The sequence below is a fragment of the Tauraco erythrolophus genome, chromosome 16 (assembly GCF_009769465.1).
Source record: "Tauraco erythrolophus isolate bTauEry1 chromosome 16, bTauEry1.pri, whole genome shotgun sequence".
Lineage (NCBI taxonomy): Eukaryota > Metazoa > Chordata > Aves > Musophagiformes > Musophagidae > Tauraco > Tauraco erythrolophus.
The window spans coordinates 13,597,057-13,666,305 of NC_141480.1; the positions used below are offsets into that span (position 1 = coordinate 13,597,057).

A 69,249-nucleotide genomic window follows, 5' to 3' on the forward strand; every position below is an offset into this window, starting at 1 on the left:
TATTCCAAGAGAAGACATGAGGTAAAACACAGAACATAGATCTCTTAGCAGTGAATAAAGTGATCAAATGAAGCCAGAAGAAGAAAAAAAAATAATTCAAAATGTGTTTACATATTTAATACTAATGGAAGCATATTTGCAGAAATAAGTATTAGTGGTGTTTATATGCTAAATGCAGTTTTATGTTCTGAGTGATGCACACAAAAGCCTCAAACGTATCAGTAAGATCAAACATATTTGAAAAACAGGGTAAAGTTTCAAACTGATAGGTTTTAAATCAGGACCAGATAGAAGAACATAACCCCCAGAAGGTTCTGATTTCCCTTTTCTACTTTTCCATTTTCTATCCAGCAGTTCACACACGCCTTTGATTTTTCCTAGATGCAGTGCTATTGTCTGTGAATAAATTCATGCAGATAAATGGTTCCAAGTACCAATAAAAATATGGAGCTCTATTAGCTCGTGATGAATTCACAGAGATCACATCTTTGGTGTATTCATCGAGCATCAAAGCCTCTCAGGAATTTGGGTTCACAACTGTTCAAAGGCAGAGCCAGAGTTCTGGCTGTGTGCAACCAGCCCACCTGTGAGGATTATGAGACTACTGCCCATGACAACAGGGAAAGGGATTCAATGTCAGAGGATATCCTGTATTTTTAATCATATTCTTACATTCTCTTGGTTTTGTAGTGTCACAGCCTCTCTTAAACACAAAACTGGAGCACAGAACCCCAGTGTTGGACTTCATCCAGCCTTACTGCTGAGTATACATGGTTCTCCTAGTTTCATGCAAATACTTACATTCCATTGATTGATAATTAAATATATTTGCTTAGAAGCTGGTAATGCAAAAGTGGTTTATGCAACAAAATTTTACAAAGACAATTAATTTGCTCTGGTCTAGTTATTTGTTCCGCTGTTTTACCATGAGGAAAGAAAACTGACCCAATTGTTTTGTTTACAATGTAGCTAAATGACATAGGGGCTACATCATTCATTGTGTTATATGAAGTAATAAGGTCACAGAAAAAGCTGGAGTAGCCTGAACTTATTTTCCTCTAGAGCTGACTACAGCTTAACACACGTACTGAAGGGAGGGGACGGTAATGATCCAGGCAGTACTTATCAGGACAAAATTAGTAATGATATACAATCCCAGTGGTTTAAAAGTAAGGAGCTCCAATTTTAACAAAAGTCCTGGTAATGCCCTGCTTTAAAGTCCGAGTGAAATCTGTGTATGTAACCCTCCAAAAGCGCTTAGTATTAAAAAAAAAAACAACAAAAAAACCCCCACCAAAAAACACCACTCCAAAAACCTGAACCAGAACGAACTTTTACTGTTCAATGTTCACATATTAGCACGTTTAGATATTCAAGCCCTCTGTACAGTTCTGAAGGATTGATCATGAGGAAATCTGTTCAGAAAAGTAAAAAAAAAAAACCAAAAGGTAAATTGGTAACTGTGGGTTTTGTTGTCGTTTGTTTTGTTTGTGGTTTTTTTTTTTTTTTCCCAAAGTTCTAATGATGCAGAAGCTGCATAATAATCTCCCTGTGAACCATAAACATAATAAAAGCTGAGGCCATTTCTAACATAATCTCTATCAGCAAGATGCCAGCGCTTTTCCAGATTTCCTAACGGGTCCCTGCTAATTCCATGCCAAAACTAGCAGTGGATTTCTTCCTTTTAATCTCCCCTAATGCCTTATTCGATTATTGTCACTGCTCTCCGGCCGCGCACCGTCCCTTCCAACCCTAATTCCCCCGCGGAACAGTCAGCCGAGGCTGCCCGGCGGTGGCGAACCCAAAGGACGCGCACGGCCACCGGCACTGCCCACCTCCGCGCCCCGGGCCCCGCGGGGCAGGGCGTGCGCCGGCCGGGCTCGCCGGGACCCTCTCCCGGCGGAGCGCCCGGCCACAGGGGAGGGATGAGCAGCGGCTCCCGCTCTAGCTGACGGGCCCGAGGGCACCTGCGCGTCCTCGCCTATACCTGAGGCATGGCTCTGCTCATCGCCTGGCTATGCGTCGCCGTGAGGTGAGTTTCCAGCCCCCCTCTCCCGCCGCCAGCCCCACCGGCTCCCAAGGGCTCCCTCAAGCCCCGCCGCAGCCCGGAGGAGCCGGCGAGGGGGCGCCGCGGCCTCTTGCCGCCCCTGCGCTGCCCTGGGGCCGCTGCCTCGACGGTGCGGGTTTGGCGGGAGGGCTGAGGCGGGGGGGCTGACGGCGGGACTCGCCTCTCCTCGCAGCACAGACGGGGCGCTGGCGGGCCAGGGCGGCGAGGGGGACCTCTACTCGGAGAACATCAGCCGGATCCTCGACAAGCTGCTGGACGGCTACGACAACAGGCTCCGGCCGGGATTCGGAGGTAGGGGGAAACTCCCGTCCCCTCGGGGAGCCGGGAGCACGCGGCTCGGCGGGGGAGGGCGAGCAGGAGCCCTCCGGCTCCGCGGGGAGGAGGGTCCTGTCCCGCACCCGGCAGGGGAGAGGCGGTGAAAGCCCAGGGGCGGCCGGCGGAGGAGGAGAGTTTCTCCTGGGGCGGCCGCGGCGCTGCGCTCGCACGGCGGCCCCGAGGGGCCGCGCCCGCCGGCCCTGACCCCGCTCCGCTCCCAGCGCGTCTCCGTGTTCCGCAGGCGCCGTGACAGAAGTCAAAACGGACATCTACGTGACCAGCTTTGGGCCGGTGTCCGACGTGGAGATGGTAAGGGCCTCGCTTGCCGCCCCTGCTCTCCTTTCCCGGGATTCATTTACGGTGGCATCTGAGTTTACCGTCATTAAAGCAGATTACGAGGCTTAATCTTCTTGACAATCTGTAGGGCCCAGCAGAGCAGTTTGGTCGGAGCTGCATATAGCTATTTCCCCGGCGGAGTCAGCCAGGGCAGCCCACGGCCCTGAGGCTGGGCACAGAGAGCAGTGCTGTCCCCGGCTGAGGGCATCAATGGCACGTTAAAGATGCCTCTCTAACCTCCTTGAGAAGATTGGAAGCATCTGTGGCCTGACACACAGGTTTGCAGTAAGGCTGCCTAGTAGGCAACAACCTAATGAGCAGCGGCAGGGGAATGGTTCTGTTTCTGAGACAGCTGCCCGTTGTCATGCTGGGTGTCCCCGAATTCAGGAGCTGTGGACTTGGGTGAGCACCGTCAGTTACAGCAGCAGCCTCAGGAAAAACTCAGCCCATCAGGGTGAGGATGGCATTGCTGTTCTCATTCTGGAAAGTGACTTTGATCACTACTTTTGCCCTTGTACACTTCCTCCGACACCTGCTCACCTGAGCCTGCAGTCCCCTTTGCAGGCAAAGAACTGTGAGCCCCAAAATACAACCAAAAATTTTTCCACCTCTCTTCATCAAAGAGGGGCCTATGAAGGCGGATATTGTAGTGGGTATCTGCTATAGGCCACCCTATCAGGACAGTGAGACTGATGAGCTATTCTTTAAACAACTGGGGGAAGTCTCGCGCTCACTAGCCCTTGTCCTTATGGGTGACTTTAACCTGCCTGATGTCTGTTGGAAGTATAACATGGCAGTCAGGAAACAGTCTAGGCGGTTCCTGCAGAGTGTGGAGGACAACTTCCTCTCACAACTGGTTAGTGAACCGACTAGAGAAGGAGCTCCCCTAGACCTGCTGTTTGTGAACAGAGAAGGTCTTGTGGGAGATGTGAAGGTTGGAGGACGCCTGGGGCTTAGTGACCACGAGATAATAGAATTCTCAATTCTAGGGGAAGTTAGGAGAGGGAACACTAAAACGGCCAAGCTGGACTTTGGGCGAGCTGACTTTGGGCTGTTTAGAAGTCTGGTTAACAAAGTCCAATGGGAGACAGCTCTCAAGGGTAAGGGGGCGCAGGAGGGATGGTTACTATTCAAAAAGGAAATTCTGGAGGCACAGGAGCGAGCTGTCCCTGTGTGCCGGAAGTCGAGCCGCCGGGGTAGAAAACCAGCTTGGATAACAAAGGAGATTTGGGAACATCTCAAAAGAAAAAGGGATGTCTACAAGTCTTGGAAGAATGGGCAGGCATCCAGGAATCAATACAGGGAGGAAGTTAGGGCATGTAGGGAGATAATCAGGGAGGCAAAAGCCCAATTGGAACTTAGACTAGCCAGCTCCGTAAGGGACAACAAAAAGTCTTTCTATAAATATATTAATAACAAAAGGAGGGCTAAAGATCACCTCCAGCCCCTACTGGACTCAGGGGGTACGTTAGTCACTAGGGATGAAGACAAGGCTGAGGTCCTTAATGCCTTCTTTGCCTCAGTCTTTAATAATAAGGTCAGCAGTTCCCAGGTGAGCTGGCCTTCGGTGTCTGAGTGCAGGGAGGGAGAGCAGATCGAAGCTCCTGTGATCCAAGAGGAACGGGTCAAGGATCTGCTCCTTCGGCTGGATGCCCACAAGTCTATGGGGCCTGATGGTATCCACCCGAGAGTCCTGAGAGAGCTGGCGGATGTCATTGCCAAACCCCTGTCCATTATCTTTGGGCAGTCTTGGCTCACTGGGGAAGTTCCGCTGGACTGGAGGCTGGCGGATGTTACTCCCATTTACAAAAAAGGGCGGAAGGAGGATCCGGGGAACTACAGGCCTGTCAGTCTGACCTCGGTGACGGGCAAAGTCATGGAACAGGTTATCTTGAGTGCTATTAATGAGCACATACAGGTTAACCGGGTGATCAGGCCCAGTCAACATGGGTTTATGAAAGGCAGGTCTTGCCAATCAAACCTGATCACCTTCTATGACAGGGTGACCCGCCTGGTTGACGAGGGAAGGGCTGTGGATGTAGTTTTCCTGGACCTCAGTAAAGCCTTTGATACAGTTTCTCATAGTGTTCTGGTGGAGAAACTGGTAACTGCTGGCCTGGATAGGCACACCCTCCTTTGGGTTAAAAACTGGCTGGATGGCCGGGCCCAAAGAGTGGTGGTAAATGGGGCTAAATCCGGCTGGAGGCCGGTCACCAGTGGGGTTCCCCAGGGCTCAGTGCTGGGTCCAGTTCTGTTTAACATCTTTATCAATGACCTGGATGAGGGGATTGAATGTACCCTCAGTAAATTTGCGGACGACACCAAGCTGGGAGGCTGTGTTGATCTGCTTGAGGGTAGGGAGGCCCTTCAGAGGGATTTGAACAGACTGGATCGTTGGGCTGAGGCCAATGGCATGAGCTTTAATAAGGCCAAGTGCAGAGTCCTTCACTTGGGGTATAAAAACCCCAAGCATCGCTATAGGCTCGGGGAGGAGTGGCTGGAGAGCTGCCTGGCGGAAAAGGACCTGGGGGTGTTGGTTGACTACCGGCTTGATATGAGCCAGCAGTGTGCCCAGGTGGCCAAAAAGGCCAATGGGATACTGGCGTGTATCAAGAATAGTGTGACCAGCAGGAGCAGGGAGGTGATCCTGCCCCTGTACTCGGCACTGGTGAGGCCGCACCTGGAATATTGTGTCCAGTTTTGGGCCCCTCGCTTTAAGAGAGATATTGAGCTCCTGGAGCGAGTCCAAAGAAGGGCGACTAAACTGATCAAGGGGCTGGAAAATAAAACTTATGAGGAGCGGCTGAGGGAGTTGGGGCTGTTTAGCCTGGAGAAGAGGAGGCTGAGGGGAGACCTGATTACGGCCTATAAATACTTGAGAAAATATGGTGGGGAGTTAGGGGAAGGGCTCTTTACATTAGTGATGGGAGATAGAACAAGAGGAAATGGGCATAAGCTTAGTCAGGGGAGATTCAGGTTGGATGTTAGGAAGTATTTCTTCTCTGAAAGGGTTGTCAGCCACTGGAATAGGCTGCCCAGGGAAGTGGTTGAGTCCCCATCCCTGGATGTGTTTAAGAATAGGGTGGATGAGCTACTTGAGGATATGGTTTAATGGGGATTAGGGATGGTTGGACTCGATGATCTCTAAGGTCTTTTCCAACCTAGAAATCTATGAATCTATGAATCTATGAATCAGTCAGTCTAAGAGAAGACATAACTTTGCCTTCATACACATTTGCCTCCAGCCAAGGTTTAGCTCTGTTTCCTAAGCAACTTCTGTAGAGAACTCCTTTCTGAAGGCTTGTGAGATTACTGAGAATCCTTAAGAAAAATAACTTAGATTAATATTCAATTGACACCATAGTCCTGCTGTGATGTAACTCACTCACATCAGTCCTTTCTTTGTGAATATCCAAAGTAAGCTGCAGAAGAGGCACCAAGTGTTTTGGTTTTTTTTTTGTTACTGGCAATTAAACATTGATAGTTTGTTTTTGCACTTTGAGAGGTTACTAAATTAGATATTTGCATTTCCTTAGACCTCAGTCACTTTGAATTAAATTATTATCTCTGAGAGGACTATGAGATTTTTTTTTCCTTACTCATAGCAGATCGTCTGTTCACTGTTAACTATTCTTTAAATAATAAGAAAATAGGATATTTTTTCATAGACTTTTTTTTTAGTAACTACTTAATGGTAATAGGATTAAGTGTTTAAGCAGTAAATTAAATGCCATTGACATGTGTGTTAGGTTCTTCCATGGAGTTGCTGTATACACAACTTGGGACTGTTGGCCTCCACACATAAGTCATCCACCTATTTATTTTCCATAGGAATACACAATGGATGTCTTCTTTCGGCAGACATGGACTGATGAGAGGTTGAAGTTTAGTGGGCCAACTGAAATTTTGAGACTGAACAATTTAATGGTCAGTAAAATTTGGACACCAGACACTTTTTTTAGAAATGGAAAAAAATCAATTGCTCATAATATGACAACTCCTAACAAACTTTTCAGAATTATGCAGAATGGAACTATTCTTTACACAATGAGGTGAGAGCCTATTACTCTGCGTTTGGTTGACCTTTATTTTTGATTCTTTCAGCAGTATTCCTATATGCCATTTTTTTTTCATTGTCCTCTACCGTAATGTATTCTAGACTAACCATTAATGCTGATTGTCCTATGCGGCTGGTGAACTTCCCTATGGATGGGCATGCTTGTCCATTGAAGTTTGGAAGCTGTAAGTTTACCTTTCAGTTTTTTATAATAATACATTTGGTCTACATGTATTTGAGAAGTTCAGAAGTGAGATCCTAGGACACTACTTAATGACATGGCTGGAATTTTTTGTTGTATTTTTATACTAGAATCTTACTTTCTCCTCAGAGACTCAGACCATTTATAAGCACATGGATTTATTCATTGAATGGTGACTCTTGAAGCGTATTTTATTTTTTATTGCTATTCTTACACATGTAGTAGTCAAAGTGGGTCCTTCAACAAGTCATAAAATCTGTGGTACATTTGTTAGATTAATTCTAGTTTTGTGAAATAAATATATTTAGTTGATCTGTGGTAATCAATGTGGTTTATAGCAAATTAAGAAACTAAACCTAGCACCTATCAGGTCCCACCTCAGCCATTCTCTTATTGTGGATTTTTTTGCATTTTGTCATTAAAGAGGTTAGGAACTTGCTCGAGCAGGATGCATGTTTCTATAGGTATCGGAGCCATAAAAGCTATCATGCTACTTATTTTTTCAATTGCTTATACATTATGTAATTAATAATAGTAATTTTCCCATCTTCAACTCAGATGCTTATCCCAAAAGTGAAATAATTTATACATGGAAAAAAGGACCCCTGCATTCAGTAGAAGTTCCACAAGAGTCTTCCAGTCTCCTTCAGTATGACCTCATAGGACAAACTGTATCTAGTGAAACAATTAAATCTAACACAGGTAAGATGTATCCATGTGGGAACTACTGACATTATAAAACACATTATGAAAATAAATTACAGTTTTTTTCCATATAGAATTGAAATTAGTTGAATTATCTTTTGCCATTTTAAAAAAACTATAATCCTTGGAAACAATCTAACCATTGCCTCTTAAAAGATAGCCTTTCAATACAGTCCCTTTAAGGACACATTTTTTCATGCAATTCTTAAGAATTCCCCGTGCCTCCCCACCCCAGTAAAAACAACACATAAAATGAATATCATTCTCCTCTGTTTCCATAAGGTCACTTTACCTTTTTTTAATCCGCTTATTTTTATTATGCACTAGGAGGCTTGAAAGTGCTTTCCTCAGACCATAATATATTGGGTTCAAGCCAATAAGGTTTACTCATATGTTGCCAAAATAATGCTGACATACTTGTCTCTTAACAGGTGAATATGTTATCATGACAGTTTATTTCCACTTGCAAAGGAAGATGGGCTACTTCATGATACAGATATATACTCCATGCATTATGACAGTCATTCTTTCTCAGGTGTCCTTCTGGATTAACAAGGAGTCTGTTCCAGCCAGAACAGTTTTTGGTATGCTGTGTTGAGGTCTTTGAACAGCTCAGCATCACATACACCATTCATTCATTACTTTCATTGCTTGTTTGTTTTAGGCGAATATTCACTTCAGCTGCTCTATTTCCATCTTCAAAGGAAAATAGGCTACTATCTCATTCAGACATACATTCCATGCATCATGACTGTAGTCCTGTCTCAAGTTGTGTTTTGGATCAACAAAGAATCTGTTCCAGCAAGAACCGTGGCTGGTATTTGTGTTTTGTTCTTTTATCGTTCACTTCATTCACTGTATTGAATCCATTGTATCAAACAGCTACTGTAATCCAGCAGGGACTGCAAAAGACAGCTTGTAGGTTTCAGGGAGCAAAAGTAAATACTGAAATTAAACCAAATAATACTCAGTCTGCCCCGAGGGTCAAAATTCTTTATCCGGAATGTTTGGTCAGCCAGACTTGTTTGTGACGTTTTTCTGCCCCTCAATACTTTTTCGTATGCAGGAAGGGACAGTTTCAGGGTAAATGTCAGCCTCTCCATTTTTTAAAGAGGTGTTTTTCTATTGATTTTTTCTCTTGTGAAACCAATCCGAGTTAAAGCTTTAAAAAAAATAATCACTCAGGATGGAATTAATCTCATCTGACGTAAGGTACCTCATCTAGCACTCATTCTGAAGTGCTCTCTTCCCCTTGTCTACAAAGGTATCTAAACAACTAGCGAGGGCTTTGGATGGATAGAGTTAGGTGAGATGAGTCCAGTCCCTAGCACTGGTTGGGGCTGTAATATAAGAGGTGTGTCCATACTGATGGCAGAGCCCTTTTTTTTTTTTTTTTTAGAATTAATGCTCCCAGAGCTGTGAGTTTTGTATCCTTAATTTTTAGTGTGTGCTCTGCAATTACAATTGACACAGAGCCCCTCACTTCAATATTGATAGGCTCTGAAACTGCACTCAGTTTTAAAGGGTAAAATTTCACTGACTGGATTGTTGTTTCTAGAAAAACAATCAAAAATACTAAGCAAAATTAATAAAACTTGTCAAAAACTTCATTAATCCACTACCCATACGTACATGTTTTGCAATCCTATCTATTTTCTCTTAACCTGGTATTTCCATACAAAAAAATTCCTTTTGTGAGACTCGTCTTCAGTAACAAAAAGGCAGCTTAGGTTCCCTAGGCATAAATGATGCAAGTCTCATAATTCAAAATGAGTCTATAATTGTAATTAGCAGGCTACAGAATTTGTATAACTTGATTTCAGTCAATTGGTGTTTGCTACCTGCATGGAATGGTATTCAAAAAAGCATTGCAAACTTAGGAGTGCTAAGTGAACACAGCTTCTTCAGGTGCCTCTGAAGGGAGATCAACACGTTTGTTCTTTAAATCCCCATTGGGAACTGGGATGCAGTTTGGCATCATTAAGCACTTACAAGTAGTATTTTCTGGCAATTGAAATCTCTTTAAGTGCTTTAAAATAAAATATCAGGCAATAGATTTTCAAGAATATTTATTGCAATTGAAGCATAAAATACATACAGGAGATTTGCACCCCAAATATGATGCTACCTGATTTGGCTTTGTATTGCATCTCTTGACTATAGTTACATCATCTACATTTTGAGTAAAACATATTTGCTACCTAGAGGGTAGTGGAAGTCAATTCTATATGCCTGAAGTAATGTGCAAATAAGTCTTTATCTGACTCAGTAATAATTACATAGAGACCTCAAACCCTGGAATAACAACTCTTAGATGTCGTACTGAAGAGTAAATACAGAATTAGAAACAGAACATATTTTATGAAAATAGTAACACAGACATCTTTCTCAGTATTGTGGAAAGTTATTCATGTTGACATTTTAAAAGAATATTTCTATCCTTATTCCATTCTTGTTTCTTCCAGGCACATTCTGAATTTATAGTCCTTACTAATTCAAAATCCCATAGATTCTGAATACCTTCATCTAAGGAAAAGAGGGCAAATTCCTTATGACTAAAAAGACTTTCAGGCCCCAGTAAAACAGAAAAGGTTTAAAATGGAGCAGGTTTAAAATGGAGAAGTCTCCTTTCTTCATCATATTGCAAATACTTGAATTAGAAATAAAACTGAAAATTTGTAAGTTCCCAAACTGTAAGTTTGAGAGAAGAGAAATTAATAGTGGAAGAATAACAATGGTGTGCCCAAACCAATTTCTCAGAACAAATTCATTTAGCAAATCTATTTACCTCCAAAATGGATGCAGGTAATATTACAATAAATTCTCTGAATGTTTGCAAAGATAAATTAATGGTCATAAGCAGCTACTCTTTACAGACCTGCAAGTGAAAAATGGGAGACAGAAATACTTGAAGAGGCACTCTTGCATTCTTTATAATTGTGTCATTGGAAAGAACAGCGGATTGCTAGCACGAAATTCCTTATTTTATTTGGAGCTATGTGCGTAGCTATGCGTATACATATAGATGTATTTATGGGTGAAGTTTTATGAAGCATGGCATTATCAGAAATAACTTAGAATATGGTTATTGGAGGCCTAATTTTAACTGTGGTTTGAATCCATATAGCAATGGCTTATTACTTCACATTTTTATATGCCTTTATCTAATCTTTTTTATTCCTGGCAAAAAAAATCATCTGTTATGTTGCAGAATGATAGCAGTCAGCTTCTGCCTTCCTGGCAGGTCACCCTGAGAATTTTAAATTAATATCTAGTCATTAAGTTTAATTTATAATAAAGTCTCAGGGAAAGGTGTTTTGGGTTGAGGTTTTTTTTTTTGTTTTGTTTTTAATAAGATAACATATTTCAGTATTTGCATTATGTAACGGATTCTTCAAAACTTACCAAGAAGTGTACAGAGTGGAAAGACAAGGGTAAACAATCATCGGTTACACAGTTTACCAACTGTGATTTGGCATTCAGTTTGATAAAGTAGTTTTCCACAGTGCAGAGCGTTTCATCAATATTCACTCCACATTGAGAGAAGTCTTATCTATCTCTGTAATAGAATAGGAGTCCTATTCCTAAGTTTAAATTCCTGCTGCAGTAAGTTTTTATTCAGACACAGAATAGATCATTTTTATTACTAACTAGCACATGGACAGATTCTAATCTAATCACACATCATATTGAAAAGTTCATTCTGGACCTTTGAAATTGAAATATATCTCAGCATACTTGTATTCATATTATAAAATGAGTCCGGCAGATTTGGGAGAAGTAGCGATTCTATGCATTTTTATTTGCATTTCTTTAAAACATGTGAAGTAATGACATTGGGATATAGTTAACCTCAAAGAGCTGGCAAGCTACATCATGTGAAAGAGTTGCAAAAAACCTCTGAAAATAATCAAGTCACCCTGTCTCGATGCTGCAGTGTGCAATGACACTGCATCCTTTCCACTGAGCATCATTCATAGCATATAGATTCATCATCACAACATGACATTTTAACATCTTTTACTTTCCCACCTACCCTTTCCCAACTGCAGAAAAGAGCAGAAGAGGGTATTCTCCACCTTACTGTCTTTAAGTACCTGCAGTTTTCACATTCTAGCAGGCATAATTATAAGTAAACATGAGTCACAGAGGCTTATATGTTAATGAATGAGTTTGCTCTTACACTTTTGCTTCTATCAGGCAACAGTGGGAAGTAAGTGTATTATTTCCTACGTTATTAATGCTGTACACTCCAAAACAGAAAGAATAAATTCATGAGTTCTCATGAAGAACACTATAGGGCCCATGAGCTACATGACCACATTTGTTGTGTGAAAATAGACAAGCAGCTCTAGAGAAGTGGCTTTTCTATCCTTCCATATTTGTAACTATGGGTGCTTTTAAATCCAGATAGTCTTAGTGAATCTTCAAGAATGCATCGAGTAATTAAAGACAACTGCACAGAGAACCAAACTCTTATTCCTAGAAATATTTGGTTGATAGCCTACCACTGATTTTAACGCAGAATTCGACTGATTCAGTGAGGCTTCTGTAAACCATAATCTGTCTTCTGCAACAACAGGAGAAAGAGAGGATCACTGTTGGGAAATAACAGTATGTTAATCTAGATTTCTGCCAAATATTCCACTTACTAACCCCTCAAAGTGTCTTGTCTTAGTTTGAGCCTGAATTTTGTTATACCCATGTTTATCACAGTTCTAAGAAGCTGCACCATGTAGTATGTAGTTCTCTCAACTTTGAGTCTGCTCAATGTGTTAAGGAAGTTTAGAACTTTTAGATGTTGAAGCCAGTATACGTGAGTTACATAGGATACAAAATACTTAGAAGTCTTGTTTGTAAGCTGGTACATAGGATGATAGCTAAAACCAAAGAGGAGTTGAGATTTTTTTACTGTATAGGAATTTAAGAGTAGCAGGGTTGAAGCAAAATTCTAACACCCCCATTTTCTTTCCCTTGTTTTCAAGGAATCACTACAGTTCTAACAATGACCACTTTAAGCATCAGCGCCCGCCATTCTTTGCCCAAGGTGTCCTATGCTACCGCCATGGATTGGTTCATAGCTGTGTGCTTTGCCTTTGTCTTCTCTGCACTTATTGAGTTTGCAGCTGTCAACTACTTTACCAATCTTCAGACTCAGAGAGCAATGAGGAAGGCAGCCAGGGCAGCAGCGCTGGCAGCAGCACTATCAGCAGCAACTGTACCGGCAGAGGACGAGATTGTCTCGGTAATTGCTTGCTTTTCTGATAATAAGCATCATATAGGAAGAGGCAGATGAAGTAGTGAATGCAAAACAATATTAAAGGGATCTTAACCTGAAACAGATTATGCAACCAGATTATGTCTATTTATCAAAACATTGTTCTTATTTCAGAAAATGAAAAGACTTCATTTATTCATACTGTTTAATTAAATTTAAGATACAGTTTACTAGAGAGATGTCTATTTGGTAAGATATTTAAGGAAAGCCATTAGACTGTTACCCATAATACTTCTCTTGAGCAGTGCTGTAGGCAGCGTGGTTGGGCAGCAGTGGTTCTCTCAGTTAAGTGCAGAATTTGTGGGATGCTGTACAACGGAATAAACATGTGCATTGGCCAGATGATTGTGGGATCACTGTAGTGCACTGGTACATACCATAAGTGGGTCATCTGGAAGAAGGGGAATTAGCCTTTACATAAACTTGGCATCTGTTACTTTCATAAAAACCTGTGTTGGTGGAAGCTTGGGGAAAAAACATAAATGTAAAGAATAAGGATAGATTTTATTATATACAAAAGACAGGAAGGCTTCCTAGTATCAAAAAAATTGTCAGAATTGCTCGTAAATATTATTCCTTACGTCTGAGGCTAAGTCATGAATGCTGTCTCACAACATACGTTAATATATTTGTCACTATAGCCCTCCCGTTTTCAAATTCAGTTTTACTACCACATTTCCCATATTGAGAGGAATAACAGAATTGAACGACCTTCTGCAAAACCTTTGAGTCTGTAGTTAAATAAGGAGATCAAGCTAAGAGTGACTGAGTATCAGGGCAACACCTTACCCACCATATAGTAATTTTCCCACATTTGCTTATAAACAGCAGTAAAGTTAGAATGTTTAGGTATATTTAAGCCATTAAGGTAATAATTGATAAGTTCCTTACAACAGCAAAACCAAAGCTCCACAGCATTTTGCTACTGGTCCTCAACAGAGCTAATTGACAAATGTTTTTCACTTCAATTGGGAAGCATTTTGCTTGTAAGCCATGTCATATTTTGCTTACAATTTTTTTAATATTGAAAAAATGGAAGACATTGTAAAATATAATAAAGAAATGCATTTTATTTTCACTAAATATATAAATGCAAAAAGAAGCAAATCTTTATACATTTTAACTCAGAAGCACAGTTTTTTTGGTTGCTTTTTGCTTTTGTTTTTGTTTTTTTTTAAAACCACAGTTACATAAAGAAAATACAAAAGACTGTCCAAAAAATTTAAAAGAGCTTGGAAGCAAACGTTCACAGAATCTTTCACTGATTTTAGTGACAGCAGAAAGGCTGATTTAGATTTGGCAATATTTGCAGCGTTCATATCTATGTTTATTTGAATTAGTAAACGTATATAATTGTAATTAAAACTTAAAAAAAAAAGAGGGGAAAAGAGAGTATGTATTTGCCAATGTTCAGGACATACTTCTCCCTTCCCCAATATGATGATATTTGAATGAAAATGTACTCTGGACTCAATGAGCAAAACACTGCAACAGTAAATAGTGTAAAATAAGAAAAATACTGTTAAGATGGAAGGAACCGTAAAATGTACTAAAGCTTCATTTTTATGTTTTTGTTGGCTTGTTTTTTGAGGGCAAGCTATCAGAAAAAAACCTAAAGAGATCACTTGGCTTTATGTAGCATGGAAAATATTGATAACTGCTACCTAATGAAGAAGAGCAACAGCTCTGATCTTTCCTACACATACTTCCGTAACTCAAGTTTGAGTTAATCACAGTGAGGTTTTCAAGAAGGAAAAAAAAAAAGCACAACTATTTTTTTTTCTTTGAAGTCCCTGCTGAGTGATATGAAAACAGTTTGGCCTACTCTGCAAGTGCTGCTGCTGGCAAATTCAGAGCAGATGCTACAAAGCCACTGCCATGCCCCCCGCAATCTCTAGAAGACAACTGTTGCAGAAAATAACCCTCTGCATACGCCCAGATTTACTAGAACTTACTCCTGATGATTGTGGCTCCTTCAGTACTTGTGGGTGAGATTTACATGGCCTCTGTGTTATTGCAGACCAAGCTAAGCACAAACTAAAAAACTGCTGTTGAACAAATTAATAAAAGAAAAAGAAATTAAAAGACCCCAAGTTTCTTACCAAGAGCTTCAGCGACAAACAAGCACAAAGCCAAACTGAAGACACATCTTCCTCATTTTATAAATAGTTAGCTTTTCCAAGTAAAAACAAACACAAAATAAGCATCCAGGAATAAAATAAACATATAGGAAGCACACCGCAGCCATTTCCTCAAGAAAATTTTTTACAACTACCTGACATACAGATTTAGAAGAGTAGTAAACTCCATAACATCAAAGTCCCAAGCTAAACTCAGTCTCTAAAACAGCCCACAGTGGCCACAAAATTCTCTTGTCCTGGTCTTTCTCAAAGCTCGTATTATCCAAGACAGTAATTTTCAAGCCCTCTAAGTCCACCACTGTTTTTCTCACAGGACTAGTTCTCTATGAGAACCCACCTCTGCAGTAATAGAAAAAGCAAAATCAATGAGATCATAAAAATGAAGGGTACTTACAACTTACAAAAATTTCTTTTTGCACTTTAAGGTAGGAGAGTAAAGTTTTTCATCTACTTGTAATGCTAGTATGTTTATTTGTGATTTTTAAGTCTATGAAAGTTGTCAATTGTAGCTATATGAAAGGGCAGGTACAGGATGAAGAGTAGGGAACAGTGTGCCAAAAATGCTTACTGTCTTCTGCATTAATAAAAGTCAGATGGTATTACTATATTGAGAAAATTTCTGAAGATTGTGAAGGCTTACTTAGTTTTAGGGTGTTCACTTGTAAAAATAAAAGTGAAAAAGTGAGATGAACTTACTTGAAAACTTTCCTTGCTATACAACTGCCAATGGAACTCTACTAGCAGTAGTGACATTATGAGTAACAACATAGACTCTATGTTTTTAATCTATTATCTGAAATTGCCTGAAGAGTGGCTAAAGAACCTTGCGATGGAAATAACCTTAGGCTGTCTGAACAAGTACTTTATGACAAGACACCCATTCTCCTACTTTGCATAAGAGAAGCCCAGGGAGACAGTTTTGGTATAAATGAAAATTCAAAGGAGTTACAAAACAGCCAGTTAGAAGCTTTTGCTGCTTGGGTGAGGGCCTAAACTCATCAAGATAAATATATTTACAGAATGTATTCAGGGTTTTTTAAATTTCAAATTAACTATGTTTCCTGGGAAAAAAAAAAATCAAAAGTCTTTCAAAATACTATCAAAAAGCCTCCTTCCTCCTTCAGTCTAGTTAATTTTATTTAAAATCTTGCTTTATTCAAATGTACAAAACTTTTTCTCGTAGGTTTTTATATTGTAACCAAAAAAACCTGTACACTCAGAAAAGAAAGATGGCAGAAGACCAAAGTCTGCTCTACTGTAGTAATGAAAGTACGAGAAACTCTGCTCAAGTCATTGGACTACACTGGTTTTAGTAAGAGAGGTGATGGTCTGACTCTGTGCTCGGTTAACTGGTGACAGCCCAGCATGCCTTTTCTGGCTCCAGGAAAGCCACTCTATTTACCTCAGTTAACTGAGAGCAGAACTTGGCTTGCTCTCTTTGTCAGCTGCAGGCAATCCCTGTGTGAAATGCAAAACTATGGGTGTTCCACTCCAAAATACGATGGCAACAAGCTGAGCAGTCATCTGGACTCTGACAAAAACCTGTTTTTATTCATATGGTGACCAAGCTTGTTCTAGCACGTCGAAACCAAATGTTATATATACACATATATATAAAAACATTATGGCATTTAGCTTTTTAATCCATTTCAAATGTGTGTTTTCTATATCAATCATGTTGTTCCATCATTATGGCTTCCAGGAATATCCCAATACTGGAAGTTGCAAAGGAAAAGGAATTGGAGATACTGTCTGGAGTGCACCATTCAAAGTAATGCTCTGCAACATGGTCAGGGAGTACACACCATGGATCAAAAGACATCCTTTCCATGTGAGAGACTACATGTAAAAGACAAAAGATTGTTACAGAGTGGTAGCTTGACTACAGTTATGTTCTAGAAGACCTGTTTTAGCAGAAAACAGCACAGTGCAGTGAAATACTGCTGCGAGAGCTGCCTTCTTCCTACAAATAGCCTTGTCCCCATGTTGCAAAATAGAGTGACTTGAGCAGAAAAGGACTCTCATGCTCTTTAACAACCCTGCCCAACTGCAGAGCAGCCGTATGTCACTTCAGTATAGAGGATTTACTTTTCTATAATTACGTCAAAATATATTAAATATGTTTAATGAGTATCCTAGAGTAACTGAAAAGAGAGCACTTCTACTTGGATTATTAACAACCCTTTACAAGATCATCCTTGAAATAGCTATACGCATTAAAATCTTGACTGAGAACATGGCACCTTCAGTCGAATTAGGGAGACCTTCTTGCTTCTCCACAATTGCAGATTATCAAGTAGGCTATTAAAAACAAACAGCAACTTTCAATTATATTGACTTTCGTCACCCCAACAAGGAAAGGAGATGCTGATTATTTGGTTCTGCCCAAGTTAAATAAGGCCAATGCAGGGCAGTAAGAATGGTTTAGAAGTAGCTGGTATCATACACCAAGATAGAAAAATTCAAGATGAATCATATTTAGACTTTTGTTCAATATTGAAGTCTTAATGTGAGTACCTTTTTTGCAGTGGGGCAGTGAGAACAAGATAAAGTAAATTAAATTACTCCAAAAGGAGATCTTACTTAATGGGGTGAACTTTCCTGCTGCAAGGTGCTGTGTATGGACTGTTCAGTAGCTAAGTGGAGTTTTTACAGATCACCTTGTTGAACATAGAGGCTAAACTACGCTTAACTCCCTCTTTGGGAGCTAACTCACTGGCATGTGATTTTATGTGTACAATATGAATGGTTGAAGTCACTTAAACTGTATCTACTAATGAGAAGGGCAGGGAAAAAGAATGTTACATATTTAATTTAGTATTCTGCCTTGTACAGACATTGAGTTTTGGGCATAGAGGGTTGGGGTTTTTTTTGTTTCCAGGTGTTTGTGTGTTTTGTGATATCAGCAAAGTTCATAAATTATAAAGAAAAAGAGAAAAAAACCCTTTTTGTTTAAACTTTTCAAGCTTATTCTCACTAACCTCTTTTTACTGCATTGCCTGCAGAAAAAAGAGACATAAGTGAGTAAAAGAGAGAGAAGTAAGGATACAGAAATACTAATTTGTTTAAAATTAGCCAGTATCTGAATGCATACATAAGATAGTCATGTTACTGCTAGATCATAAACTAAACTGATAGTAAGAATACGTATTTGCAGTACAAAGGAACAGAGAACAGTAGAGAATTTTACAAATACGAATTACAGAAATCTCTTGAGGAAAAGAAACATAAGAACAAAGCACATTCATAAATCACAGTTAGCATCCACATAAAAATCAGAAAAAGCAGACAAATAATTCCGTTTACTCCAAGGTTATATGTGCTGTATTTTTTTAAATCTGGAAGCCAAGCAATTTGCTGTGAGCCTCCTGAGATATTCTGAGCATAAGCAAATTTTAGTGATATTGATGGGAGTTACGAGAGAGCAGCACCTTTATAGACAAGATGAGACTGCTTTGTGAGCTTTCTAGGGGATCAGATGGCTGAGCTGCAAAAGCTTCATAGAAGCCAGTCTATACCTTACTAGCCCATATACATACCAGTCTTTGTGTAGCCCGGTTTTTATGGTATCTCACATTAAACAGGGATCTTGCAATCTGTTCTGTGTCACTGGGTAGTCACACGTAATGGCAAGTTTAATTGCCTGATGGGACTAACATTCCACATGAGCGCAAGAGTACTCTGAATCAGGAGTCAGTAACTTAACAAAATTCATTATTTCATTATGACACATGCGCCATGCCTGAGGCTTCTTGCTGTTGCTCTTGCCTCTTGTAAAACAGTACTCACTATTTAAATGTTTGGCTGTGTGAACTGTGCGAAATAGGCTATTCATTCCTGTTTTCTCTCTCTGTTTTGCTACAGTTTCATGATGTCATCGTAGGTACTCTTTGTCAAAAGGAAAAGTTAAATCTAAATATATTAGACAAATTACTGTTGCGGCTGTTCAGAGTTCAACTGTAATAAGAAACTATATGGTTTCCTCTCGCTGCCTCCTCCTCTTGGTTTTGCAGTGAATTCCAATGAAAAATATGAATTACGGTTCTGGGGCAGCAAGTGAGTAGCTGCAGTCAGCTACCACACTGAGAAACATCTTCATTACACATCTGAGATAATTTGAACTTACAATTCCGTATCGTGGGTAATAGCATACAAAAAAATAGTGTCAACCCTGACTTGCCAGATGGGCACACGAGGGTGTTAAAGACAGTGTAAAGAACTACTCTGGGACTTTGTTAATGATTTATATCAACTCTAAACCATCTCCTCAGCAAGTGAAGAGCATGACTTTTAAATAACTATGGCTTTACTGAGACAGTAAAATGCGCGGGTCCTTCCAGAATATTGGAATAGGCTATTTCAGGTAATTATAAGTTATTAATATCACTCTATTGATAGAAATGGACCTAAACTGTCCCCAGAGTGGAAGCATAATCAAGTTAGCATGCTCCTCAAGTTCTGAGCATACTCACTAATTCCAGATCTTCGTGTCTCCAACTTGAGATGGAATCAAATTGAGATAATCCTCCTTCTATAGGAATGAGATTTAATAAATATTATAAATAAAATAATAACTAAGATTATACTTTTCCAAGTGCCTATTTGGATGATCACAATGATTTTAGTACCTCTACATTCTAAATATGTTCAGTACTGAACATCATCCACAGACCGTATGCTACATCTGTTCTGCCTCCTATTAATTCCATCACCTCAGTGCAATAACTCCGGATTCATGCTTGAGTGATCCAGAGCAGAATTTGATCCACTTTATACCCCAATATTGCAGATAAAAAAGGCTAAGACTCAGCTTAGCACTTATATTTTTAGGAAACACTCATTCTCCACAAAAGGTCAAGCTATCTTGCAGTAAAGCGAAAAACAAGCTACCTTATGACTTTTAGAATTCAGTTTAAAGCAGGGCATACAAGCAAAACGGAATAGCAACTTGAATGAAAGCAGCAGCCCAGGCTCTGTCAGTCAGTCTGTTTTTAGAGTGGGATTATTATGATGATTAGCGCAAGTGGACATGGATAACCCTCTTTCTGTTTCTGAGATGCATCTGTAGATCATCCCCCATTTAAATCTGTCTGTTGCTTGCTGTGTTACTGGAAAATACAAAAACAAACATCTGCGTTCCAGATAGGCACAGCCCCAGAATATGAATGCCATTCAATATCCATTCAAAACATGATCCTAATCATTTAATGTGTAGATGGCAAAGTAGAAGAAGGAGGGATAATGGCAAGTTGGAAGTGCTGATAGGATGTGGGGGAAGAAAAAGTTAATAGGTAAGAGAGATATATACAGGAGAAAACCCTTCCCCCCCCCCCAATAAAATGTTCTCTCTAGCTTTTACTTTGACTAAAATCATCTGTGAGGAATCCATCTCTCCCTAATCTCAGTTGGATGCCAGTCCATTCATCCATGAGCAGAACTTGGCACCATGTTGTAGCAGTGTCAGTTGTTCTGATACTCTGGCAGTAACACTGACTGCTAAAGGGGTGATTCCTGTTATAACTCTATTTTAAGTCATATATGAAATACTAGGTGTGTTAGGCTAGTCTTTTATCTAGAAATTGTGGCCCAAGTACAAGTATAGGCAATGTATTTCAGAAAACGCTTCTTTTTCTTTTAACAACCCATTCATTTATCTGATTGAGTAAAATCTGTTTGCATGCATTGAAATCCTGCAAGATAAATCCCCAAAACGCTGACGGCGGGCTGTGTTTAAGTGAATGATTGTCACTAAATCGCTCCCAAGGAATGACTTTGGAAATTGCATATCTAACAGAATTTTGCTACCTTAAAACCATTCAAATGTTACTATTCCATTTTACAATAGATGCATATGCTGTTGTATTGTAAGTGATTTACATTGCCTACGACTTCCCTCATCAGCTTCACTCATTCGGTCATCTAGTTCTGCTGACCAAAAAAAGCTGCTTATCCAACCCAAGAATAGCTGAATATGTTGTGTGATTTTGCTGCACAATGTTTTTCACCAATAACCTGGAAATAAGTTTTGCAGTCGTCTGTTGAGGAAGCCTTAGACTCAAGCTCAACTAAAACACTGCATGGTAGCATTGCTTGTTAGACTTTAAGGTATTATTATTGCTACCTGTTAACAGAAAACTTGAGTACTTCGTATCAAAACAATAAAAAACAACTTGGCACTCTAGGCACTCTTCTGTATTTTCTCAGCCATCAGATGAATCTGACGGCTGCTGCCATGAAGCTACATTGCTAATGTCAGTCCTGGGCAGTGGCAGTAGCAGCCAGGTCTTTGAAAATTTCCTCTCATTTGATACTACTGTGAAAGTGGGCAACTGACACCCGTTAGAGCAGGCTAAGAGCCTGTGGTAGATCCTACTCCTAAGCCATTTCTGCAAGGAAGAAATCTATTACTTCTACTCTTGTGAAAGTAAAAAATGGCAACTTGGACACAAATAAAACTCGTGTACATAGTGAATACACATGTCAGCCTAACAACTAAGAGGTAAACTCTAAACGTTCCTGAGGCCTGCATAAATTTTTAAGAGCTTTCATAAAGCTTTCTGAAAAGTAATTTGACCTGGCTATGAATATTGCACAAAATACAGGAATAATTTTGTTTGATTTTACCATAAATGAAAATAAAAATAGTCCCATTACAGTTAGGATATTTGTCTTCAGTTGTATGCATGAAACTGCTGTGGCAATCATGAGATGTATTTGAAAATGAAATTTCATCCTAAGAAGAAACTACAGGACAATTTAGCATTCCCATCTTCAGCACCTGTAAAGTTAGTTCATTTCCTTTTGTGCAGATGTTTTCTAGTTCACAAGCAGCTGGTTTGGGGACTATTAAGAGTGTGACAGCTCGACTCCATTCAGTCACTGCCTACCAAAACTCATCAACAGGCTTGCACATGAAGACTGCACTTGAGCCAGCCCATGTGTGCTATTTTGTTTAAACTTGATTCATATCTACGTAAACTTCAGTCATACCAATATGTTGCAATTTAGATACACCACTATCTTCTCTTCTTTTCCATTTAGCTCCATCTCTTCTTTTTCTTTCTCTTATAGCTTCTATTTATTACCATGTTAAAAATATGGAAAGCACATATTCTTTTATGTTTTTACATCAAAGCTTTAGGCTACAAATGTACCTCTGTATATTTGGATTATTTTTGCGATTTCCTTAGGGTTGCTTTATAGCAGAGAAGCAGCAATAAAATCAGGAGGTTGAGCAGAAGGGTGTAGAGAAGCCTAACAATCACAAAACCCAAGACTGTATCCAAAAATCACCGTTTTTTTTCCCTTTTTTCCCTCTTTTTTCTTCCACAGCATTCTGACTCCAACTGTAACCTGAAGAAGCGAGTAAACTCTGTAACGTCTCAGGCAGATCAGTCTCCTGAAGCCAGCATAATATCAAATAGTGCATCCCAGTGTCAACCAGTGTCTGTTCCTCCTCCAGCCCCACCACCACCACCACCACCTATTGGAGGCACAAGTAAAATAGATCAGTATTCTAGGATCCTCTTTCCAGTGGCATTTGCGGGATTCAACCTGGTATACTGGGTTGTTTATCTTTCAAAAGACACTATGGAAGTAAGTAATAGAATTTCTAAATACTTGCTTACAATAAATAATATGTTGACTTGACCAATATTATTTTAATTGCTCATTTACTCTTGCCACTCCAGTTAGTCAGTCCTTTCTGAGGAAAGTTACTGATAACGGCTTTCTCTAAAAAATCAGCTGTGGCTTCCAGCAGTAGTGGCACTCAGTATGATGCAGAAAGGCTGTTTGAAGATGAGAAATGTAAACACTTATCTCTATGCCATGTTGCACTGAGCAGAGTACATTGTGTAAGACAACATATGACGCCATTCTCAGCAAACAAACTAATCTTAAATCTTCCTTTTCTTACTCTTCCTATCTGCAGTAAGGAATGGTAGAGTTATCTGTTGAAGCAATGTAGTGAAGGAGATAAGAACTTTAATATCTCCTAATGTTTGCTCAGTGAGGTAACAAGATAACAGTCTCCCCAAAAAGTTTGTTACTCATTCTGAACATTTATGTATATTGTGAAGAATCGACAACTGCAGAATACAGTTTGTGAATCAAGAGTCCCTGTTTTTATACGTTTTAAGACTGATTTTTCCTGTTTCTTTGTATAGCTGAACTGTTTTATGCACATGAACTGCTAAATTCCTTGCTTAAGTTTGTTTGAATCAGACAGAGTGATCATGTCTTCAGACATCCATGAGGTCCAGAAGAGATGTGCCCTGCAAATTGAGCATGTCTAGAATAATCAGTCGGTGATTAGCTTATAATTTTCAAGTAGTCATTAAACTTTAAGTCTTTAATGCTTTAATTCTCTAATTTTTCCCTTTTGCCTAAGTACAGCTAATGGTGTCCCGTTTTCTCAGTTAAAAATATATTCATTTGCCTTGTTGCCATAGAGTTTTTGACTCTTGCTGTACATTGCAGTCAATATGATTGGTACATTTAGCTTTATTTAGGACAACTAGAGAGATAATGATGGTATTTAGATAGTACTGAATGCACAAAGTCCCTACATCAATAAAAACAGAAGCTGGCAATCTGGTATGAGTGGTGAGCAGATTGTACCTTTATTTCCTAGATTAGAGGTAAAGCAGGCCAAGGGAAGTCTCATGGACAGCCAAGAGATGTTGCAGTTCAAAGTAACAAGACAGTGCTGATCAGCTGATGGTGGCATCATGCCTCTGCTTGAAGGAGAGGCTACTAGCCTCTAATTTTGCTGATTTTTGCGACTAGTATGATCTGGAAAATGCTATCTCTCAAAGATGAAGCGTGCTGCCAAGCAGCTTATATGAAATCAGGAGGGCAGGAAGATAGGAGACACCATCTCTTACAAATGTTTCTGCAGATGTCTTTCTCAAGAGGTCACAGCTGCTAACTTCTGGCCACTCAAAATCTGCCCAATGCTAAATTTAGCATTTCTGCCAGAGTTACTGATCCTGCTATTATAGAATATTGACTATGTGTGCATATTACTTATCTCAGAGAAGGGAAATATCAAAAAAGCTCATGTATAATCATTACAGCTTCTGTTTAGAGGCCAGTTCCTCAGCTTGTGTAGCTTGCCGTAACTCCAGTGATTTCATTCAGTCATTCACACTTTGGATCTAGAAATGTTTGGAACATAGTTGCCATTTTCCTTGGTAGTGAAGAAATATTTACACTGAACCCTGTATATTAATAGTAATATTAGAACTAGGCTTTTAAAATATTTCTAAAGCCTAGGACATAATGCTGACTATAAATATTTTTAAATGCCACTATTGCAAGCTCACAAACCTGCTCAGAAACTCAGAAAATACGTTCTGTAGTAGCCTTATAAAATGACAGAAATCCAGCAGCAACATTTAGAAAACAGAACTCTATTGACAGCTAGGGTGTTTTGAATTATGAAGAATGTAAACAATTACGTAAAATGTTGATTAAGCTCTTCTTTATAAATTACATTTTCCTGTTTGTGTACTCAGTTGTAACTAATAATAATTGTGATATACATTGCTAGGTTTCTAATTCAATATGTTTTATCACTTTACCAGTTTATCACTTTACTTTCAAGGAAAACCAGGATTGGTTTTGCTTTAAAATCTATTAAAAATATGTAAGACTTTCCCTTGAAGCAGAGGAGATACAAGTGTTAGGTTAGCAAAGCATGGCATGCTTCAAGGCCAGTTCAACTCAATCACAGGCTCCAGCCCAAAAGATTAAATACTGGTCCAGAGGAGGACCATGAAGATGATCTGAGGGCTGGAGCACTTCTCCTGTGCAGATAGGCTGAGAGAGTTGAGGTTGTTCAGCCTGGAGAAGAGAAGGCTCTGAAGAGACCATCTGGCAGCCTTCCAGTATCTAAAGGGGGCCTACAGGAAAGCTGGAGAGGGACTTTTGACAAGAGTGTGTAGTGATAGGACAAGGGGCAATGGATTTAAACTGAAAGAGGAAAGATTTCAATCAGATCTAAGGCAGAAATTCTTCGCTCTGAGGGTGATGAAGCACTGGAACAGGTTGCCCAGAGAAGCTGTGGATGCCCCATCCACCTAATCTAGTGGAAAGTGTCCCTTGCCATGGCAGCAGCGTTGGAAGTGGATGATCTTTAAGGTCCCTTCCAACCCAAACCATTCTATGGTACAGTATTACTCAGTTAAGAAATTTAATTTCATTTAGAAAGTGCATTTTGTGCAGTATTTCAGGTATACTAGCTTTTCTGAGTTACATCTTCGAATCCATTTGGCTTTTGTTTAAAAAAACAAAATGGAAAAAATATTCTAATCAGTTCATTGAAATAACCAAATTTCCGCTGCAATAGTTCTTGTAGTGCACCTTTCTAGAATTTTCGTTAGTGTAATTTGGAGTGCAGAACCTCATTCACCTAAGTCGGCTATTGTGGAGATTCCTAAACTGAACAGATACCTGCTGTGTCTTTGGATGGTGCATATGGAATAAATCAAGAAGCATTTCATAAATCTGTTTGTAAAAGCAGGCCATTAGCACTGGAATCGAAGGTAGCTTTCAACTCATGTCGTTATCTTCAGGCCAGACTCTTCCTTTGACTTTGAAGGAAGTGCAAGAATCTTTTTTTACGTCATGTTCTGGATTCAGAGCATCAGCTAGAACGAGCAACCTTGTTAATGTAATGACACAAAGGTGCATGAAACGAGGAGCTCTCTCCGAAGCTGTTGGGTAGCATTTCTGTGCACTACTAAGCAGTTTTCTTATGGCTTAAGTAATGGGCCATATGTTACAGAAATTAAGTTATTCTTCTGTATTGTATCTGATAACATTTATAAGAAACTTGGGGCTTGGGTACTTTTCAAAGTGCTCCTTGAAGTACCTTTTTCTTCCCCCTCTTTTAGACCACAGAAAATCCTGATACTTTTATGATAAGCCCACCTTTCTCTCAAAAAGTTTTATAACTGTAATGCTGACAGATGCTTAACTATAGCAGTATCACTGTGCCATTTATAATATGAAAAAATAAAGCATTAAAATTAAGAGGACTTAATCCCTCACTATGTAAGGTCAGTTTGTAATTAATTTAGATGGAAGGTTTGAAGATGTGACATCCTCATGATTTACACACGAAAAATGGAACAGGTATGTTTCTGCAGTAGAGTACAGTAATATCTGCCATCCACAAAAAGCTCTATACAGGAACAAGCAACACACATTTGTCTAGATTAGCCAAATAGAGAAGTTCTTGAAAGGAGAACAAACCTGTCTGACGAATGAGAAAAAGTCATGCAGCATGTTTTGGCTTTGGTTTTGGTTTTAAATCTTGCTAAGGCCTTGAGCTGAATACTAATTTATGATAGTGACCTTGGTAGGTGAATTGCATGCTTAGTTTATTTTAAAATTTGCTTGATTTACAATGCAAAAAGCACCGTTTTAATGAGAAGAATACAAGTACTTGTCTGCCTTGTGCTGCTTTTACATCTTCTTACACATCATCTTTCTAAAGTAACCTGTCTTAATTTTTATATATAATATATTAGTTTTTAATGTAATGAAACAGGGAATGACGGAGTGAATCAAACTAAAGAAGGATATGATGTTAAAGTTTTGATGATAAACTACAGAAAAACAAGCAGAGGCCAGCTTTTATGTTTGGGAACAGAGGAAGGTATAAAGTCACTGAATGTGTGAAATGTGTTGAGTCCTGGGTATTTGGACACAGAGAACATGGTATGATGGCAGAAAAAGTGTTACATAGCAGGTTGAAGGAGAAGATGAGATACTAGTGTTGCTTGGGTCAAGTGGGAAGAAACAAGAACAGAGAAGGAACAAGAACTGGAAAAGTATTTAGCTTCAGTACGTTAATGTTCATAAAGCTTGCATTGTGTATTGTTACATCATGTTTCAGTTTAAACACTGGAAAAATGAAGTTCAGGAGAAAAGAGTCAACTGCCATACATACTTACAGCTGAGCTTTGATGATCCAGGTAACAAACATCAAATTCTAAGAGGATTCTCCCTTGTAATGCGGTTTTATTTTAAGCCTGCTGAGACAGTTAGAAATCAGGTGGTTTTGTTGGTTAACTTCATTGCTAACAACCCATAGCTTAAACTTCTTTCTGAACTTTTCTTCCAGTTTTTTGAACCTACTGCAATGCATCTTCGAAATGACCATCAGTCCAACTGAAGAACAGCTCAAGGTTTCAAAGAATCACTGAAGGTCGTCTAGGGTTGAAGGGACTTCAAAGGATTTGTCTATCCACAAGTGCTCTCAATTTTCAAACAGGGAATATTTATATTGGACATCATCTGGAAACAAACTCTGGACAAATCAAAAAGATAGAAACTGCACAGGGTTCTAATAATACTTTCTTAATATTTCTTACATTGATTCTACTATAAATGTTCTTGTTAAATTATTTTGTTCAATTGTCAAAAGAAAAGAATGTGCATTTGTTCTAATTCTGTCACAAACAATTGAATGTTTACATTGATATAAAACATCAATAACAGGATTATTTTTCCAAAATACTGTAAGGATTGCTAAAATATGCCTGATTCTGAAGTGGTATAATTTGACATGGTTTCACTGAAAGGTTAGGAGCTGCACTGATTTGCAGCACTTGAAATTGACCCAAAATAACATTAAGAAATCCCATGAAAGGGAGCTGCAATCCCATCATGCTTTCATAACCCTTTCATAGAAAAGATGAATGAAGAATTCTGATTTTCTTTCATGTCACCTCCTTTAGTTTGAGATAATAAAGAACAAGGCATAAAAAAAAGAAATAGAAACTATTGTTTATGTACTTTACCTGGTTAGTTATGATACTTTTAACTTTTTTTTGAGTGACCATGGAAGTACAGCCAGACTAATAACAAGCAATTTCTGGGCAGCATCTAGAAGTGCAGGACTGAGATGTCAGGGAGTTCTCAAGGTCTAAAGCTGAATAGACAGAAAGGTGCAGCTACCCATCAAGCTAAATGCAAGCTTCCAGCTCCAGGGAACTTCCTGGAAGCAAGACTTGACAGCTAGTTAGGGAGCAAACTGCATTTTATCAGCTGATTGTACTGAACTGCCTGTAGCAAACTCCCTAGAACTTTTTTCCAGAGGCAAAGTACTGTCAGCATATTCAGAGTTTAAAAGTAGCAATATTTTAGTTCATTTGTCACATTTGACATTTCTTCCTCGTACTTCAGTGTCATCTATTATTTTGCTGTATATTCACCTTCATCTCCATAATCCTTCTTAAGAGCGTAATCAGGAAAGCTACGCCTAATCAAATCAAACCCAAGCCAACTTTGTTGCAAGTGTAATGGACACTGGTGGGAGTCTGAAGCACACAAGTTTTACATGCAGCCAAATAAAAATTAAGCACTCCTATCTTGAAATTAATTTTAGTACATTAAAATTAACAGAAACATGGAATGCTGCCTTGATTTGGGAAATTCAGGGTCTTTTGCTGTGTCTAAACAAACACCTTAGTCACTGTGAGAAAATATTTACAGCCTGACTAATTGACTCCAGTAAGTTGTCAACTGGTTTATCGGCACCATAACAATTTTAACTATCTGATGACCTAGCTCCAGCTGTTTTCCTTCTCCTATTTCAAGAGGAGTACATAGCTTTTACGACTGTCTTAGCTGGACTGAACATCTGAGATCTTTTTTTGTACTCCCTGTTCTTTAACTCTGAAGAGCTTAGAGGGGGACAATTTAAGTAGACTCGAGTCAATAATAAGTATTGTTTGCACAGAGATGTCATGTTTGCAATTCGCTTTTCCTGACTGGCTGCAGGCTTGCACACTTGGATTTATTTGTAAGTGCACTGAATTCTTTCATCATTTTGCTTTGAAACTAAAATTGTGGCAATTTTTCCCATTTTCAGCCTTTATGTACTATTTTTTAAAAAAATTAAAAATATGGACACTGGGCAAGTATTTTATAATTTGTAAATACATCATATTTTGCAAAAAGCAAATTGTGCTGTAGTGACCCAGAGGTGATTTTTCAGTATAACTATACTCATTCTTGCTTCACTGGCTAATTTTCTATTTGGAGTACATTAGTATCTGTAAGAGTTTTCAGAGTACTTTAAAATTGGTTTATGCACAAAATAAAAATGTTTAAAAGCTATGGAAAATCAAGTGACACTGGAGAAGCTAAAGTTTTTATCTGATCTTTGTTTAAAAGAAACCCAAATATGAACTTTATGGCAGATGCAGGTGCTAAATAGTCACTATTACCTTGGAGTGTAGTATTTCAATGTATAAAATAGTAGTAGCTTCCTGATTAGGAAGCTATATCAGCACCTTAAAAATGTACTAGCAGCTCTTGGTATTTAACAGCATATTTCAACATGACCACAAAGACTACTTACCTTTTTCCAAAGGAGCTATTCTTGTGGAAAAGATAGACAAGGGCTGGTTTTCCACATCTCTTTGAATGATAGGAAGGGAATACGTATTTTTCCTATTAAATGCTTTGTAGAGAAACAGGTGTAATCAATAATAATGTTAATAATGTTAATAATGTCAAGATATCTTAGAATAAATGTAATTACTTACAATTAATGCCAGTTGTTAATAATCCTGGTTATGGTCAAACACGAACCAAACAAGCAACACAGTAAAAAGAGCAGATAAATAGAATATATATATATGTATGTATTTATGTTTGCATATATACATATGTATTTCTGTAGAAAATATAAATAATATGTATTTCTCTATTTAATACAAATTTAAAGGAAATTAGGGGATACAGGTTTCTTCCAGTGTTTTTGACTCTATTGCAATAAGAAGAGCAGGAGCTGAAGTTGCTGTAAGATGGGAATTTGTGTGTGCAAAACAGGGCAGTGCAGGGGAGAAGACGGGCAGTTACCTTGAGCTATCGCACTCTGGTTATACGTTATTCAACGTTGACCTGACTTTCTGTGTATCCCAGTAGAAAGGATGCTCCGGTTTTAGGCCACAAACCCCTCAAAGGGACAGAGTGTAGCTTAAATTCATCTTTAGAGTGTTCTGCTTGATCAGAAATGAAAGCAATAGAAGAACTAAGAACACAGAGAATTATATCATAGTATAGTAGGAACCTCGGTTGCATATGAGTCTTTATTATTATTGATCTGGGTTCCCCTCCCTCCCCTTTTTTTTCATAATTTTTAAACCAAATAAAAATCCAGAAACTATTCAATGGCACGCTAGATCAGCCCTGAGATTATCCACTACTTTGTTCAAAGGGTGGTCATCACCAGAAGCTAAAGCAAGAGTTGGATAAAGCCCAGAAAATAAAGATGAAAGTTCTCAACACTTTTGATACAGCGTACTATCCAGTGTTTGGATATTTTGATGCATCCTGTCGTGTTACTAACTCAATGCCTTTCTCTTATACATATGCAAACAAATTTCAGAGGTGACTTTGTCATTGCTTAGTTCATTATGTTCTTGTTTCTCTTCCAGTTCATGACAAGAAGAGCATTCCTCATCTGCCTTCTTTATAGAAGTCATTCTTGCAGTATTTTCCTCTAATCAGTAAGCAATCAAAGCCTTTCAACTGTCTGCATAAATGCTGTCCATCACCTGGCTTTACGGAGAAGCCTATGAAGAAAAAGTCCTTATCCACAGGCAGAATGGGTAGAGACTTGGGGAGTAAACAGTTCTGTTCTGCATCACTACTTCCACAAAACCGTCACTCAGCCGTGGCTGGAGCGGTGCTTGCATACAAAGAACAAAGGTCCACAGTTCATTTCCAGACAGCAGTTTGATGCAAGTGATAGCAATTGAGTGTCAGCAAAGTATACTGGAAGTAGAAGTTAGAGACAAAGCACGGATAAGACTCATCCATGCTTTCTGAGATTCAAGTCCTAGAACAGAAAATTTGACCAAGAGAAATGAGGGAATCCAAACAAACCAAAAGCATCCCCACAATTGTAAAGTAGGAAGCAGGATTTCATACATCTTGAGAGTCCTTTTTAAGAAAAACAACTGTTCTAAATCCTGTCCAAACCCAAAAATCTATCCAATCTTTCAAACACAGATGAGGTAAAAACCCGAACTCGTGAAATTTGATATAGTTACACAAAAGTAAGACAGCAAGTCATTGCAGAACCTCATAAATGATGTAACATGCATTTTTACTAAACCACCTTGCAACACATTTGAGTTGTTATCAAAGAGGTCATTAGTTCATGAAAACACGATCTGACCTCAATTATAACTAGACTATTTTCTTACTCCGTAAGTAAGAGTAATTTCTAGTAGTTTTAAGGTACTAAATTCTTTCCGTGCCTTAGGGAGTAAACAAGCCTTCTTTAGGCCATATATAGTTACATACTCAAGCACTACTCCAAAGGTTTTTCTCCACACCTCACACCTGCTTTGTTTATACCAATGTTTCCATAGAACAGATAGAAATATTTTGTAATTTAAAATGAAATAAAACTAAAAATCTAAAACTTTTTACTGGAATACTTATATCTGCTATTCCTGTACATTGAAAAAGCTTCATTACTATAACTGCATGCCAGCTGTGCTTTGGTTAAAGTTGGGAAATACCAGCTGTTAGAAGTTCGTTTTTCTAAGGGCTGTAAACTCAGTGGGCTGATTTAAACTACGTGGAGACACAGTGTTATCACTAGAGATGCGCAGAATAGTTAGAACATTGACAAAGGCACAGGTTCTGTCTGCATATGAAACAAATCATAGTAAAAGACAAATACTAAAGCTCAGATATGCCCTTTCTTGTCTTCTTTCGTGCTCTTCGTATCTTCCTAGTGATCTATCTCAACATTTAACTGAATGCATAACGTTTGCAATCTCAGGAAATTATAGTAATTGTTAGTTGCACAGATGAATCCATAGGAAAGATTGGATTGTGATGGCGAGACAGACTGGAAATGATCAGAAATATGCGGGTTCTTTATCCACAAATTTGGATTTCACTGGATTGAACTTGTTTTAAAAGACAGAAATATCTTTCTACGAACAAAAGGATGGGTTTTGGTCATTAAATGTAATCAATGTGCATTCTTAAGTTTTAGTAAGTTATACATGCATTATGGGCTAAAACATGGTATAATTCTGCTTCTACCTCCATCCCCCTCCCTTCTCTACCCCCATTTTAGACAAGCAAAAGCTGCTGTTTCTGATCCAGTCTTCGCATAAAAACCAACAGTCTTTAGCCTTCTGACTTGATTTCCTATCTATTTTTGTGAACTAAATGAATCTGATTGGACAGTGGCCTTTTAGAACCAAGCAGCAAACATTAAAGTTTGTAAGGTGTTACTGAGTTACACCAGATCAGCTACCCAGCCCTGAAGGAGTAGTGGAATAAGTCTTAGTAAAGAATAGTTTTAGTGTTGTGAATACATACATGAGAAACCCAGAGTGCAGCCTCTGAATTATCTACAGATCTATTGAATTGATTCCTGTGCTACATGATGCCAAGAGCAGAATTTCTCTTTCATTAAGTAATCTAATTCAAAATAGAAAAAAGAAAACAGTAAAGCAGAAAAAAAAAAAGGCATTAAATCTCTCAATGTGACCAAAAGCTTGTGAGCTGAGTGGTATATGGTGTCTTCTATGAAAGGAGATTCCACTAATGGCAGCCAGGGCTCAAAACATGGACTGAGGGCAAGAAATTACCTTATCTTCATACCTCTAAAATGCAGACCTAGCATGGAGAATCAGTACATTTAACATTGTCTCTGGCTTTTTCTGGATTTACTTCATTCAGTTACATTTCTAAGTAGTTTTTTTTTTTAAGGAGTAAACTGCTGAATCGCTCACAGGTGGAGTAAGACCTTAGTAACACTGAATAAGGTCTCTGAAAAATAGTTCAAAATGTTTCACAGAGCATGCAACCATGGAATTCCTGTTTCCAAATTATTACTTCCTGATTTAAGAAATAACAAACACATCACCTGACTAGTCTTGGATCTGAAATCATTCAGACATTTATGCTCAAGTATATTCTGTAGACAGATTATACTACATCTGTCTCCCCCCAAAAACGTCCTTTTTCTGATACGGTGGACAGAGCCTTTGCTCTGACACAAGTCAGTCTATGTATCTGACAGCTGGAGTCAGATTTCATGCTTTTAGTAGTAATAAGTTTTTTTCAGGTAGATTTTTAGATTGATATGACAAAGCAGTAAGTTTTACCCTTACTACTTTAAGGGCTTTATTCTGATGTTACTTCCAACAGCTCAGAAGTGGAGTAGTTCCACTGATTGAATAAAATCAAAGTGAAAGGAAATAACTGAGTCTAACAGGTGCCAAATTTAAGAAGGTGTTTTAAATACCAAGTTTTAAGCCTATACAATAGCTCAGTTGTAACAGTATTATATTACTTAAATTTAATATGGAACAACTTATCATGAAAAATTACATAAATCCATTTACTATAGATTGAGAGGTCTTAAAAAGACCAGCTAAAGAAAAGTAGTGTCTACAACTTTCAGTAATTACATGAATTAAGGCAAATGTATCCTTAAATGCCATACCTAGGAATGCCTATTGTAGTACTTTTTTTTAAAGAACAAAAGCAAAAACCAAGCAATCCTTTATGTGCCCTGTGAAGGCAACATGAGGAGATTGTATCAACTCTCTGCAGAGCAGTCACAGGACTAATATTATGAGCTTGAAATAAGTTAAAACCACCAGGTAAATGTGCTCTATCCAGGACCGATAAGCAGCGAACAAAGCTAAGCGAGTTTAAAACTCTAATTCCAGCTTTACTAGGAGTTAAGATCCATGTGACTCCAACATCCTACCTTTATTTTAAGATTGGAAATTAATTTATTCACTCACAAGGTATTGTTCCATTAGGGGCTGATCAAGGAATCGTGACTTTTATAAGTGAGAGCCTTAATGTTCTGCAATCACCAGGAAAATATTCAGGTCAGTGATGTGCAAACTAACACTTCTCTCTAGAAGTTCCATTTAAAGGTGCAGCAATCCCAAAACATCTCCCATGACACGTCCACAAGGAAAAAGTAATTCCTGGAGACACTCAGTTAAAAAATGTAATTGGAAACTGTTCTGATTTTAGTACCAAAAGGAGAAGGCAAAACTGGATTTTATTACTGACATATTTCTGCAAGGGACAGTTTGGCTATTAAGATTATCCAAATGAATGTCATTTGTAATGGTCTCTGAGAAGGCACTCTGACAATGACAGACGAATTAAGACTCACATTCACCGTTTGAGACATAGTCCTTATTGGCCACACTGCCCACATTGCCTTAAAGGCTAGGAGATGGTAAAGGTGTTGGCATGACTACAGAGAAAATGTGGATCAAAGAGCAAGTGTTTTTTTTAAGGTGTTGAAGGACACCTTAAGGTCCTTTTAGGATGAGGCTTAAGGCTTCTAGTTCCTTCAGATCAGTGCAACAGCAAAAATTGGGTAATACTTGGACTTGAGTGCAATCTGAACACTTGATGCTAAATGTACTTTAGCTGACATATCATGGTTCATGGATGCCAAAACATCTCATGAAAATTAGCATCAAGAGTCCCTGAGATTTAGGAGTGTCACTCTGGTCCTTTCTGACATGATGTCATATATTAACAAAACACAAAATTTGGTAAGCAGACAGCATTCAAGTCAGCAGAACTCTGCTTTTTCTTGTTTTCAGGGGAAAAAAAAAAGTTTAATTCCACAGATGGTAAAAAATTTTCTCAGAAATTCTCAGGGAATGGTTTTCCTCTGTTAATTTTCATTGTATTCTTCATACATTTCTAGCTAAATAAAAACTTGGTAGGTTAGGTCACTATATGGCCACCAGTAGTCACACCACTGCTGTGTCATCCCCACTTAAGCTACTATTAATATAAATGCTTTCCTTAGGTGGAACGCAGGTTCTTCTGTCTAGGAATTCTGTCTAGAATTCTGAGTAAGGTTTTTATTTGTGCAGCACAGCATGTCCCACACCAAGGCTCAGTTTACACCTGAGTGAAGGGACTGCACAGAGGCTGCTGGATGTATTCTAGTGTAGAAAAAAAAAAAAAAAAAGGCTGTGGATCAGAGGATCAGACTCATGATTTGGTTAAGGAAGGTGGAACGTAGAACTGGACAGAAAAATGATCCTGCCTTCCCTCTCATCATAGATTAAACTAGAGCGTTCATATAAGTTATTTTGTGATTTTAGTAAAATCAAAACATTAGTTTTTCAAATCATCTTTTTTCTTCATTTTAATCCTTCTGGCTAAAATGTTTTAGGTTTGGGTCTAAGCTGCATCCTCATCCCCACCACACCTTCCCTAAAGAAAGTGGATGATTTTCCACTGAAAACACTCCATTCTCCAGCAGACAAAATTTTGCCAAAGAGACCAATTTTCCACTGAAAAAGTTTCAATAGAAATTCATCAGAATTTAGTGATCTATAATGTATCCCAGATGGAAGAGAGTTGGGAAGTAAAACAAGTGACGTTCAAGGAAGTTACTTCTTTCCTAATGATTGCACAAAGATCAGTTTGCAGTGGAATTAGTGGTAAAACATAGGACACACGTCCAGAATACTATCCCTAGGATGGGATGCCTTTTATTATGAAGAACTTTAGAGGGTAAAAACTCCTTTACTTTGAGAGGAGATGTTTTCACAGTCACTTGTGAGAACGCAACAGTTCCTGCTGTAACTTTGAAGATGGAACAAAGAAAATTGTCAGTGCTCTCCAGATTCAGTACGGACCCCACGTACCAGACTTGGTGCACCAACTGCAATGCAAAAATGCACTTGGCCTTAAAAAGAAGAGCGCGTGCTTAGAGGACCACGGGAGCCATCCCAGATCCTGCCCAAGATACAGGTACAAAATACAACCAAGATTGTCAAGAGGCTTTCAGAAAGGGCACAAACTGAGTGGACAAAGTACCATGAGCAAACCCGCAATGTAATCTGGTCGATCTAAGGATGAAAGGAGGCAGTGCCGATATTCCTGCACAATAGTAAGGAATTATGACCTAATTTCAGAGAACAGTTACAGCTTGACTTACACAGCTGAAAGGCTTCTGCTCCAGACACTCCCTGGAAGGGAGCAAATGCCCCATTATTGCTGATGAGCTGCTGCTAGGTAGGACGAGAGGAGCATGCATCTGCCACTCCCACCGCTGTGAATGCAAGCAGCCTCGACTGCTTCAGTCATCGAATTATCTTGCTGAGTCTGCCTAAAAGTTTCTTCTTGTCTTAGAAGGTGTCCAGGAATGTCCCAGTCCTGTGAAACTGACTGATTCACAGATTCTTTGGTTGTTGAAAATAGCAGTAGTTGGTTATTTTATTTATTCTTTTTCTGGTTCATTCAAATAAAAATGATAAAAAGAATAGCAAACTCCACTTGTAACTCATCAAGTTATATGGGATACATATTGCTGTGGCTTTTACAAGAAGACTGAAGCCATCATCTGCTATCATCCACTCAAGCCCATGGCAGTCATCTCAGCCTTTCTTTCTCATTTCTATAGAGCATGGTTCCCAGAATCTCATTCTCATTATTTCAAACAGCACTCGCAGAATTTTCTTCTAAAATATCAAAGCTATTTTCTTTCATAATGCCAAAAACCCAAACGGGCTCTATACAATTACCTCAGTGTTTTCATGTTAAAAAGTCTTTCTACACATGGCTGAGTAATACAAATCACTACTTTATGACATTTTTGTCACCTGCTGAATATATTATTCATTATTCATTAATACATATTTATTACTGCCGAACCAGCTCTAGAAATAGTGAAACAAGGTGCACTAAGTAGTTTTATTGTGCCTTTTATGTTTATAAAACAAAATAATTTGGGAGTGTATTACTTTTTTAACCCAATATGCTGTGTTCATTTCAGGGGCAGTGTACTCTTGTTACAAAGCACTTCCATAAACGCATTCCTGTGAGGGAGCTGGAAGACTGGCTTATCTCCTGATGGCTATTATTAAGGCAGAAAGAAAGTATTCCGGAGTATGATGCCATTCCTGTACCTAAGGGCAGGCGAGTGATCACCTTATGCTTAATCCCACAGTCCTTTTTAGATACATAGTTGAGTCAAGCCATTATTTTACTCTAAGTGCTAAGGACACAGGTTTTTGCAGAGACATGATGGTACATAATAACAGGATAAGCTAACTTAATAATAATTACTTTGAGATCTTGAACAGGACTTTTATCATCTTACTAATAATTTAATACCAATTTGCATCCAAGGCTATTTACATGGTTTTAATAGTACATATATGTCACATAAACAGTATTTTATGTCCACCTTAGAATGTGCAGTTTACCTCTCTGGGTTATTTAAATATAGTACTATTTGAATTGGGGAGAATGAGATGAATCCTTAACTTTTTATGGCACATACAATATGGAAAAAAACCCCATCATTTATTTAATCTCTATCACTATCTTCACTGTTAAAACATGCATTATCTGCTACTAGAAACTGTATCCTATGGTACCTACGATATTGCCAATGAATTTTTCTCCATTAGCATGATAGGTTCTCAGTTTTAACACCGTTTCAGTCCTTACCTTTACTCTATCTCATAGCAAGTTGAAATAGGAGATAGGCAACTTAAAAGAGGTTAAGAGGTAAAGACATTTCAAGTTTCCATAGAATAGGAAGAGGCTGCTTATAAATCCCAAGATTCTAAGCAAGTGCAAGTCCCATGCATATCTATTCACAGAAAAGGAAAAGTCTGTGAAAGTCACTTAGTGATCAGATCCAAATACATTTACAGTAAATCAATATTAATTCACTATTACATAACCTCATACATGCCTCAGATCAAGTGGATGTTGTCACTTTGCTTTACAATACAGTGCAAATTGCTCGGAGGTACTTTTCCACAACAGTTTCTTCAAGAGTTCACTTCTACCTTTTCACTTTTAAATGCTTTGATTAAAACGCTTATGATGCCCCTGTAATTTATAGAACTTTTATTTACCTTATAGACACCCTTGTGTTCATCTATTGCTTCAGTGTACACAATTAAGCACCCGTAATGCGTGGTTTGTTGACTGAAATGCCAGTTGTTTGCTGGAACCCAGACAGTCTTTTAGGTCAATAAGAGAGTTGGTTCACTTAAAAAATAAAATGATGCTACAGTTGTTTTCTGTACTGTATATGCCAGGTGAACGCACAGATTAATTAGCCTCATGACGAGGTAATTATGCAGAAAATGTAATATGTAAAGGAGATGTTTCCAGTCAGAACAGTTGCACAGGAAATATGCTGAGAACTCTCTAAAACACCTCATCATGCTACAGCTGGATGAACAATTGTAATTAAACTCTCCAATACTATTTTTCTAAATGCTGTATATATAAGAAGTGTGGACTAACCTGTGGTGAACAGGCTGAGGAGAAGAGAGCTGAGAGAAAAAAGGGTGCTTTTCAACAAAGGGCAAACATTTGAATACCTAATATTTTACTGTAAAAAAATAACTGCTTGGTTAGAAGATTGTCAGAAACATATTTGTAAATTGTAAGTATACCAAGGCTATCTAGTTTTACTACTGCGATTGTACGTTATATAAAGCAGGATATAAAAGTGATTCGAGTACGTCACAAAGCATCAATGAGTCGAAAGTTCAGCACTAAGATACCATCTGATTTTCAGTCTTGTTGAGCTCCCAGTCAGCCATCAAATTAGAGCAAGATAAATTGGGTCTAAATAACACTCATTAACTTTACTTGGTCTCTTTATGATCAGTACTTTCTCACTGGAAATATTTAGATAAATTTCAAAATGGAATTGTCATTTTCTATTGCTAAGAGCGAAGTGGCTTACTTCAGACAGAGCCTTGGGCAACTTACTGGCTGCAAATGTTCCTTTTTCCAAGCCAGACAAAGACTATCTGGGAAAATAATTCTCAAGCAATTCCCAAGCATTCTAAGCAATTCAGGTTACCAAATTTTACACTGAGTTTTATGAAGAGAACAATGTTCCTGCTTTAGGCTTGTTTGTCTTCCATCTCATTACTTCCTTGCAAGATATGCAAAATTTGCAGTTGCCTGCTAGAAGCAAAAAAAACCGATAAGAAAGTCCTACTTTAACTAACAGAAAACAATGTTCACAGAGCTCAGGGAGCTTCACTCATTTTGCTAAATTTAAAAAATTGTTAGAGGTACTCGTTAACATGAGAAGACAATGACAGAAACCCATACATAAACATACCTTTCAGAAAAATTATCACTTTTTGGCTTTAATAAAAATTATGTTAGGTCTTACTATTACTAGTAAAGAGGTACAAAGACCAAGGGCTGGGTGAGCACCTGTCTGCCAGTTCCATTCATCAGTTCTGAGATTTAACTGCCAAATTTTTCAAGGGTTAGAAGAAGCAAATTTATTTTGTATATTTATCAATAAATTCTAATGTAGCATAGACTATTTTCATTGTATCCTTAAAACAGGGGACTTTCCAAAGGCTTTAGCAATGTCAAGTCCCATTCACTCATTTCTGTAGAGTGTGAGAACTCCATACTTCATTGGAGGAAGCTGGCTGTACAGTTCACCATCTTGTTTCCAATAGCACAAGAGAAAACTGTGAAGCTTTTCAAACCTAAATTCTGCATGCTATTGAATTACTTTTAAGTAATTATAATCTCTCTTGTAATTAGTTCTAGTCTTTCAGTTTATTTCTCCGCCTGACATAGCTTTTGTTAAGTAGTTCTGAAAATTTGCATTTCCATTAGACCTTTTCTAAGATGAGACTATCAATGAGAATACGATGTTCCATGCAGGATTATACATGTATTAAATATAAGAGTAATTTGAACATATTGTAATGACAGGTAGCACCAGATGGTGCAGTTACAGGTACTGTTACTAGTTCATTTTCAGTCACGGATGATCTATTTACTTTAACAAAATAAAGTGTAATTGTTTCTTTTGCAGTCCAGATTCTACTGGCCTCTTGTTTCAAAAGAAAATGGAAGTGTTCTCTGATTTTTTTTGTCTCTACCTTTTTAATGGGTGTAGTCTTAGTATAGAGTTACATAGCCCACCCCACTCCTCCCTGCAAAGCCAGTAAACTACTGTTTGTACTATACTTCTTGATTAAAAAAAGAAAAAAAGCTGTGCCTTCATTCTGTTGATGAACATCTGTTCAAGACAGTTTTATGTAAATTCATGCGTCTTGTTTAATTTGCTGGGTGGGCTCAACATCACTGAATTCTCTCCCCATGGGAATACTATACCTATCAATATTCAAATGGGCTTGCATTGTTCACCCCTCACCCCGTTCCGTGTATCCAAATATTGAGAGTTTTCTTCAACCACTACCACACCTGTAGCTGCAAGGAATGAGAATAAGCAATGCCCTTTGTAAAAATGTCATTTATTATCTCTATAAATCACATGTAGGAATGCAAATTAGTATCCATTTTGGAAACAAGGGGCTTTACAAACTTAAAACTTGAAAGATTTATGTCCAAAGTGCCTAACGCTTTTTCCTAATATATATCTTTAAAGAACACTTAAAATTAGAGCAATCGCTTTAACATATATGTTTTTTTCTTTTGTCCTTTTTTACAACTGTAATCATTTTTAGCAATAGATTTTTCAAAAGGCTTTTCAAGCTAAACTAAATTTTACATCATTCTTATGAGGTGAGTGCAGATCTGTTTGGTTTTTTGTTTGTTTTGGGTTGTTTGGGGTTTTTTTTAACTGATGAGAAAACTAAGATGGAGGGTCACCAGCTCAATATGACATTTCACTGCACTGGAAAATTCTAACTCTCATTAATTTCATTTAAGGTTGTATGTACAACTTAGCTGACATAAGACATTCAAAATTACAGACTGCTTTTAAAGATCTCAATGCAACTTTCCAAGATCAGATGACTCAAGAAAGAACAAAAATGAGAATTCAAAAGTTTCCTCCTCTGTGGCATATTTTATAATTACCGATAGACTAGCAAAAACGGTACAAAGAACTCTAAGTGCTGTACAATTGCAAAAAGAAATACATTTTGCAGAGGGATACAGATTTTCCAACCTACTTTTGTGTATTCAGCAAAACGTGAATTCCTATTTTAAAGAGGCAAAGGATAGCAATCACCTACCTAATAGGGGGATTTGCTCAAACGTTGAAAACAGTGAAGAGCTAACATGCAGTTTTCAACCATAATCCAGACACAAGTATAACAATATGGACCCAATTTTCAGTTACCGAAAGAAAACCAGTAAGATATAGGACATTGCAGTACATGCACTGGACCAGGATTGAGGGTATTTAAATTTGTTTCCTGATGCTGTCAAAAGTCTCACACATGACCTTGAGAAGTTCATAATCTCTCTGGAATTTACGTCTGGGGAATCCATACAATAATGATTTATGTCTTTTCTACATATATTGTAAACTCTTCAAATCATAATCTGCCTTATTACATTATTATTACAGCAAAAATCCCCAATTAAATACCAAAATCATCATTGTTCTCCGAGTTTCCACAATGTATAAATACTAAGAGTAATTTGAGTCTTTCAAATCATGCAAGTCAATGTCAGGAGATGTTCTATCTCATTAAAGGGAATGTCAGGAGCCTCTTCATCCCACTTATTCTGCAATTGGTGAACATTCATCCACCTCACTGTGGGCAGAAACACCTCTCACTTTCAGAAGATATGATATTTTTATGCACACACTTATATGCAGCTGTTATTAAGAATGCAGTCACATCATTTTTTATTCTAATAGTGGGAGTACATAATCAGTTCAAGTGCTGCACTAGTAAGGAGAATTCAAGACAAATTATAAGTCATAGATAATTACTATTAATAGAAAATATGCCTCAAGGAGAATGGAGTTATTAGATAAACATCATTGCAGTGCTTAGTAGCTCAGGAGTAGATAAAAGAAAGGAGAATGAGTTGCTTTGGGATTCCTCCACCCTGTAGTAGTTGGTGAAGGAACAATTTTTTTTAGAATCCTTTCTGTTCCTAGTCACATAGACGTCAATCTCATTTTAGAAGAGGCATGAGAAACTACAAAACAGTGCCATCCTGAACCAGTGCAATGTTTGGTATTGTTGCAGGACGTGTAAAAGCAAAGGCTCACTCTTGCTCACCTTTCTGCCTCAATTGATCAGGGTTGAACCTCCTTACAGCGCTACTGTTAAAAACAGGAATTAGTTATGGAAAGCAAGTTGTTGTGTATATGATCTGGCTGCTTTAGGTTTGAATTTGCATAGAAGTGACCTAATTTGCTTGCTTTGTGTTAAGTTTTATGCCCTCTAACGGATGAAATCTTTCCAAGCCCACCCTCCTTTTTCTCAAACCTATCTGAATTGGACAACTGAGTGTTGTTCCACTGGATGGCAGACACTTTTCCTTTACTTTAGTATTTAAAAAGAAATAAAAATAGAAAAAACCTAGAAGAAATATCCTTTCATCTTGAAGAGGAAAGTATGATTATTGAGCCACTTGATTTACTTGATACAATGGTAAAATCTTTCATTGACCCACATTTCCTTCAAACACTTGGTGGCTGGTTTCCTTTAACAGCACTCTGGGAAAGATTACCTTTAAAGTCCTACAAAGCAAAGTCATACCAAGCCGGCCAGCTTGCAGCTCTGAAGTGGTTGGCTGCCGTAGGACACTACTGGAGTAAATCTAAGGTTGGAGACAAGCCAGAAGGGCAATGTTTTTGACAACCTGGAAAAAACAACTCAATAGCTTACTAACACATCCCCTGAAGTGTCTCAGTGTCAACAAAAACATATTAACCTGACACATCAAAAGGTTTTAAAATGAATGTAACTTTATTATATTGTCCAATCTACTGAAAAAATTGCTTGTTTAAAAACCCTTTTACAGAGAGAAAGACGAAAGAGATCACTGCAATATTTCTTTCTCTACATTGAACGTATCTGGCTTTATTATGAATCCTTTTGCCTCCTTTAGTTAAAAGAAAACAAAATTTTCCTCAGCTATTTTTAAAAGTTATCTGCAGTTGTTTTGGTCTAATTCCTTTGTGCTACTTGAAATCAACATTTACTGTAAACAAGAAGGGTTTTCTTCATTGTGGCCTCTGTGCAAGAAGAGGAAAAAGGAAGGCAAAACAGAAAGATGAGGATTGAGGAATGTGGTTATAGACTTTCCTGGTAGATACAGAGGGGCCACAGCGTGGTATTTAGTCAGGATCTATCTGACTTCTAGCCTGAATTGCACTGTTTGCTTGTCCAGTTGGAGTAAATAGTGCAGGTTTACATATAAAACTTTTATTCTTAAAAGGAGTTACTTTCTTCTGAAGTCCTATTCTTAAAATACTCCCGATATTTCTGGCTATCAATGGCATCACACTTTATGATGATTCTTGATAAATCAGGCTGATTTCACACTGCTTTGCAGTCAAGGACTGCAGAAGAGAAATGTTGCCTGGCATTTTCTAGTCTGTATGTCCGTAGGCAAGGTAAGCATATAGAATACTTTCCACGGAAAATTTCCTTGGCTTACAAGTATTTCACATTTCACAGAAGACTGATGTATTACCAATTTACAAACGTCATTTACTGTGATTTTTGTAAAAGCAGAAGACTAGTAATTGTAGAAAACTGAGCATTATATAGAGCATCCAGGAAAAGTAGCATTACAATTGTTCATGCTTGGAAAATTGAAACCATTGTTGCTTACAACACTGTTGATCTACAGTTCACAGAGTGATGCAATAAATTTCTGAGAACAGCTATTTTCCACCTGATCCTATTTTGAACACTGATTCTTTCTGAAAAATAATATAGGGGAAAACACAAAGCCTCCTTGAATCACAAGTAATGACAAATTGTCTTTTTTTACCCCTGAAATTTCTCAGAAATCTTTTGCTCTTCCTTTCTACTCCAACTCCAAGGCCAAACAGGGTGTGTAACTGAGTGGGCTGAGCCAGCAGGGAGCTGATCCTCACGGATATTGGCCTGCACAAGATTGTTCGAAGCCGAGGAGCAGCACTGAGGCAGCAGCAACATGAGTTGGCATAAGCACAGTCTTCTCTGTGTTTTGTTAGTGAAAAACAGTCTCCATGGGAGCTGCACCATAAATCACAATCCATACAACCGCTTGTTTGAGTCACCGTCACATTATATGTGACTCCCCAGACATAGTTCTGTGGCTTTTTTATCAACACAAGCTCACAGACTCATAACTCCCCCGTTGTATTGAACAGCAATGCCAAGTTTGGCACAGTTTTGTCACCCTCTGTGTAGAAACGTGTCCCAGAAGGGACATCTGTGAACTCAAGTGGGAGGCAATGACAGACCTCTCCTGCCAGCTGGCCAAGGGGCAGCATGGATGTCAACTGCAAAACATCTGTTCATCCACCTGCAAGAGTCATGGTGGCAAGCTGCTTTCAGAGCAGTGGGGGAAAGAGATAAATGTATATTTTCTAATTATGCAATTGCACTCTCCTGCCTATTTTCCATTTGGGAGAGCGGAGCAAATTGGCACAACTAGAAGTTTTGCTTAACTAATGCACACATGGATCAAACTGGAGTCCACCTTGCAGAACAGAAGCATTAGTCAAAACTATTCTCACCCTCTACTCTCTGTCATGACAAGAGTTATGATATCCAGTAATTTCATGCAAAGAAACTTAATAGTGCTGTAACATGGAAGAAATTACATGAGGAAACATTTAAAGCCAAAGGCTAAGTTCCATGATACATAAAGATTTTTCCTTTTGTAAGTCACAGCAGTCAGAAGAGACATGATTTGTCTTTGAGACACTTCATGGAAGTGCATGAATTAGGGCACCAATGATAGCTTTATTTCTTTCTTTATTGAATGGAGATATGCCAGAGCAGCCCTGGGACATACAGCCCTGGTTGTTGCCTTCGTTGGCCACAAGCCCGGACAGAAAATCTCGGTGCTCTGCACAGTCCTACTCTTAAATCCTTGACAGCTTGACTTCTGCATAATGGCACTGGCTAGCTACACAAATAGGTACTTAAAGTAGAACACGTAACAGCTGGTTTTGGTCCTTGTGGCATGGGTATTCTCCACCAAAATACAAGGCAATGAGTACCCCTTATTGCAGTTTTGGACCCTGAATACTTGTCTGTACAAAATATAAAGTGGAAAGGTGTGACAGCAAAGACTGAGTAACTTCAGCAAGCCTTCTCAACTGTAATACTGTGTTCAGTGTCTGAAGAGCATCCTAAAACTCTTTGTCATTCCTAAAAGTCTTCATATGAAAAAAAATGCCATAATAAAAACAGTCACACAGTAATAAATTACCTCCTTCATCCTATTAGTATTTAAAAATCAGGGTTCTCAAGAAGTGATACTTCTCAAGGAAAGGAAAACTGAAAAGACAATTCGGCAAATAAAATACAAAAGCACATAGCCCTTTCTGCCAGCGTCCTGGTAATGGTTTGTAGGTCAAAAGCATGAACAACATGCATATGTACAGAAAGTGGAAGGAACCATCTTAAAAATTGAGGTAGAAATCACTAGATAATGACTTAATATTTCTGGATGACCTCCCCTTTGAATCAGAGGGTATCCGCAGTCAAATCTGTCTTCAGAGCTGAGCTTGTTAAAAGCTCTCAGAACCAGATTTTCAGGCTCTCACTGTTGATGTTTGGAGCTGTATTTCCAAGGGAGGACAGCTGACAATGAAGTGCTGTCATTAAGACCATAATACTAAACTTTTCTTTCAGGAAACAACAAGCAATGTAACATAAAAATAGTTACAGATATTCAGGATTCTTTTGTTGTTGCTTTATGTTTATTTTGCTGGCTTTCTTAAAGATGGGAATATCTCTTCCAAAAGCAACGTTTGAAAAACGTCCTCACAAGGCTGACTAAAATTAAAATGAATAGAACCAGAATAAACACAATTTCATATTAGTTTTCATCTGTTATTATTTTCAGCTCTCCATTTAACTGTGAATGATCATGAACAAAATTTATTTCTCTTATTAATGATACAGTCCTCTTACTCTTTCATGTGGGATCACTCAGATTGAAACACACTAATGAGGCTTTCAGAGCTGAGCTTCCATTTCCCACTTTCTTTGAGCGTTGCTTCAGAAAGCAGATTTGCTATTCGTGGAAGCAGAGAAGAGGAAGAAGCTTTAGAAATGAACCCAGGACAGGTCCAAGGGATGATCCTCAGGATGCACCACTGCCTCATAAAGCAAGGAGGCTGGAATGGGATGATGGAGGAAGGAGTCTGAGCTACCTGCACCCAACAACATTCCAGCAGTACCTAATGGCTAGTTTTTCAAAGGTATACAGCACTGCCTAATTTGTACAGAATCAAAGAGGTAATGAGCAATACAGGTCCATGTTACACCTAAGTAATTCAGCTATGAACCCAGAACTTCCAACAGGCTGAGAAGTGGAGAGACACTCTGAATAGCCAAGAAAGTCTCCAGGAGTTCACTCGTACACAGCAATAACAAAGTGCTCCCTCTCAAAACCAAAACAAAACTGAGAACAGTCAGGCAGACACTTAATTATTCCATAATACGTTTTTGGGCAAGATAAAATAAAAGTTAGAAACATGATGTCTTAAGTCAGCAAGAGTGGATGTATTAATAACAAAAGCCTAAACAAGCTATAATTGAATGTGTCAGGTTAAGATGTTTTTTCTACTCCTGTTCGTACACTGGAAATACATTAAAAAAAATCTAGAATAGAGTGATGAGAAATCAAGAAGCCTACAGTAACAGAAAAATTTTATGAGATAATCAGAAACTTACTCAGAAAAAGCATAAGAATGCAGTTCTTAAAAAGGACAAAAATAAAAACCTGAAAATATTAACAGGAAGGCAGGAAGGAGAAAAAAAAAAAAAAAAAGAATACCAAACATCATTCCAAAGCCTTGAGAAGGTGATTTCAAAGGAAACAGCTAGATAAATGGATGACAACATGCATATTAATGAGCCCAAAGCAATTCTCAATTACAGTTCATTAGCATTAACCATTTGAAAAGTAAAAACCAGATAAACAACTCAGCCTACTCCAGCAGGAGTTGAAAATTGCCTGGCAAGAGATGCTTCCCTCTCAGGAATTCTAAGTAAAGGCAAAGAGGCTCTGAATGTAACACTTAGGATTCAATTCAGATAATGAAAAAGACTTCAGGAAAGGGGAATTGAGTGGCATTATCCAGAAGGACAAAAAGTAAGACCCAAAGACAACACACTATTCATAATATTCTGAACTCTCTGTGAAATACATCCTCCCATGCTGGCTCACATTAATACTCCAAGCTGAGCACCAGGTTGCAGTGCAACTCTCCTGACCTCTCCACCTTCATTTAACCTTATCATCTCACACTCAGCCCTGCTCATTCTGAAATACTGCCCCATCAGCAGGTTTTGGGGTCTGCTGATTATTTTCTTGATGCTCACTACTGTAGAAGCCTTCCCTGAAGACTGCTGACTAAATACAATTCCCATAAAACGGCATACGTGCTGGGGACCTATTCACAGCACATACATTATAGGTTCAATGTCAAGAATTTCTTGCCTTGTAAGTATAAAATGAGTCACCTGCCTTGTTTAGGTCCTGAATTAAGTTTTAGAAGGAACAAGGATATCAGAAGGGGACAGGATTTAGAAACTAAAAGAGCAAACTAAGGCTGGTAGAGAAACGTGGGGAGACAAAGACACACTTGCTGTAAAGAGTACAACATGCTCTATTTGTCACACTGAAGAAGTTTCAGAAACTTTCCTTCTCCTCTCAGAGCTGGTGGCTGACTGCCACAGTGAGCCTAAGCCATCACTCACCCTCCTTGCGACACGTGTCTAGAAATTAACAATTTGCAAACACCTGAAGGGGTTTTGGTGACCTGCAGGAGCAGAGCATGCATTGCTCCGTAGCTTTTCATCTCTGCCATCTACAAAAACAAACAGGTTTTGCTCTTGGAAGTCTGGCATCAAGTATTTAATTCACAGATCAGATGAAGCACCTAAGGGAAGGTGCTGGAGCACTCTCCTGAAAATTAGTCGAGAGTTTGGCACCTCTGAAGAGATTCCCAGAGTGCTCCCTTGGATTCAGCTCCTCTGCTGACAAGAGAGGTGTGTTTGTGCTTCCCCAGGGAGGCCCCTCTCCATCGAGGCCACCTGCAAGGGCCCGTGGCATGTGGATGCTGTGGGTGTGTGTCCCAGGGTGGCACAGAGGCCTCACCCACCTCCTCCACTGCCCCAGCAGCATCGCCCGTGAGCAGAAGGGCCCTACTGCCACAGTGCAGGAGCGCTTCCATGTTTGAAACTTCATTAATGGTGTCATCTGTTTCAAAACTATTTAATCTATATTCTAAATTGATTTCATCTGTACCCAAAAGTAGTTTTATCTTCTCCAAAGCTTCATCAATAGACAATTATAAGCTCTTTTCCACCAGGCTTTGGACCACTTAGAGGTGGGACTGTCTGATTAACATAACTTCTGTTTCAGCCAGAGTAGGTGTATGCATGCTCTAACTACCCCTTTCAAAGTCTGTGTCAAGTAAAGAAAAGAACTGGAAAGAGACTGGCCAAGAAAGGAAGACTGGCCATCTTGCAATAATTCCATATTAAAACTGGAGGTTCAATGGCATTAATTTTTCTTTTACTTATTCAATCTTATTTTCTTTTATTTGTCTTCATTTCAAACATAACATTGAGAAATTCAATGTATTCTTGGTGTTTTCCCTCTTTTGATGTTACAAAATCTTTCGCTTTCATAGTTTAATTTTATGCCAAATCAGAAGACATTCTGCTAACCTCCAATTTTAAAAAAAAACTTTTATAACTGGAGCTTTAAACAAAATGTGTATCCTGCCACTGGGTCAACAGTGGAATCATCTGTGGTTCCCTTGATGTCAGAAATATTCATTATAACTTTTCTAAAGCAAGCTGCTTTAAACTTTTATTGCCATCCTGCATCTAGCACAGAGGGAATAAAGCATTTGTCTAACACTACACGATTACAATTTCTGTAAAAATTTTATTTGTTAATAGAAAGCTGAGAGTTTGTACATACTATCAGAAATATAAACTGTTTGGGTTTGTTTAATGACTCTATAAGAGGAAGTAAGCAAAGAATTTGCTCAGAAGTTCTGTTTCTTTCAAAGGAACAATGCAGTTCTTCCCCTTTGTGGTGAAATTAGGCAGTCCTTCTGGTCTGAACAGTATGGACTTCATCCTGCTTTTTTTCCAAAGCTGGTATTGTCTAGTCCTAGTCAGAATTCCAAAACAAGTGCTAAGACTTGGAACACAGAAGAACAAACCCATGATTTTGAAACCTTTTTCTCTTATGAAATTAGCAGAATCAATACCCAGTTCTACACAAATACTTCCAGCACCTCTAAGTGAAAATAATTTGATTTTCCAAACTTTTAAGTAAGCAGGAAACGTACATGCATGTAGTTGTTCAATATTTGCATTGGTCACTGAAATGTAGAAAGTGTACCCTGATACTAAAACCAGTTGATTAGTTTAAAAATATCCTTTCAAGAAATAATTACACAGCAGCTTCTGTGTAGGACATAAATCTGATTTATTTTATTTTTTAATTCAATATTGGAACACTGTGGGATGCTTTCCCAAAAATTATTTTCCAAAGCAATTATTATTTTGTTTTCTTGAAGTGTACATGGTCACGACAGGGTTTGGGAAAACAAAGGAGAAACAATTAATCTGGATGAAAAACTCCAAACTATAAGACTTGTTCATTTATGCGGACATCCTTCAACCACTTAAACCAGAGTTAACCTATCATATGCTCTTTGACTGAGAAAGGCTTTAATGTCATTTCTTTTGGCAATTAACAGTACCTCTTCTGCATTCAAATGTATTTAAGCAGGCAGAGCTGGGGTAGAAATCAGGGAATAGAGAAGCACACAACAATTATGAGATCTATTCAAATAACATACTTGTCTTTTAAAGTACCAAGTCCACAACCCTCAGGTACCAAGAGAGAAGAATGCTATAAAATGACTTTCCAAGCAGTAACTTTTACATAGGATTATCATCATTTTGTATTTTTTCATTAAGTGATTTTCTGCTTCATTTATAGGAGACCAACACAAATTCACACAACTCACTGGCTTCTCACATATTTATGAAGTTTCATTTAACTCTTCATTGCAGCAGTGTGACTCACACGACCTCTGGTAAACAGGTGATTTGGAGAAACCACGAAGCTCTTTAATAAAGCCTTTGAGGAAGCCTCACCAACAGCTACAGTTCTCCCATTCTTAAAGCACTGTCATATAAAGCGGGGTCTGTGTGGGGGAAGCTCATACTTCAGCTGATATTAAGTTTTTTTCCCCTGCAGCTTTCCATTAACAAAGTTCACTGTTAAAGACATTTTCTACTTCATTGCTCAATATCACAACAATGCTGCATTGTTTAATTTCAGAGAGACATTTAAATGTAACATCTACTGTTGAAAGCTTCTTGCAGACTACCAAGCCAACAAAAATTTTACCATTAATTTCAATAAGCATAAACTGTCAAATTCATCTTAAGAAACATATTTTGCTGATGTGCCCCTAAGCAAAGCGATTGTAGGGGTATATTAGCCATCCATCATTTCGCTGCATTGCTATTGCAATAAAATATCGGGTTTAACGAAATGCTTTGATGTCATCAGCATGCATGAAAATGGAGCATAACGAATGTGTGAATGGGAGACCTCTCCAATCTGGCAGTTAATTTGCATGACATTATGACCTTGTTTGCATTGCAGAATATTAAAATATTCCTTTTAGAAAACACTGGCATTTTGAATACCCAGGAAATGCAGTGCTGAGATCTTAATAGGTTATTAGTTATATTTCAGCTTCCTCAAATTTTTCCAGATGGATGTAATACAAAAGAGAATAAATTCTTATTATAGGTGAAAGAGTAGTTTATTTTTGTTTTCTTTAAAGATCCAGGAGAACAATGCTAACATGTATTAAGAGAACAGTATTAAGCTACTACCAGTTCTCCCTGTTAATATTGCACTACGTTTTAGAGGAATACTCACACTATCATTGTCTCTAAGAATTTATATTGTTCAGGATAAAATTATAACATATTCTAAGCTTTATAAAAAGCTGAATATTGTTGTTATTATTATATTCATTAATGAATGAATATAAAATGATGTAAGGCAGGAATACACTTGTTTTTATCCAACAGCACAGAATCTTCAGCACTTACAGCTTTAAGTAATAGTTTATTACCCTCAAAGACAACTAAAAGGAAAAAATATATTAGGAGCAAAGCTCTAGCCCTTAGTCACTACTTGCTTTGGCTTGCAGGGGTCAGGACCAGAGCCCATCCTGCCCTCCCCTTCCTGATTGCTGACTTAAGGCAATCAGGACCCGAGATGCTCCACTGAGAGCAGCGAAAGGGAAATCTGTGGCCAAGAAAAGGCCGAGCTGCTCCCAGCTCCTAATGACAGGAGCAACTGACAACATTCTCAAACGGATGGGTTCAGCATGTGCCCTGTCCTGCATAAGATGCTGACAAACCTGACTCCTCCAACGGGAAAGCAAAGAAACAAACACATTTGGTTTTTAGAGTAAATGATATTTTGATGCAACCATTACAAATCCTTCAACCTTATAAATCATGCCATTGCATATGACTATAGCTGCTGGTATCTGCATTCGGGAGTTTCTTGTGAGGTTCAGAATGCAGCACATTTTCCCTAAATGCCCAGCTTCTAGACTGGCTCTTTGGAAACCACTCATTCACAACACATCAAGAAAAACCGTATTTTTGTGCTTAGGTTAAGCACTCCAAACTCCACTCCAAAAAGGGGCATAAATATCCTTAAGGCAGGAAAGAGATTATCTAATAGCAATCCACAGCTAAAGACTCCTGTTTTCATACAGACCTTTCATCTAGTCCTTCAGAAAGCACCCAAGAGCAACTCTTGTTTGCTGGAAAATGGTACTTATTAAATCACAGTCTGATCGTTTCAAGAAGTTAGAGATGCAGAAACTTCCAATGGCTGGTCATAATGTTCTTATTTTTCTACTTATTCTTTTGCTTGTATTCTCTCCAATATGTTACTGTGCTGCTCTTAATGAAAATATTCCCAGCAGTACATCTGTGAGAGCAGAGACAAGCGTGGCCAAAAATCAGCTGGGTCATTCACAGCTCTTGAATTAGAGGGGAACACAAAGTCCCTGCGGGCCCACAAGTGCACACAGCCCAGTTCCAGGTGCAGGCTTAGCCCTACCTCTTTTAAGTGGGATTCACACATCATTCAGACATGCAGCACACTAAGGGAGTCTGCAATCTCTGACATCAAACTTAATTATGTATCCAGCTTATACCCCCTGAGATTCTCTGGCTAGGCAATTATTTCATCTGTAAAACAAATATTAGCTGTCTTCAGGGAAAAGGATGGACATTTCATTCAGAAATGGAGAAGACAGAAACTGGAGAAGAAATCTAAAGCTCTTCTCAGAAAGCAGTGTATGTCTGACGATAGGATGGGAGGATGGGGTGCTACCGTCGTCATGCTAGTGACAGACCTGCAGGGGAGTGCAGAGTTGCACGTCTCTGCCTTCTGTTGTAGTTATCTTCCCTTCTCATTCCTGCTATGCTGTTCTTTCCCTGTGCTGCTTGCTCTTGCTACTTTCGAGGCTGTTTAGACCTTGTTCAAAACTGCCAAGTGTCATACCTACTTGACTGTGATATCTACTCTTCCCTGAGGAAGTACAGAGCCTAGGCTATTTCCTCTGACACTTAGAGGTCATCATGTGCTAATTGGCTGCAAAATCTAAAAATATATTCTTAGGCATCTTCATTTTGATAAGACATCGCCAATGCCACAGAATCATGAGTTACACGTAGGACATTAAGCTTTTATTCAGACGAAAAAAAAAAATCCTTTCTATTCTTTATGGGCACAGAGATGATTTAAAAAAATTTTGCAGAAGTTTTCTGCACTGGCTGACAGCTTGTGCCAACAGGTCTGAATTTATGTAAAAAATGTGATAAATCCAAACCACACCATTCCACAGCATACAGACACCACATTTGAGGACTGCTGAATGCATAGCAAGAGGAAGTAAATGCTGGAGACTCCTGGCTGTATCTGAACAGAACAGGAGGTGTGATTCACAGCACATCTAAAAGTGCTGGTCTTCCCCCATCATCTCAGAACTCCAGCCTTCAACCCCACTCCTGTGTGGTCTTTCTTGCAGCATAAGGGACTGGAAGGTTGGCTAAGAGAGATTCCCATGTCAATTTTTGCCATGATCTGGGGACATCTATGCCCAGCTAAATAGTAGTGTTGCGTCCTGCAGTTCAGACATAGTCACTTGACCCATCTAAGCAGATGTCACAACTGCTGCAGTATCTAAAGTGGTACTGAAAAGGGGACACACGTTGCTTCTGACTTTTGCAGCAACATCTGAAGGATAAGAGCCAAGGAGACCTTTTTTGTTTTTTTCATGGAGGAAGACAGTTCCACCTGAAAAGGAGAAACTAGAGAAAGTTTAGACAAATGACAATTTAAAGAGGGACTAGAAAATTTGCAGATAAACTACAGAAAGTTCACAGAGTAAACTCCCAAATTTTAAATACTTCATAATGCCTCTGAGGTCTTGTAGACTACTGCCTCAGCTACTTTCAGAGAAAAACATTCTGACTGAATCCATTTTGAAAAAAATACCTTGAGCAGAGTGCAATGTTATACTCTTGTCAGTAACCTGAAAATGGAGTCATGGCTGCTGCTTCCTTCAGTGCTACTGAAAGCATTATACCCACTTCACATGAAAATGGGACAAACTAGTTAGGCTATAAAGGCAGATATGCCCTGAAGCCATTTGCATTTGGTTAGCAGGTGTGGCTTGCATCCTTGTTTTATTAATGTTTCAGGCAGATCCCAGGAACTTTATAAAAAAAATGGCTTTTTTTAAAATTAAAAATAAAATACTGGAGCCGTAACTTCCAAAGAATACAAAAATAATTAGAAAATTTTCAGCCACATGAATCTTATGTACTGGCAGAGCACTGAGATCAGTCACACATACATAGATTTAGCTTTTTGCAAAATTATCATTTCATGCATTTAGAAGGAGAGATTACTATTTTCTGTTAGAAAAAAGACCTATCAATCATTTCTTCCTGTTTTGCCTGTTTTCTGCAAACACCATAACTGTGCCCGATAGCGACAAAAAGAATGTGTCTTCCCTTTAGGAGCAGGTGAAGGATTCTACTTGACAGGAGTTTTAGAGAACAAAATACAAACATCGTTATTTTTACAGTGCAGATATTCAGTTCCTTCTGCTGGGCAATCCAGTCATCCACTTTCCCAGTCCAGTCTACAGGCTAATCCTCAACCTTGCCTATGATAGGTTTGTCATACCAAAGGGCCAGAGACTTAAGAGGGTATTCGCTGAAATAGATGATAATTTCGGATTTATTTGGTTTGGAGTCACTCAGTAGCATTGTTGGCAGGTCACACCATCCTAGTCTTTTCTTTGAGTCAACGCATTTGATTTTGTCAATGTATTGCACGCTATTTTCATTTATGTTTGTAGGGTTTTTTTGTTTTGTTGTGGATTTTTTTTTCTCCTTTTCCTCAAGGAAATAGTCCCTCTATCTCTAACTTTCCATTATTTTATTCCAGATGGCATGGAAGTGCCCAAAAACATTGCACCAGAGAAAATCCTCAGGGAGATATACTACTGCTTCCTGGACTTGTGAACAAAACTCAGCCAGGAGTGGTGCGTGGGGAGCAAACTGAGGTTCTCCATTGCCTTCTGTTGTGACTTGGGATCACTTTGTAACAAGGGAAGCTTCATAAATTTGGAATAGTTTATGTTTTGATTCAGAGGCCTTTGTGGAAACATCCATTTCACCACTTTGAAGGGTGCTTGAGCCTGGGGAAGGCAGAAGCTTCCTCTGAGCATCAGTTACTCTGCTTGAGCAGGTGCACCTGATTTCAGACATGAATTGCGCTCATGGTCAGATAACAAATCTGAAACTTAGATGCTCCGTTGCCTTGATATGGCCAGTCCCCCTCCCCCCAAGCTTATATATAGCAAGAATATTTGTGTGTTCTGAATCATTATTTTTCTTTGAAACATCTAAAAATACCATTGCTGGAGGAAGCCAGCCATTTGAACTACGTATATTTAGTCTTCTCCAGCTGCTGGAAATGCTGATAGGATTTGAATTTATCAGAATTTTGGTTTAGGCTGCAGGTTTTTTTCTTAGCAACAGTTGCTATGCAAATTATTCAGAGAGAGTTTCTGCTGCAATTGACGCTGGGTAGAGATTTGGAATATCAGATTCTTAAAAAAAAATCTTTGCTGTAAAACACCTTAAGTTCTTAACCTTTAAACGTGTTGAAAGTTGACAGCTATATCAACAGAATCACTTGCTCTTCCCTACAGTTCTTCAGCAGTGAAATCTTAATACTTTCTTAATAATACACAGAAAAATCAGGGTTTCTAATATTCCCAGTATTGCACAAGAGAGCAACTGAACAGAAATGAAATTGTCCTTTTCTCTACTCTTTCATTACCACAGAGGGCTCGGCCTTTGTAAAGGGGAAAACACCATTCCTGTCTAGTGTCAGTGCCAGGCTCTTGAGAGAAAAATAGAGAAAAAGCAGAACTCCCATCTAGCATTAAATCTATTAATATCTTTGTGAAGTTTGAGTCAATTTTGCATTCACTGTACAGATAGATACATGAAGCCATGACTAGGTTAAATCAACTGTTAGAATTGCACAGTAGAACTAGGAATAAAAAAAATCTTGAACTCCCAAATTTCCAACACTTCATGCAAGTCTGTAATAATGAAATACATTGTACTGATCGTCTTTCCCAGGTCACTTCTTAAAGGTGTTGAATTTCCATCATCTGCTACTATGCATTTATGCAAAAGCATATTATATAACCCATCTGCTCTGCCAAGAGTGGCAGTTGGGGAACTAACCTAATGCTATTGCTGCCATTTAGAAGTAGATATTAGATATGGGCTGACTTCTGATCGTATTTCCGTCTAGTTTAAGCAAGGTTTCAGTGTTTGAGCTTCTCAGTAAATCAGAGCTATAGTTAGATACTCAGTCAGGACTTTTCTTTCTGCTTCCAAAAATCCCATGAAGTTAATACAAGTGCATAAAGATTAATTGCTTTACAGAGATTTTGAGTTCAATCTGGAGCAAGAAAAGAGGCCACCACTAGTTTGAGATCATACCCATAAGCATGTTTCTAAAGCTACAAATCTGAACTACTGTCCCTTAACCCAGGAAAAGGATGATTTAAAGCCAAACTTTTAGCTCTCCGAGAAGTTTTGTATGACAAACTTAAGTGAATTTATCCTTCTGCTCATTTTGCTTAAACAGTGACCAACAACTCCTGAACTTGCGCAACACATGAGCAGATGTGAGAACTGCACGTCTGTGGTTACATTTTGCATATTGCTACAGCACTGGTCAGCTTAGGAAAATGTTTAGTTTTCAGCTGAACTCAATGGCAAGTCCAAGTCATATTCAGAGGAACAACTAAAATGACGACTAAAATGAGGTTAAGGAAACCCTAGGGGGAAAAAAACTAATCCTGTCAAAGTTAACTATGAGGGGAAGAGTCATTTGTCTATAGAGAGCTTCATAAACTGGAAAGAAGATGGAGTATTTGGAAAATTTCCCCATAAGTTACAGTTCTATACTTTTGGGTGTGTTGATATTGTATAACGACCACGGAGTTTGAGCTCAATCTCTACATGCCCTTCTGTAATCAGTGATTACTTTTGCAAATGTCACACTGATTAGTCAGATTCTCATTGTCAGAGAATTGTGCATTTCTGTTTTGTGTAAACAATCAATGAACAAGAAGTCCTCTTCCAAGGGCATGACAGGCAAATACATTATGTAATATCTTATGTTAAAGAAGTGGAAAGCATAACATTTGGGACCTTCTAGACTCTCCAGCTAAAAATGGTGTATCAGCAAAAGAGTGACATTTGTTGTTGTGAAGAGGATAATCTAGATTTCAATTATTATGTTAAGTAGTGTACAATGAAAAAAAAAAAAAAAAAAATCACAATTTAGATACTCCTGTCCTCCTTCTGTCCTGTCCTGTATAAGCCACTACAGCTCAGCAAATGTACTGTGCACTAACTTAACCTTCTTCTGTGTCAACTATGGAAAGTGGGCAGTTTGAAAGACATGAAAACGAGCACCACGCAAGCCTTTTGAAAAGGCAGCTTGGGGAGAAGGGAGAGGGGTAACATGTATTGCAGTAGCTTCTTTGTGAACCATTAGCAATGAATCTACTCACTGAACTGAACTAAGAAGAAACAAAATGCTAATAAAAGCTTGCCTTGGGCAACAACTTTTTTATTTAAGAAATTCTATTTCTATCTCCATCATCTCTGGGCATTACAAAACTCTTCATCTGACTTTATTCACAAGAACATTTGTTCCTATGGCAGAAGAGCTGCAGCACTGCACTTGAGGTGAACATTCTTACTTGGCGTGTCTGCTCTTTTGTGCAAGTTTCATGTCACCTTGTGTTAGACATGCTGTGACCAGCTCCATCTCAACAGGGAGTTTAGACTCCTTTTAAAGACACCCAAGAGAAGCAGGTTTGTTCTAGGTACAACTGGTCCCATTCTGAGGCAATTGTCTGAAGTGGTGAGGAAAAAAAAAAACAACACATCCTGGAAATGAGTCTGTGAGGGAGTTTAGGGCCCAGCTCAGATGTAAGCACCTGTTTGGTAGGGAGTTAAAGTCACACAAGGAAAGAACACAAATATTCATTCTGTAGTCTTAGTCTTGTGCATATCTAAAGCCACAGCTTATGCAGCAAGTTACCAGACAGGTCCAGAACAACTGTTTTAATAACAATTTTTGAACACTGAGTTACCAGACACCTTGCTTCATTCTTTCCTCTGCTTATTCTTAATAAGAGTGAAGAAGGCTTCTTTCTGCCTCAAGAATTGTCCCTTTCATTATAGCTTTAGCATTAATATATCACTGATTATTTGTTTCTCCCAGGAATAAGCACAGTTCTCTGAAGTCTTTTTGTGCCTTTTAGGCATGACATGCTTCAGAGTCGGTCACAAAATAAGGCCGTTCATCAATGGGTCCATCAGATGGGTCACCAAGCAAAAAAGGAAAGGGAGGAATATCCTGTTCTACTGAGTGTTATAACCAAATAGTCCCCTTCTATTTTAAGAATTAATAGTGTTCTCTGAGTGAAGAGTAAAGAAAATTACTCCCTGTTCCTTTCAGAAGGGTACCTGTTCTTTGTCTGGGCAACACTGTGGTCATCTAGTGCAGTTAGAAAAAAACTAAAGTAGTTTGGCCCTTAAATTTAAAGTACTGGGGTCAGATATATTTTTTTTTTCCCCACATTGCTTATTGTATGCTATGGATCCCAGTTTATCTTCAGTATCATTGCTAGAAACACAATATAAAAATCAAGAAAATCCTACAAGTCTATGCAAAGTTATAAGACGGTCCTTTGCAAGAGTGAGGAAAGATAAGCCTATCTTCACATAAAGGTTCAGCATGATACGTTATATTTATTTAAATATTTGTTCATTTTTCATTTCTTGTAGCAAAGTGAACTATTATCATGAGTTAGATAAGACTATATAGATCATTATGATGACATTTGTATTCTTTTTATTACTTTGCTGTTAGACTATAGGTTGCTAAGATTCATTGAGAGATTAGAAAGCTAAAGTTGATTTTCTGCTATGAAAGACCCTTTTCCCTTTCTCCTCCCAACCCCTTGCTTAGGTATGTCTAGCATTTTTTCTTTTTACATAGCCTCAGCAACCCCAGACTAAGAAAACTAATTGCTTTGCTGTTTTTGAAATTGCTGTGAGCATTCCACTGTAGAGAAGCTGCTTTTCTAAAGCAAACATATATGAGTTTCTGAGATAGAAAGGCTTCAATTGACATCAGAGGGCTTTAGAATTGCTTCTCACTGTTTACATACTTTTTAACAAGGCTGAATTCCCTTTGTAGAAATCATTAGTGCAAAATTCTTTAGCAGACTACATTCACTTCAGTCATTTCAGTTGCTGTTTATTCTGAAATGATTTAACATTCAAAGCAAATGAGGGTCTGCTGCAGTAAAAGACAACTCCTTGCTGTGCCACTCTGTGCCACCGCATGTAATAAATACCGAGCAGACAGTACAACAGAATTACAGCAAGAGGGATTTGAACCGCAGTCATTTTTCTAATACGTTTAGTACTGACCGCTACTGTTTGTTACACTGATATAACTGACAGACAGAGTTGTGGTATTTTTAATGTCTCATTTCCAAGCTTCTTTGTAGAAGTCAGATCAATTTATCTGACCTTAGTTGCACAGCACAATAAAAAGCCAACATCCTATGGCCAGTTAAGGAGGTAAATACGTTTCCCAGATAAAGCCATTCTTCTCTATCAATCTCTCTAGTGAAAATCCTTTCCTTGTAATTTCCAAATCCATAAGGTAGGTTTGGGACAGTGTAGTGTCAGACCTTACTCCAGCTTCCACAGTATGTTCAAGGCAACCCTGGCTGACACAGTCCTGATAGCCGTTATAAGCCAAGAGACAACTAAATCTTTCACCAAATCTCTTAACAGTGATCCTTTCTGGCAACAACAGGGCCAGCCAGTCAACCCTGAAAATCATAGTGGAATAAACCAACAATCCTAACGCCCATCCAGAATTTTACAAACTCTGTGAGAGTGATGGAGGGAGATTACTTCCAAAAGCAATCTCGTATCTTTTTCCTTTGTACAAGCACGCTTCCTCGGCAGCCATCAGCCACTGAATTAACAACAGGTCTGAAGAAACCTCCCCTCTCATACCAGGACTATATCGTATTATATGTGAAAATTTAAAAAGAAATAGAAACAAAACCATGTAGGTTTTCTGTCATATGGGCTCTATTGGGTTCCTACCGAAAAATTCTCAGACTAGTCAAGCACCAGCCCACAGATGAATGCACTTGATGTTTTCACTATTTGACAACCTTGCTTCTTAAGTTGTGAGCCAGACTTAAAGCACAAACCATAGAATTTCAACATGCAAATGAAAGAGGGAGCTGAGTGAGTCCATTTTCATCAGCATTCTTCTGGCATTAGCTTTAGTTACCTGGAGACAGCTCGCGTGGTCATATATAGCTCGTCGTGGTGCTTATGTAGCCATGAAAAAAACGCAGTGCTGACATTTTTTCTTGGAAGGAAGGGTATTGCTTGCTGGGCAGGACAATGTTATCAAACAGAAAAATAAGAGACCCTCAAACAACTTGGGATGGAGCGTAAAAAATTCTTCCCTTTTTTATCTCCAGTTTCTTTAAACAGAACCAGGAAAACAAACAAACAAAAAATCTGACTCTGCCTGGAAGTTTTCAGCCTTCAATAAATGTGCACGTGAGAGACTGAGCAAAAAATTTCCTCTGAACTATGTTTTGAACATCTTTAAATGCATCAGTTCCTGTTATTTCTCTGCTCTTTAAATGGCTTTGTCAAAAGAGGATGTCCTACACTTGATAGATTCCACTTTAATCAGCAGGTGTCTCTCTCTATTTATGACTGAGAAGAATAAAAAAAAAATTGGTTAATCAGTCAAAAATGTATATAATCAAATAAAGAAAAACTCATAGAAACTCCGGGAGACAGTGTCTGGAGGTGATTAATAATTAACATTCCCATTTTCAAAAGGAAGTTTTATTCTTAGAGGTGACTAATTTTCCAATTCAAGATTCCATCTTCCTTATTTGCTCTAATATCCTTTTAGAGCAAACAGAAATGCTTTTCCCAAAAATTCATAATTCTCAAATAAAACTCAAATATATTTGAATAATAACACTTGCTTTCCAGAGGCTAATGTGGAGATTGTTTGTTATTTCCCTTTCATTATGTATTTCAAGAGAGATTAAGCTGTTACTGTACAGGATGAATATTGTTCAGAAATGGATGAAAATAATTAATTATAAACACTGTACAAACGTATGTTCTTGCTTGTCTAAATGGCTTCCATCTTAAAACAATATCCATAGCAAAACAGCTGCCATAATGTTATTCTTAGTTTCCTATGCCTTCTCATTCCATGAAGAAATATTTGAGAATTGAGATTTGATATTAAAGGTTTTGCTCCCATTCTAACATTTTTTTTAAAAAAAAGTTAAGGTAAGAAATATTTGATATGTAGTAAAGAAATCAAGGAGCTGCAGTATTTCCTCCCCTCACTCCCTGCAGAACAGACTAACAGAATTGCTGTAAATTATTCCTGCCTAAAAAGAAGAATCCAGTTTACATTTTCTAGTGGACCATGGTCAGTGGAAATTACTTGTAGTTTTACTATCTGGAACTCTTTGACACTTAAAACTCTATGACTTAATGAAAAGCACAGCATAACCTTCAGCAGTAAACCTCTTTCAAAAAAAGCTCATGTGCTTAGACTGCCAAGTGAATTTAAATACCTTCCTAACAGTGAGAGAAACAGAAATTTCCTGCACTGGTGCAAGCTGGCATTAGCTGTATGAGCATCTCCTAGTCCAGCTCTTACAGACGCTGCACATGAATGCTGCCTCTGCCACAGGGCTCTCTCAGGGGCTCTTACAAGCCCTTTGTTAAAATACCACCACCAAATTGAAGGTAGGATGGATTTCTCAGTCTCTGGTGGAGTGCACCCCTTTCCGGATACTGCTTAATCATCCCTGCTAGAAATAACTTTTCCCAGGGGCTTATGGAAAGACTTCTGAAGAGAAAATCTTTTGCTTTCAGAACGTATCAGGCTGCCCAGAACGGCAGGTATTTTCAAAGGCGATGTTCCCAAAGGAGGATAACCTCCCTACAAGGTCTTTATTCCTTCACTTTAGCCAGCTCCACCAGCTGAGCACTGCACTGGCATATTAGCATGCGCAGCATCCCTTTATGAAAAAGCATAAACATTTCCAGCAAGGGCACTCCGTGCAAGTCTATCTGCTAAGTGGCTTTGCCTTCTCCCTAAGATATGCTTAAAGTAAAGCGGTTCTCAGCAAAATAGATTCCCTGTTACCCCTTTCCCCGTGGAACATATTCAGAGCCAGGACATTTTTAGACCCCCTCTAGTAACTCCTGTGAGCTTGCATCCAGCCCTTCCATCTTTTCACGGAGGGGAGATCTTGTCACAGGCTACGGTGAGTGCCCTGCGCCTGCACTTTGCTGATGCACTAGCGGTCATGGCTGCAGAACCAGCTCCCTCCGCTTCAAACGGCCTCTGTACTCCATAGGCAAAGGTAAATCCTGGGAAACAGATATATGCCATTGTTTCAAAATCAGGGCAGGAGATATCAGTGATCTGATGGTTACACATGACATTGTGGATTAGGTTTCAGGATTCCTGTTGGATGTTACACTTTACTGGGAAGAAACAGCGAGAGAGAACCTAGTGGCTCTGTTGCTTCATTTTCACCTGATAATTAGTAGCGTTGAAGTGCCAAAATAATTTGACAAATCATTTCAGATTTCTCTATATGAGCTGTAGTTTCTGGAAGGCTACAAGAACCACAGCTCGTCTTACTAACAGATCAAAGATTATTATAGCAGCTCCCCTTTCTTGTGCTGAGAAGAAACTTTCTTTACAACTAAAGGCTCTGCAGTCAAGCCTTTCCTTGTGGCTAAAGATAAATAAACCACTCTGACCTGTAGCTATGAGTATTAGATTATACAGATTTATAAAAATTCATTTTATTATACAGTATTCACAGCTACAGATCAGATAGTCACATTAGTTTGCTTCGAATTAATCAAAGATAATAAATGAGACCAACATATATGCATATATATTGCTAAATACAGATGCATACACATACATGTACACACATCCTGCAAGTCCATATCTACTTCAAAGAACAGACACTGACCAATACTATTCTGAATATAATTTCTTTTATGCACAATGGTACAACAGAACCTATGACTTCATTTAATGACACAATTGAATTGGAGCTACTAACATTTCATCCCAGCAGAAATGACCATTTCTCACTTTGCCATACAGTATGGATTACATACTGTTCGATCTTAACTACAATTTGAAATATTTAAAATCCTTTACACACTTCCTATGAATTTTATATATGCCATTTATTTTTCACATTGCACAGAGGATCTACCTAATTAAAAATATATATTACAACAACAGAAGAAACAGAAGACAATCAAAGAGAGACAATATCCAGGTTGATGCTTCAGTTTAGTAAAATATGAAGTGCCAGCTCCTCTGAGTTCACTGGAACTATTTATATACTTTAAATAAGTAACACGCTTCAGGCCTCAGAAGAATGCGGCTGTACTGATAATCAGTATGGAAAGACTTCTCTTCCATGCCCACTCCTGGCCCCAGCTCCATCTTGAGGCGGGCAAGTGGGTTCCATAAGCCCCCAAGGATCAGTACCGCCAAGCTGGCTGCACGGAAGCGAATGCAACTCAGCCACCAAGAAACACAGGAGCCAACAAGGGGGGTTGCCCTCTCCAGGGCGTGCTTGGCTGTCCCAGCCGGCACCGCGGGAGTTACGGGAGGAGTCGATGGAAAACATCGAGACACTGTCTCCTACCTCACTACTTACAGGTGCTTATACTTGATTATACCGAGCCCAGAACAGGAACGAGACTAGCAGAGAAAATAATAGAAGCTTAATGAAAACTACCTTTTAAAACACCGACTGATGTATTTTTTAAGTGTTATAAATATAGACAATACAATCTCTGGCGAAGCCCCAAACCTTTACATCTATAGTTAGCTCAGCAAGTGAACAGGAGTAGAAACTAAACTGAAAGTGATGGTATATATTTTAAGAGAACTAATAAATAATTCATCAGCCTTTAATTATCATACTCTATAATCACAGAATCAAGCAATAAGCATTTCATATCCAAATTGAACACTTCTACCTGGCCATTGACTAAAATTGGGAAGCACTTAAAATACTTCTGTTTTGTTTTAATTATAGACAGCCCAATTTCAATCTTTTTATTATGTCATTTGCATCTCATCCTGAAAAATACATATGCATTTCAACATCTTTAATTGTGCTATCAGACCAATGACACTAGTATCTGCCAGACTGTTTCTTTTACTTTGAATAATATTTTCTGGTACCAGAACAGGTCTGTTCTGAAAATACTGACTCACATTTTGCTGTATTTTAAGCATGTCCTTCAGTACTTAAATTTAAGGAAAAACACAAGACAAATTATTTTCTTCATTGACTGCTCCTCATTGTGATTAACACGCTTTTAAAGTGCATTATTTCTGCTACAATCCATGAACTCTTACCAGGAACTCCAGTAATCTATTACGTCACCATTCCTGGAGTAAATGGCCTGATAACAAACCTGCACATCCTTGTAAGACACGGACAGAGCCAGAAATCATTTTGATGTCGGTATCCCCACTCTTGTTTTTAACATGAGGAATATTACATAGTGAGTTGGGTAGTTAACATATAATTTAATGGCAATTTACTAATTCCGAGAAAAGGTTTATTGAGATAATTGAGATAATAGAGAATTGTTTCAAACGAAATGCCAAGTTTTGTTAAAATCTCTCAAAAGCAAACCCTCACTGGTTTAATTTTTTCTACAAAGAGAATACATTAGCAAATGTGTGGGTTTGACTGTCTTAGAGGGTATTTTTCCACTTGTTATGGTTTTGTGCTGTAAAGAAATGTCTAAAAAAAGACCAGGGCTTATACTCTACAAGGATAAAGTACACATGCAAGATTGCCTTTTTATTATGTTAATATAACTTTAACAATAATACAGAACCTCTGAAACATTTAAAAGTTTACTCAACCAAAAATATGCATTCCAATTTTGTTCAAGTTGGCCATGTCTAACATGACATATAGTCTAGATCAGAAACAGTCTTGATAGTCTGTGTAAAGCATCATCATAAGTAACTTCTGGTATTCAGTTTACACAAACACACCCAGACCCACTACAATTTCTGCAGTACATTTAGCCAGTGTATAGAAGTACTCTCCATTAGAAGGTCTAACAAGACTTAAAAATGAAAGTTCATTTTTAAGGAGATGCTCCTTTGAATAGGAAATTATTTTTTACAGCACTTCTGTTATCAATACCTGCTTCCCAAAATGGATTCAATTACATTACAGTGCCCTCACACATGATCTTGGCTGACTTCATATTTTAAGCAGGTTAAAAATAAATCAGCCAAATCTGTCTGCCTTTGATATCTGTGAACATTTTTCCTCTTGGTTTCAGTTGTGTTGGTAATATAAATGATTGGATAGCTTTCAAGACCTAGAGAGTCATGACACTGTATTTTAAGTTTCGCCAGTGGCATCTAACTGAAATAAGGCTGGTATGCCCCAGCGTACTGCCAGAGGCAACTACTGCCAAAAAACTTAGGAGATTTGGACCTTATCTTTAGGCATTGTATTTTTTTATCTGAGTCTTACCATATGCCCAGAAAACCCAGTTTCCCTGTCAATATGGCTAAGCATGTCAGCTAAAGAGAAGAACCCTACAGAGAACGTCATTTTTCACAAAAGCCTTGTGTTAATGCATTGCTCAAAGCTAGGTATAGAAATAAGTATTAGAAACACAATATTGAAGTTAAATCTGGAACCTCACCCAAAGAATCTCAGGATCTGGCCCCCCTGCCAAATTTCAGTCAAGCAACACGGCCCTGGGGATAAGCCAGCAGGAAAGATGTGCTCCCCTTACATCCCTCAGGTTACAAAACTGGGAAACTCTTGGACAGAGGGCTCGTATATAGCTATGTAGCACTTGACTGTTACAGCTTTTGCATCTCCAAGAGCGTTCAAACCAAGGATACTCCTGCATTTCAGACTTCACCACAATGTGAAATAGTTTCCCGCAGCTGTGCTGCCTGGTCCTGCAAGCGTGGATCCTGGTGTAGGCTATGTCCCATGCTTTGAAATTGCACTATGCTTGCAACCCGTGGAAAGAGGGAGCTATGACACTTTTTAAACCACCATCATAAAGTGACAGCTGCAACCAGCCTTTGTGGCAGCTTCTTGGCTATTTGGCTGTCAGTAATATTTCATCTATGTATGTATACAGCATGCCAATCGAATAGCATGGGTAAGAGAAGTTTCCTTGCCATAATAATATTCTTCAGCTACAAAATATTGTTGCAAGAACTGCTGTTTTCCTTTGAGAGCACACACACTTCTAGCTTAACCTGGTTCTGAGCATCCTATCAGAAATATGAACTCCTGATCATATCATTCCAGAACCAGATACCACAAGGTTCAGCTTTACAGAAGTTTTTTTCAGCTTTTCTAGAGGCAACAAGCCAGTGTTGTCAAGGAATAAGATCAAACAGCTGTCAGGTCCTTGTATTTTATTAAGAGCAGAGAGCTGACATTACTCCCTTCCTACTGAAATCTCATCCATATTATCTTCAGAATGTAGTTCTTGTTCATTGAGTTCATGAAGCTTGCCAATCCATACAAGTTTTTATATCTTGTCATACAAATCACAGGTATTGACAGTCAATATTATCATACTATATATGAAAAGGATTTTTTTTCAACTTGGGAGAAATACAGAAGTCACATGAAAAATTGTGACAAGAAAAAGTAAGGTAAAAAAAATATTTGGTTGTAAATCTGCAGGGGAAAGGAACAGAAATGAAGTTTCAGGTTTTCTATCAGTTCCTGTGCTTTAATCCTGCCTACTGACTTTATTGGTTGGATCTCATGAGACAAAATGAGAAAGTCAGCAAGTCTCCTGGTACTGATGGGAAGAATAAAAAGAAGGGGTTTAGTACCGGGTTGTGTTGTGCTTTTTCTTAAAAAAAAAAGAATACATAGAGATTGTAAAGAATCTGCTTTATAAACTCATGATGGTTTTGGTTTTGTTTGGTTTTTTTTATGTTTGCTGGTTGTGGTGTTTTTTTTTTAACTCTGGCTTACTTATTTGGTCAGAAGCTGTGTTAGTAAAGTGTAGACATAGTACAATAGTTTTGCTGGGAATAATAAAGAATAATTTAATGCTGATGCTTGTCTCGTTTAGGACTAGGAGGTAGGATTTGCAGTTCTGAAGATACTGAAGAAAAATTAGAGTATTTTGAGTGCATGTGATTTTATAGCTCTCTTAATAGTGTCATTAAAAAAAAAAGTAAAACCTGCAAAGCTGCTCCTAAGAGACATACACATTTTTTCCTGAGAAGGTTTCTTATCTGTCTACTCATGCCTTGCACTAGTTTCCTGCAGATTCTTGAAAGGGGCTTTGAAGTGGGAGCAAGACAAGTGCCAATATCCTGAGCAAGTCTACATATTAATTCCTCTGAATTCTGATACAAGACTTTGGAAATACACATAAAAAGCCAAGAGTCAGGACTGACACTTATAATTGCATTCATTAAGAGCAAGAGCATACCCATTCTCTGCCTAACGAGCATCCAAGATCAATAGAACTTACTGAGCTCCCAGAGCTTTGATTTAGGGAGATCCTTAATACCCTAGGACATAGATATAAAAGCAACTATAGTTATGCCATCAAAACCAGACCTAGGATAAAATCTTGATCCTTTGTAATGGATAAACATTGATTTTCATCATGTGAAAATGATATGATACTTGCTGATTTTTGAGTAGTTTCTTTACTCAGCCAACAATTGCAAATTCTGAGTTGATGAAAAGTGTCACAATATAAATAAGTGTTTTGAATATTCAATTGCTTCTGTAATTCATCCATGGCATACAGTTATTAACTCTCTAGCCCTGTATAAGAAGCTGTTTAAATAAATGTATTAACAGTTGAAGAATGGTGCTGGAAGATTAAGACTAGGAGTTGAAAATATAATGCGTGTATTACAATTACATGATGTTAATGCTCTTTTAAAGAGCAATTTCTGTCGAGGAATTTAACAAAGATTACGGTTTACACAAACGATGGCTGCAAAGTTCAAGATCGGACCCATTAACAGTGCTGCAAATTTTTTCTAACACAAATTTGACAGCATTTCATAGCTTTGACTTTCAATTCTCCATGTTTTGTTAGAGTAAGATCCATAAGATGTTTTCCTGGTTAGATCTATTTTCATCATAGCTTAATTCAGAAGCACACGTGTTATCCAAAGGTCTAACAACTGTGCATAACAACCACCATATTATAATCTATGATTCTATAATTTAGTTCACAGCTATCCGTATTTTCAAAGGAACAGTGGTTACATCAAAACTGTTTCACCTTGGTTCTCCTGCTCTGGTGCTGTATCTCTGCTTACTCTTTCCTATGCAAGCCTTGCCTGCCTTTTTTTTTGGTGTATTTTTTATTACAAAAATTCTTTAACTTGGCAAGTTTCTGCCTCATGGTTGTATGCTTTAAACATAAATATGAATGCATGCACACCCTCAGCTGTCACAAGCTGTTTTCACAATTTTTAGGATAATCTGAAGGGTATAAAGTCCTGCCCCCTTGCTGAAGCACAAACCACTCTGCACAGGCCATGCTGGGACCAAGTCCTGTGGGTGCTGCCTGTTGGTGAGGCAACAAAAACTAAAACAAAACATCCTGTCAGCGATGGTAGGGCATAAAATCCCCCTTCTTTCCCCCGCTACGAATAGGGACTGTTGTATGCTGCACTAAAAAGTCTGGTAGAAGTATCAAGGAATAGAGAACCCATACAAATACTATACTTGAAGTTCAGAGACAGAAAGGGTGACAATTCACCCTTCAGAATCTCTTAGAGATTATAATTATAATTTCCATCGGCTTAAAATTTCTTCCTTCATTGCAGTACCTCTGTTAAGACAAGTCGAAGGGATTTTGCCTATTGTGCATTCCTATTAATTGCCTGTCCCCCGTCACTCTACTGGACAAACTCTCTTACGTGGCTGTAACAATGGAAGAAGCCAGCATATTTCCTAAGAAGTTCAAAGGGCTTCAACGTAAATTTAATTCTATGGTGGTTTGGTTTTGTTTTTTTTTTTTCTCCTAATTTTTAATGAAAATGAAATACAGTTATCTGAAATACCTGTTTAGTTCTGGATCCTTACTACAGCTTAACAGCATCACTATCTACTGCAAAGCACAGCTTCCAAATTACTGCATAAAAAAACCTTCCAAGTTTTTTCTACTGTATGAGTGAAATAAAAGCATCTGATGCTGATATTTAATTCTTACCATGATACCATCATTACTATCAAACAAAAATGTCTTATAGTAAATAAATATTTGTTTATTACTCATTATCAGGACAGCTCTGTCTGCATCTTTTCATTTT

General features: G+C 38.4%; 1 protein-coding gene across 1 annotated transcript; it reads left to right on the forward strand.

Moving 5' to 3' along the window:
* The first annotated feature begins 1,994 nt into the window (after window positions 1-1,994).
* On the forward strand, window positions 1,995-27,289 carry GABRA6 (gamma-aminobutyric acid type A receptor subunit alpha6). Its single transcript, XM_086621323.1, has 10 exons — window positions 1,995-2,032; window positions 2,241-2,359; window positions 2,625-2,692; window positions 6,551-6,771; window positions 6,879-6,961; window positions 7,537-7,680; window positions 8,115-8,267; window positions 12,669-12,928; window positions 22,435-22,698; window positions 27,239-27,289. The coding sequence occupies exons 1-10, from the start codon at window positions 1,995-1,997 to the stop codon at window positions 27,287-27,289; spliced, it is 1,401 nt and encodes a 466-aa protein (XP_086477449.1).
* Window positions 27,290-69,249: the final 41,960 nt, after the last annotated feature.

Coding starts and splice junctions, on each gene's coding strand:
- GABRA6 (XM_086621323.1), top strand. CDS start 1,995: ATGGCTCTGCTCATCGCCTGGCTATGCGTCGCCGTGAG. Junction 6,962..7,536: donor TCCATTGAAGTTTGGAAGCT/GTAAGTTTACCT, acceptor TCTTCAACTCAG/ATGCTTATCCCAAAAGTGAA. Junction 8,268..12,668: donor TCCAGCCAGAACAGTTTTTG/GTATGCTGTGTT, acceptor CTTGTTTTCAAG/GAATCACTACAGTTCTAACA.